The sequence below is a fragment of the Clarias gariepinus genome, chromosome 21 (genome assembly GCF_024256425.1).
Source record: "Clarias gariepinus isolate MV-2021 ecotype Netherlands chromosome 21, CGAR_prim_01v2, whole genome shotgun sequence".
NCBI lineage: Eukaryota > Metazoa > Chordata > Actinopteri > Siluriformes > Clariidae > Clarias > Clarias gariepinus.
The window spans coordinates 4,322,429-4,394,517 of NC_071120.1; the positions used below are offsets into that span (position 1 = coordinate 4,322,429).

The 72,089-nt window shown below is 40.1% G+C and overlaps 2 protein-coding genes and 1 long non-coding RNA gene across 3 annotated transcripts; 1 reads left to right on the forward strand and 2 right to left on the reverse strand.

Annotated features, from left to right (window-relative positions):
- Positions 1–4,033: 4,033 nt before the first annotated feature.
- Positions 4,034–9,152, forward strand: LOC128509734 (uncharacterized). The gene is made up of 2 exons (XM_053481569.1): positions 4,034–4,166; positions 7,940–9,152. The coding sequence occupies exons 1-2, from the start codon at positions 4,034–4,036 to the stop codon at positions 8,869–8,871; spliced, it is 1,065 nt and encodes a 354-aa protein (XP_053337544.1). The 3' UTR covers positions 8,872–9,152.
- Positions 9,153–21,148: 11,996 nt separating this feature from the next.
- LOC128509432 (uncharacterized) lies at positions 21,149–52,181 on the reverse strand. Its single transcript, XR_008356043.1, has 3 exons — positions 52,150–52,181; positions 51,751–51,937; positions 21,149–21,814 (listed from the first exon to the last, which is right to left on the reverse strand). It is a non-coding gene; the product is annotated as an uncharacterized LOC128509432 (long non-coding RNA).
- Positions 21,814–39,708, reverse strand: LOC128509430 (BOLA class I histocompatibility antigen, alpha chain BL3-7-like). Its single transcript, XM_053481170.1, has 7 exons — positions 39,384–39,708; positions 26,008–26,268; positions 23,617–23,886; positions 22,617–22,898; positions 22,389–22,510; positions 22,146–22,176; positions 21,814–22,047 (listed from the first exon to the last, which is right to left on the reverse strand). The coding sequence occupies exons 1-7, from the start codon at positions 39,427–39,429 to the stop codon at positions 22,013–22,015; spliced, it is 1,047 nt and encodes a 348-aa protein (XP_053337145.1). The 5' UTR covers positions 39,430–39,708; the 3' UTR covers positions 21,814–22,012.
- Positions 52,182–72,089: the final 19,908 nt, after the last annotated feature.

The window sequence follows — 72,089 nt, forward strand, 5'->3', positions numbered from 1 at the left end:
AGATTTCCAAAGCCTTTACCATCCCACGGAGCACTGTTTAAGCGATCATTCAGAAATGGAAGGAGTATGGCACAACTGTAAACCTACCAAGACAAGACCGTCCACCTAAACTCACAGGTCGAACAAGGAGAGCACTGATCAGAAATGCCCCAAGGACCCATGGTGACTCTGGACAAGCTGCAAAGATCTACAGCTCAGGTGGGGGAATCTGTCCATAGGACAACTATATACTATTACTTTTCAGTTATTTATTTGTAAAAAAAAAGTTTGGAATCATGTATGATTTTCATTCCACTTCTCATGTGTACACCACTTTGTATTGGTCTTTTACATGGAATTCTCATGGAATGTTAAATTTTTGAAGACAACAGTTTTCTCATTTAATTAACAATATTTTTAAATAGGTTTATTGTTTTTGTTCTTAGCGTCATTTTAAAGGAATTTAAATAGCAATAGTTAAATAACTAATAGTTAAAAAGATAGTTAAAATATTAAGATTGGGAATGTTTGATGTGATGTGGGCATTATAAGATTTGTATTGAAAACTTATATATAAAAAGTGTTTAAACAATGTATTAAATGCAATTTAAATTTAACTCATTTCAGATTTACATTCAGATTTTTTTCTTGATTTTCATTGTTTTACAGAGTTTCATTGTTTTAAAATAAAACTTTTATATTTAACATACTGTCACCTTGGGATTATATTGTTCTGTCTAACATTTTTGTCAAAATTTAGATATTCGCATTTTCTTACTCTGTGACAATATACAGGTCCTCAAACAATTTGCATATTGTGATAAATTTCATTATTTTTTGTAATGTACTGATAAACATTAGACTTTCATATATTTTAGATTCATTACACACAACTGAAGTAGTTCAAATTTTACTTTGTTTTAATATTGATGATTTTGGCATACAGCTCATGAAAACTCAAAATTCCTATCTCAAAAAATTAGCATATTATGAAAAGATTCTCTAAACGAGCTATTAACCTAATCATCTGAATCAACTAATTACCTCTAAACACCTGCAAAAGATTCCCGAGGCTTTTAAAAACTCCCAGCCTGGTTCATTACTCAAAACCGCAATCATGGGTAAGACTGCCGACCTGACTGCTGTCCAGAAGGCCATTATTGACACCCTCAACCAAGAGGGTAAGACACAGAAAGAAATTTCTGAACGAATAGGCTGTTCCCAGAGTGCTGTATCAAGGCACCTCAGTGAGAAGTCTGTGGGAAGGAAAAAGTGCGGCAGAAAACACTGCACAACGGGAAAAGGTGACCGGACCCTGAGGAAGATTGTGAAGAAGGACCGATTCCAGACCTTGGGGGACCTGCGGAAGCAGTGGACTGAGTCTGGAGTAGAAACATCCAGAGCCACCGTGTACAGGCGTGTGCAGGAAATGGGCTACAGGTGCTGCATTCCCCAGGTCAAGCCACTTTTGAACCAGAAACAGCGGCAGAAGCGCCTGACCTGGGCTACAGAGAAGCAGCACTGGACTGTTGCTCAGTGGTCCAAAGTACTTTTTTCGATGAAAGCAAATTTTGCATGTCATTCTGAAATCAAGTTGCCAGAGTCTGGAGGAAGACTGGGGAGAGGGAAATGCCAAAATGCCTGAAGTCCAGTGTCCACAGTCAGTGATTGTCGGGGGTGCCATGTCAGCTGCTAGTGTTTGTCCACTGTGTTTTATCAAGGGCAGGGTCAATGCAGCTAGCTATCAGGAGATTTTGAAGCACTTCATGCTTCCATCTGCTGAAAAGCTTTATGGAGATGAAGATTTCATTTTTCAGCACGACCTGGCACCTGCTCATAGTGCCAAAACCACTGGTAAATGGTTTACTGACCATGGTATTACTGTGCTCAATTGGCCTGCCAACTCTCCTGACCTGAACCCCATAAAGAATCTGTGGGATATTGTGAAGAGAAAGTTGAGAGACGCAAGACCCAACACTCTGGATAAGCATCCTGGGCCTCCATAACACCTCAGCAGTGCCACAGGCTGATTGCCTCCATGCCACGCCGCATTGAAGCAGTCATTTCTGCAAAAGGATTCCCGACCAAGTATTGAGTGCATAACTGAACATAATTATTTGAAGGTTGACTTTTTTTGTATTAAAAACACTTTTCTTTTATTGGTTGGATGAAATATGCTAATTTTTTAAGATAGGAATTTTGGGTTTTCATGAGCTGTATGCCAAAATCATCAATATTAAAACAATAAAAGGCTTGAACAACTTCAGTTGTGTGTAATGAATCTAAAATATATGAAAGTCTAATGTTTATCAGTACATTCCAGAAAATAATGAACTTTATCACAATATGCTAATTTTTTGAGAAGGACCTGTATTTACATTATTTAAAGTTGTGTATTTTGAGTCTTTTATGAAAATAAAAAAATAAAAAAAGAAATAGAATCTGTCAACCTAGCTAGAGTCAGTGTTGCCAACTTAGCGACTTTGTCGCTATATTTAGCGACTTTTCAAATCCCTCTAGCGACAATTTTTTAAAAAAGCGACTAGCGACAAATCTGGCGACTTTTTCTTGTGTTACTGGAGACTTTTGGAGACTCTGATGTGTCTGTACTGACTCTCCTTAACTTGCCACAGCAGCTGCCGCGCCCCCCCTCCCCCCTCTAGCTGCAATTACAGCAGGAGATGCTCACTCCTACGAGTCTCGACTGCAAATGAATTGCCCATGTGCGAATCCGCCGTTAAGTGATCCCGCCCTGGCTTGTAAGCGGGATGTAAATTTAAAATATCCTGTTCCGATGCATATTAAAAAATGTTCTTTGTCTAAAATAAATTGCTGCATTTGACTCAAACAGCCTCATTACTTACCTCATCCACTGTGTGTGTGCTTCTCTGTGACTTTAGCATAAACATATAGCTCCCTAGTTCATCATGTCTCAGTCAAAACTATACTCTCAAAAATTCAGAAAGGAGTGGGAATCAAATCCTGAATTCAACGGATGGTTGAAGCCTTTTATTGGAGATAATACACGGGCATACTGCCTGTATTGCAAGACTGATTTTTATGCCAAACTTTGCGATATAAAAAAACACGTCAACTCAGAAACATACACAAAAGGCAAAGCCTTACAATAGTCTTACACAAAACAAACTGCCATTTATGGTAAAAAAAAGACTTTTCAAAAAAAGCTGAAGCCACCATGACATTAGTTATCGCTGAACACTGTTTTATGCTGGCATGTGATCACATTGGAGAAGCATGTAAAGCTGCTTTTTCACACTGTGCAGTGTGCATTATGCAAATTATGTGATGACATCATCTAGCGACTTCTAGCGACTTCTACGACAGCCAATAGCTACTTTCCTTACTGACGAGTTGGCAACACTGGCTAGAGTGTCAGTTAAACCCACTGGTTGGGTCAAATGAACCGAGAATTTTTGGTTGAATGGTAAAACCCAGCACTTGGGTCAAAATAACCCAGCGCATATTCTGTCCAATAGTGACTGTTTTATCTGTTGCAAATGTGAGATAGAAAGTCAAACACAGCAAATGTCACCACCATTTTTTTGTTTGTTGTTTTGCTTGTTAGCTTTTTTGCTTGTTGTTTTGTTTGTTTGCTTGTTTGTTTGTTGTTTTGTTTGTTTGCTTGTTTGTTTAAGGAACCCAGGATTAATTTTCATGGACCTGATAATGCAAAGACCTGAGAGGGGTTTAGTGTTACTGCCCAACAATAAACCTGTGGGATCACATGGGCATTATTTGCCTCCCCACAAACTACAACTGCATGTTGTAGAGATGTGTGTGTGTGTGTGTGTGTGTGTGTGTGTGTGTGTGTGTTGCAGGTTTGCTCTCAGAGACTCTGTGCTCTTTAACTTTGGAGGCAGACGCTGGAGATAAAGTCACTATTTGGTGCCAACATGACCTGACTGATACAGGCTACATCTACTGGTTTAAACACACGAGTGATTCAGTTCCACTTCTTATTGGGTGTAAACAGTTTTTTACATCAGCTCCATCAGAAACGTGTTACTCCTTTACTGAGAGTGAGAGAATAGTGATGGCTGTTCATGACAAGAACACGTCTCTCACCATCACTGCAGTAAATGTCTCTGATACAGGACTCTATTACTGCAGCTACATGGAAAAGAATCAGATTCCATTTAGTGATTCAGTTTACTTAAGAGTGAAAGGTAAATTAATATCAAGTAAATAGTTATAAAGTGAATAGTTGTAGTAACTTCAGTTATATAGTATAAATAATCTTTTGTGATCCAGAGTTCAGATTCTCCTGCTGTGTCCTTCATGCTGACTGCTGCGTTTGGTGTAGTGATTGTGATTGTGATTCTTCTCAGTGTCCTAATCTTCATCATACTAAGGCACAAAGGTAAAAGATAGATAGATGGATAGATGGATAGATAGATAGATAGATAGATAGATAGATAGATAGATAGATATCCAGCTGCACTGGGAAATTTGCTACGTAGGGCCAAAGTATTTTTTATGATAAAAAATAAAAGATAAAAAAATAATTTAAAAAAGAGAGCACCATATTTTTATATATTAAATTATACTCAAACTATTTTTGGTGTTCAAATAACTGAAGTAATAATTCACTTATTTTAAATTAGGATCTAAGGATCTAATCTAAGGTTGTGAAAAATGTATGTGATGCTATTAAGCTGATAAAACATCTTTTTAAAAATATATTATTATTATTAGTTGTAGTAGTAGTAGTAGTAGAATAAAAATCAGTTCACAATATTCTTTGGACATGTCATTATTCTGTCTGCCCTGTTTTCCACCCTGTCACTCTCCCCATGTGCTCATGTTTTCCCTAGCTCATCGTTTGTCGATTATCGGTCGATTATCATGTGTTTTTGCCTCAATTCTCTCGCATTTTATTTCTATGCTTTCACATTGCCAAGTTGGTTTTGTTTCCTCGCCTCTCAAATCAGATTGTCGCTTTATTGTTTGATTTCCCGCCTTTGATCTTGCGTCTTCCTGTTTTTGACCATGGCTTTTGTTTTACGTAAAATTTTTTGGATAGTCGCATAGCTGCTTAATTTCCCGGTTACCGATCGAATGCTTCCTCTTTTTGCTACGATGCCACACTTTGCTTAGATGCCATGCTGACTGATCATCTCGGGTTACTTTGCTGTAACCCTGTTCCCTAAAAAAGCGAGAATGAAATGCTGCATGAAAACGCTATGGGAATGTCTCTCTGTTCCCCAGTTGTGAAGCGCATATGTGTCAAACACGGAAAAACTTTGGCTTATATAACCTCGGTCAGGCGACGTCATCCTATAAGGCACACCTGCAGGTTATAAATAGAACAAAACCGGAAACATCTTCAGGTCAATTTTTGTCTAAAAGGACATCCAGTCACGCCCGCAGTGCGGCATTGGAGCGCAACATCTTGTTCCCGCTTTTTTAGGAAAGTAGCAAAGTAACCCGAGACGTTCCCTTTCGAAAGCTACACTCGATGCTGCGTGAAAACGCTATGGGAACGAGAATACCAATGCCACTGCACTGCGAGTGTCTGGACCTCCAGGGTTGTGTAGTGTGCGCACAGTCCCCCAAGAAGTCTCAGTCATAATTCTGTGATGCTGGAATTGCATGGACATCCAACTATAAAATGACAAATGTGTGCGAAGAGGACCAACCTGCCACATCACACACTTTCTGCGGATGCAGAATAGCTTTGACCAGCCCAGGGGCAAAGGCTAAGCAAGATGGGGAGGCTGACAAAGCCTGCAAATCTCTTATTCTCTTCAGAGAAGTAACAGCCATAAGAAAAACCATCTTACGGGTCAGAAGCCTGAAAGTCGCTGACTCTAGTGGTTTAAAAGGGGTGTCAACCAACCCTTCTGGCACAATAGCTAGATCCCAAGAAGGGACTGTCGCTCTGGACCGCTTACTTCCACGAATAAGTGGGCAACTAAAGGGTGCTTTCCACAGAAACCCTATCAGTCAGGGCATGACAAGCCGAAATAGTGGCTATGTACATTCTGAGAATACTAGGGCATAAGCCTGAGGTCAATTTTCTTGTCGAAACTCCAGCACTGAAACAATTTGGCAGTGGATTGGGTCTACATCTTTTACTATGCACCAATTTGCAATACACTCCATTTGACGCCATAAGTTCTTTTAGTGGAGGGAGTCCTAGCACTTAGTATAGTTTTAATTACACTGGCTGGAAGACCAGCTTCTCTTCACTGGTCCCCCTCAGGGGCCAGACATGAAGGTAGAAGAGCTCGGGCCGGGGATGGAATGTCTTCCCCTGAGCCTGGGACAGAAGCTCCCTTCTCACAGGAGAGATATTAGATCTAAACACCACACACTGGTCGGCCAACGGGGCGCTATTAATAAAAGGCACAAGAATTGGTGACAGACCTTCGCCAGGACTCCCGAGAGCAGAGCTATGGGAGGAAATGCATAAGACGCAGTCTGGGCCACGTATGGGCCATCGCGTTTAGACCCAGAGGAGCTGGAGGACTGACTACTTCGTGCTACTACTTTCATGCAGCATCGAGTGTGGGGTTTCCAAACCCTGTGTGTCACAGCTGGACAGCAAGTCTGCTCCCATATTCATATGCCCTGGAATGTAAATCGTCCTGAGGGACAGGAACTTGTCTTGTGTCCCAAGGCAGAATCTGGTGCACTAGCTTTTCCCAGCGGCGTGAGCACAGTCTGCCCAGGTGATTATTTACGAGACTACCGTAGTGTTGTCCACCTGCACTAGGACATGGTAGCTTCTCAGCTGCTGGTGGGAGTATTTCAGGGCCAGAAGAGTCATCGTTTCGAGGCAATTGATGTGCCACGTGAGAAGATGACCATTTTTTATATAAGGGTGTTAACTTTTCACTGGAGATCGCTGCTCCCCGAAACACCAGTGGTGGCGGAGATTGAACCACTCCAGAGGGGGCCAGGAAGGAATTTATATTCCTTATTGGAATTTTTACGCGCCTTCGCATCAACGACATTTGAACAAATCAATGTCAAAAGCACAAAAACACGGGATGAATACGGCTTATGAGTTAGCTCATTATGGAGGTTGCCAAAGAAGGGGAGGGAGCATCGTTGAGGCCTCTTCTCCAGCCACCCGACAGAAACCTGTCGTCTAACTTTGAGCGTTTGGGGAATTTTTATTTAATTTTATTTTTACGGCGAATCGAGGTGTAAGCGTTTGACCGCGCGTTACCACCTCTAATAACTCCTGATATGTTTGCTCAACGCTAGAGGAGCACTTTGAAGTGATAGTTTCCATCTCCGGGAAAGCGAGAGAGGAAGTTTCTTCCGCCCCTTTACAAGAAAAATGAAACCATTCATTTGGAGAAGTGGTCGGTAAAGGCTCATGATCTGGCGAGAGAAAAAGGAAAGATTTCCCAGGAATGTGCCGCGGCTCGTGGTTTCATTTTAAAAAAGGCGAGCTGAGCGCGAGAGACTTTAATAGGGAGGAGATCGCAATACTCACATCCTCCCTCAAGCCCGAGGATAGCGTGCTCTTCCCCCAAACACTGAAAACAGAAAGCGCGTAGATCGCCCTCAGCGAGATATCTTTTACACAGAGGCATGGATCTCCTGTCTAACTCCGCCATCTTTCTGGTGAGTAATAAGACACTTTCTATTTTCGATTTCTTTTTGCTTTGAAAAATGCTTGCACGCACACACATACACAATGCGGTCCTTGAAGACAAAAAGACCTGAGGATGTTTCCAGTTCAGTCATATTTATAACCTGCAGGTGCACCTTATCGTATGACGTCACCTGACAGAGGTTATATATGCCAAGATTTGGCGTGTTTGATACAAACATGCTTCACAACTGGCAACACAGAAAGATGTTCCCATAGAGTTTTTTCATGCAGCATCGAGTATAGCTTTTGAAAGGGAACCTCCTGTGCTTCACCCTCGCTTCAGCATTCCGAACACGTTGCGATCATTCATCTAATGTGATATATTAGTTGCAATAAGTGAAGCCCCTTTTAAGAGAGCAAAGACGTTGAGGGTTAAGTTGAGGTTAATCCGTAAGCATGGTATTAGTTTTCATTGTTATGCTGACGATACACAGTTATATGTCTCAGCAAAACCTGATGAGAAAAAACAGCTTACTAAAATTGAGCAATGTGTGCAGGACATAAGAAATTGGATGCTAATTAACTTCCTTCTGCTAAATCCGGATAAGACAGAAGTTCTAGTCATAGGACCGCATACAGCTAGGAGTAAAATTTTAGATCACACCGTAACTTTAGATGGCCTTTCTGTTCCATCAAATGCAACAGTGAAAGACCTTGGTGTGATTATTGATTCCAGCCTTTCATTTGAAGCACATGTAGATAATATTACCAGGATAGCATTCTTTCACCTCAGAAATATTGCCAGAATAAGAAATTTATTGTCGCTAAACGACGCAGAAAAACTAGTTCATGCTTTTATCACCTCTAGGTTGGACTATTGTAATGCCTTACTGTCTGGTTGTTCAGCTAGATGCATAAATAAGCTTCAGCTAGTCCAGAATGCAGCAGCAAGAGTCCTCACCAGAACCAGAAGATATGAGCACATCACCCCTATCTTATCCTCACTCCATTGGCTCCCTGTGAAATTTCGCATTGATTTTAAAATACTACTCTTGACATATAAAGCATTAAATGGTCTCGCGCCGCAGTACCTGAGCGAACTGCTAGTGTCTTACGATCCGCCACGCCTACTTCGATCAAAGGATGCAGGCTGCTTGTCAGTACCGCGTATTATGAAAAATACAGCTGGGGGCAGAGCTTTTTCTTACAAAGCCCCAAAGTTATGGAATAGTCTTCCAAATAGTGTTCGGGACTCAGACACAGTCTCAGTGTTTAAGTCCAGGCTAAAAACCTATTTATTTAGCCAAGCATTTTTATAAATAGATTTGCCATAGGTAAAGGAGCAGATCTGGGGGACTCATGGACGTAGAGTATTATGGTGAACTGGTATGTTTGGATGCTGTCTTCCTCACTCTCATTGATCACTCAGGTTTGCTGACGGTGAGGTGATGGTTTGCTTTACATGTCAGGAAGCCCTCATGTTTGTGTTTCCTTCTGGCTCTCCCTTTTAGTTATGCTGTCATAGTTAGTCCTGCCGGAGTCTCTGCTTGCACTCTACAGTTAATATACATTCACATTATACATTGTGTAACTGTGACCATACCTAACTGCCATCTCTCCTCTTCTTCTCTTTTCCCCCCTCTTTCCTTTTCCTCTCTGTCCTCCTGTCCCCCCCTTTTACTCTTTCTCTCTCTCTCTCTGTCGAGCTACACATGTTGTTCCTGAGCTGCCAGTGATCCAGACTCCCTCTGCCCTCCGGACCAGTCTGACCCATCCTGGTGCCCCGCTTCTGGCTGAAGATCTCGTCACATGGATGCCCCGTGTGTCTCTCTGGGATGCGTCTGGTGTCTGGGAATGATTCTCTCTACCTAGAAAATGGTTCTGGCCTTGACTGGTGTTGGCAACTGTTTCTCTGGGGACTTGACAGTTCGATAGTTCATGACTGGAACTTCTTACAAGTCTACCTGGGTCTTCAATAACTACCTGGACTCCATATTAACATCAATTAACATCAGCTATTATAGCTGAAATGCCTCCCACCCTACACACTGTATAAATGCAGATCATTTACTGCTTTCTGTTTCACCCAAATGAGGATGGGTTCCCTGTTGAGTCTGGTTCCTCTCAAGGTTTCTTCCTATTACCATCTCAGGGAGTTTTTCCTTGCCACTGTCGCCCTCGGCTTGCTCACCAGGGACAAACTGACCATTTTGATTCATACAAATTCACATTTCATACAAACTTAAATAATTCTTTTGACTATGTAAAGCTGCTTTGCGGCAATGAAAATTGCTAAAAGCGCTATACAAATAAAATTGAATTGAATTGAATTGAATTAAGTGATAAGTGTTATGTTAAGTGATACCCACTAGGAAATGGGGATATTTTAGTTAGATTACTAGAAGTGCTGGTTGAAGTTGCATATTCTGCTCAGTAAAGAGTTTCCAAACATCTCAGCCTCCTGTCATTTAAGTATCTTAGAAGAATGCTTATTTTACACTGATAAACTATCAATAAAGTACCTTGTTAAAATATTGATTACACTTGCAATGACCTTTTTGGCACTGACCAATAAGATCAAGGTAACACCAGTCACACAAAAACTTTAATCTAGATCGATTTAGCCTTTTTCTATAAGTAAATTATAAAAGAAAGTTTAGCCTGGATACTTGTAGATATTCTTACATTTTTGTAGAAACTGAAATTGTTGTGTTTGTGTTGTGCTTGCAGGAGATCGTTCACTGCTTTCAGTGCTGTTAACACTAAATGTCTTTTAAAAACCAATTAAACTGTTTCCTTAAATACCATTCATGCTCATCAGGAGAAATAAAATATAATAAAAATGGCAAATTAAAAGCGAGTGTTTATCCCTTTTTTTCTATTTATTTCTCAGTTGTGCACAAATAATAGCATAACAGATAACATTAAATATTAGAAAATGTATTTACATATTTTTATAGTGACAAAAAAGTGACAAACAGGTGTCGATCTTAATCTAGGAGCTCCCGCGGTGTATTTCCGCACAAATTAAGGCCTGCTAAAGAAACTATAACTTAAGCTGCATTCATGGGGTATTAACAGGTTTAACAGTGAGACTTTTAATTACAATGCACATAACCAATTATTTAGTGATGTTAAAGTTGCTACACTTATGCTACTACTACTATTCTGGAAGTTGAGTCATGTCAGCTGACTTCTTTCTTGTAAGGTAGAAACATTTCAGGACTCCTACAAGTGGCTTCTTCAGTCTGAGGGAAGTTGATAAATTCTTAATTTGAGTCCTTCAAGGTCAAATGATCCTCCCCTGTCTGAAAAGGCTTGTTTTGTGAGCAGTGGAGAAGGTGAGACTAGGAGGGAGAATCTTTAGAGAGTGAGATGAAAATGTACAGATTTTGGACAGAGAGGACAGATGGTTTGATAAAGGGGTAAAATAAGCAATTGTTGCACAAATGGAAAATTCCTCTCTAAAGAGAGTTGGAGGTCTTAGGCACAGCCTGTCTCCTAACTTTCATGCTGCCCTTTCATCCATCTTGTGGAAGATCGAGACCCTTTCACAAGTCCACCAGGAAAGCCACACTTAAGGACTCCTCTTATTCTCTAGTCGATACACTTTTACGACTCTCCTTAATCTCTCTCTATTGCTGTTTCTTCTTAATACGTCTCCCCACTACCACTCTTAATTTTTTCTCCTACTCTCAAATTCCCCACTCTCCACATAACAAGCCTTTTCACAGGGGAGGACTCTTTGACCTTTGAGGACTCAAATATGAGGAACTTACCAAATAAGGGTAAGATGGCGCCGGTGAGGTCGGCTGCCGTCACGACTGCTCCGACCACCTTTTCTTTGTTTTTGTTCTTTAAGTTAGTTTACAGCGTTTTAAAACCGGCAAAATTACCACCATGGGGTACATTAGTTATGATAGAGACACTCTTGTTTCTATTGGTATACAAAGTACTTACAATTCGACGTTTTTAACTCCGGATCCGAGCTGGCCGAGTGAGATCCTGAGGGACAACAAAGGACGCGACGCGAAGCGGCGGCCCCGAGGGAAACGAGCCGGCGTCAGGAACAGGCTGAGAGCTTGTGCACACCGCACACCTCTGCCTAGCATCCTGCTCGCCAACGTCCAGTCACTGGAAAACAAGCTCGATGACCTCAGGGCCAGGATAAAGTTCCAGAGAGACATTCGGGACTGCAATCTCCTCTGCTTCACCGAGACATGGCTGAACCCAGCGGTGCCGGACCACGCCATCCAGCCGGCCGAGTTCTTCTCGGTTCACCGCATGGACAGGACGCGGGACTCGGGGAAGTCAAGGGGAGGCGGCGTGTGTTTAATGGTGAACAGCAGCTGGTGCAACAGCGCGAGCGTTGTTCCTCTCACACGCTCCTGCACACCAAACCTGGAACTACTGTCCATCATGTGTCGTCCTTTTTACCTTCCTCGGGAGTTTACATCGGTCATAATCAGCGCCGTTTATATTCCACCACAAGCGGACACGGACACTGCCTTATGCGAGCTGCATGAGGCACTCACACAGCACCAGACACAACACCGGGACGCTGCGCTTATTGTGGCGGGGGACTTTAATAGTGCCAACCTCAAACGTGCAGCGCCAAACTTTTATCAGCACATCACCTGCCCCATCAGGGGCGAAAGGACACTGGATCATTGCTACACCACAGTCAAGGACGGTTACAAGGCACAATCTTGTCCACCGTTTGGTAAATCCGACCATGCCGCCATCTTCCTCATGCCAAAATACAAACAAAGGCTGAAACAGGAAGTTCCGGTTCAGAGGGAGGTCGCGCGCTGGACGGACCAATCGGTGGCCGCGTTACAGGACGCACTCGATGACGCAGACTGGGACATGTTCAGAAACAGCTCCGATGGTGACGTCAGCGTGTTTACGGAAGCGGTTGTGGGATTCATCGGGAAATTAGCGGACGATACCGTAGAAAAAAAGACTATTAAAACGTTTCCCAACCAGAAGCCGTGGGTGGATAAAACCATCCGCGACGCTCTGAGATCTCGCACCGCTGCCTACAACACGGGACTCGCGTCGGGGGACATGGAACCGTACAAGGCTGCGTCATACAGCGTCCGGAAGGCGGTGAAAGAGGTGAAGCAGCGCTACGGGAGGAAACTAGAGTCACAACTCCAACAGAGTGACTCTAGGAGCCTGTGGCAGGGACTAAGGACAATAACGGATTATAAAGCACCAACATCCGGTATGATAAACGCAGACGTGTCTCTGGCAGACGAGCTGAACACTTTCTATGCTCGCTTCGAGGCTGCAGCTAAGGACGCTAGCGATGCTAATGCTAGCGGCGCTAACGGCTGCAGACAGGAAGTCACTGCCAGCACCGGAAGCGCGTTCATCATCACCGAGCATGACGTGAGGAGAGCCTTCAAGAGAGTGAACACCAGGAAAGCAGCAGGACCAGACGGCATCTCAGGCCGTATTCTCAGAGCCTGCGCAGACCAGCTAGCACCTGTGTTCACTGAGATATTTAACATCTCTTTATCTCAGTCGGTGATCCCCACATGCTTCAAAGAGTCCATTATTGTTCCTGTCCCAAAGAAACCTCATCCTGCTTCCCTCAATGATTATCGCCCTGTAGCCCTCACTTCAGTAGTGATGAAGTGCTTTGAACGCCTGGTCAGAGACTTCATCATCTCTTCACTACCAGACACACTCGACCCACTACAGTTTGCTTATCGTCCAAACCGTTCCACGGACGATGCAATCTCTCATCTCCTCCATACATCTCTCACTCACCTGGACACTCGGAGGGGGAATTATGTGAAAATGCTCTTCATCGACTACAGCTCTGCATTTAATACCATAATTCCCTCCACACTTACCACCAAGCTGGAGCACCTGGGACTCAGCTCATCTATGTGTCAGTGGATCTCCAACTTCCTAACTGGCAGACCACAGGCAGTAAGGATGGGCGGACATGTCTCAGCCTCCCTCACTCTCAGCACTGGAGCCCCCCAGGGTTGTGTTCTGAGCCCCCTGCTGTACTCTCTGTACACCCACGACTGCGTGGCCACTACCAGCTCCACCACCATCATCAAGTTTGCTGACGACACTGTTGTGGTGGGCCTGATCACGAACAACGATGAGACGGCCTACCTGGAGGAGGTTGGAAATCTGGAGAACTGGTGCCAGAGAAACAATCTCCTCCTGAACGTCAGTAAGACAAAGGAGCTGATAGTGGACTTTAGTACAAAGCAGGTGAGGAACTACCAGACCCCCGTCATCAACAGGAGCCAGATACCTCGGTGTTCACATCACGCAGGACCTGGCATGGTCCTGTCACATCAACACCGTGGTAAAAAAGGCCCGACAGCGTCTCTACCACCTCAGACGCTTGAGAGACTTTAGACTGCCCTCCAAGGTGCTCAGGAACTTCTACTCCTGCACCATCGAGAGCATCCTGACGGGAAATATCACGACCTGGTTCGGAAACAGCACCATGCAGGACAGACGAGCTCTACAGAGGGTGGTGCGATCAGCTGAGCGCATCATCCGCATCGAGCTCCCTGACCTGCAATCGATTTACAGCAAGCGGTGCTTGACCAAGGCCAGGAAGATCGTGAAGGACCTCAGCCACCCCAATAACGGACTGTTGCGGTCTGGGAAGCGATTCCGCTCCTTGAAGGCCAACACAGAGAGACTGAGGAGGAGCTTCTTCCCGCAGGCGATAAGGTCTCTCAACCACAACCACACCACTATGCAGAGCTACACAATATTTTCATAATTGGTCAAATCTATCAATCTTCTTACATCCATGAACACTATGGACAATTACACGCTCACCTTCCTTCATATATACACTACATGTCGTACGTTACATCCTGGACCATTGCACAAAGACACTTTAATAACCTTGCACACCTACCTTCACAACTACACTACATTTTACAGTTTTACGTTTACATCCTGGACCAGTGCACAAAGACACTTTAATAACCTCTGCACTAAGACACTTTGCTCTATGCATATTTGCACACACCGTACAGTATATTTCAATTTGCACAGTATATTTCTATTTTGTACATCATATTTCTATTTTTATTTTTAGTTCTATTTTTTTCCTAGCACATTTCTATTTTTATTTTTAGTTCTATTTTTCCTAGTTTAATTCAATTTTTTAATTTAATTTCTATTGTATTTCTTTTATTCATATTTATTTCTTATTTGTAAAATTTAACTCTCTTTTAGGGTCAATGGCAGTCGTATAATGCATTTCACTACATTTTGTACTGTGTATGTTTGTGTATGTGACAAATAAAATTTGAATTTTGAATTTGAATTTGAAATTACCTTAGACTGGATGAGTAGTGAAATGTTTCTACCTAACAAAAAATCCCAGTTGAATTGACTCAACTTCCAGATAACCTTACCTTCATGACAAAAAATCTTTACAGACATATTACTACTACTACTACTACTACTACTACTAATAATAATAATAATAATAATAAATTTCTCTCTGTTGTATTGCTTTAGGTCATGGAGCATCGAAAAATGAGGTAAACCTGACTACAAAGATATATTTTTTCCATTTACATACAGATGCCAGGATGGATGCTAATGCAGTTTCGAATTTCTCTTCATAAAACAGAAATTCTCAGTGACCGGTGGGCCGTAGCTGGTGTTTGTGGTGTTTGCAGTAGTTCCATTAAAAGTGTGTCATAGGCGTTCCCCAACTAAGTAACAGTCGGCAGCGTCATTTTTAAAGTGAAAAATGCCACCTAAAAAATTATAATGTGGGTGTGTCACTGGCGGTACACATGGAGTGTACCATTGGGCAGCTCACAGGAGAATTAAGGCCTGTGAAACATTGGAGCACCATGAGGAGAAGCAATGAGTTTACCGCACACTCTATTCGAGGGTAATGTAGCCAGCAGGCATCAGGGTCTGCACACGGACAAAACTGCAATACTGCTGGTCATTTACAGTCAGATGAATGTGTAGTATGGGCTTCAGAGTTTCATTAAAATTACTCAGGTAGAGTTGATCAGAAAAAACAGAACCCAAAAAGCAAAAATAAAGATTAACAACTAAGGCAAATGGTGGCATTATTTCAAGAGCAAGCTGAGCAATACTTAGCAGTGAAACTGTGAACCTGTCAATCTTGTGTGTGTTGTGTGGGAATTTTAAACAGATATACATGATTAGAAGTTAAATTAAATTTAGGTGACTGTGAGCATAAAGTGTTATGGGTGTTGTAATATGTGGTGGTCATGTTAATAGTGGGTTTTTGATTTTCAGCAATTACAATCTTTAACTGATCCTAAAGAGCAGAAAGGATTTAATTAACCTTAAATTGTTCCATCAGCTTTAATGCTAAATTATCTTCACCACAAGGGTTTAAACCATGCATTAGCCCAATACAGACATACAGAAATATTATCCTAGGTTTACATGATTTATTATTTATATTTGTTGATCTTTGTGTCCTCTGTGTCTTTGCAGGATCCTGAAGCAGACTCAGTACATTATGCTGCACTACATCTTTCAAAGAAAGAAAACAAGAGGGCAAATAAATGCAATGAAATGGTGTATACAGATGTTGTATATTCTTCAGTTGGACAAACTAATGTGCATACATAATGTTATGTATCATTTTCTGTTTATGAATTAGTAACTTTTTTCGTTGTATAACCTCGGTAAAGCAGGCTATCACAATTACAGAATATGGTAGTGTATCATTTTTTGAGTTTAAGGATTTGGTTCTTTAAAAAAAATATGATTAGGTTGCATGAAATACTCACAGGGAGTTTTTCCTTGCTACCGTCATCCTCGGCTTGCTCATCAGGGACAATCTGATCATTTTGAATCTTAAACATTCACGTTGCATACAAACTTCCATAATCTTCATTGTGTAAAGCTGCTTTGTGACAAGGACAATTGATAGAAGTGCTATACAAATAAAATTTTATTGAATTGAATTATAATATTTTTTCACATAAGTTGAAAGTAATTAGACTAGATTTTTAGGTACACAAATTATTTTCGTAAAGAATCTAACCTGAGGTAGATACTGTTGAATGTTTAGACTTGTTCCTTGTTGTCATTAAACTTACACATATAAAATTTCTTTTAGTTCCTTTTAGTAAATGTTGTATTATAATTTTATTTGACAAACTTTTACAAATGTAACAAAATGTAAAATGAGAAGTTGTTGATTGTTTCCACTTGGTTCCACTGTTACTGAACCATCATAAATTTAACTTTTATTGGCTGGTAATTTTCTTTAAAATTTAAGGTAAAAGTCAACGTCTTTATGGTTTTTCTTGTTTTTCCTGTCACTATACAGTACCTTCACAATGCGAACATTAAATTTTATATGCATTGCAATTTTGACCACACAGTCTTTTTCATGAACATTTAGCTACATGCTTTATTTGAGGGGATTGTTTCTGTTGTCTGTCGCTAAACCTTAATGTATGCAAGATCTGTTAAACGTCAAGGCTATGCGTAAGTATGATGTTGTTTTAGAAACTTTTTAGAAAAACTCGAACACATCTGAGGCAATAGTTGTTGTTCTTGATGGTTTTGTCTTTGATTACAATATACAGTGGAACCTTGGATTGCGAGCATAATTCGTTCTGGAAGTGGCTCGTATTCCAAAACACTCATAAAACTAATTTAATTCTTCCATAAGGGAATGTAAACTCAAATTATAATGGAAACAGCCCAAAAAATAATTACATAAAAATAATTAACACAGAATATAAAGTAAAAATTAAACAAATGAACCTACCTTGATTATATAATTGAAATTAACCTAAACCTGCACTTTACCTTAAAAAAAAAGTACATAAATAAATCCTGACAAATAAGTCTTTGTTTGTGCGCGCAGGAACTCTAAAGTAATCTAAAGTAATCTCTCCCCTCTCCTCTGGCTCATCTTACACAGTTACCCTTCCTCCACTCTTTTCACACACGTGCGCACACACAACGGAAACACTGTTTTATCTCAAAAAATAAACAATAAATCTCTCTAATGACACTTGTTTGAGTGACACACTAACGGAATCACTGCTGTAAAGTAAAAAATTAAACAAATTATTTTCTTCACCCCCTGGTAACGCTCCATTATTCTCCTTCTCTTTAAGAAAATTAAATTCTAACAAGTTCAACACTCCTTAGGTATTCAAAGTGATCCATATTTTTTACGATACTGATTAAATGTATCACTGTAAAAAGTGTGAAAGAGTTAGATTTTGGAAGTTTCTTTTCTAATTTTGACTATGGCCGGTGTTTAGAGTTACTCTATAGCGGTAAGATTTTGGTGTTGAGGAGCCTAATTTAACTCTCCCTGGTGTTGTTTGGACTACCTCATTGCTGCACCTGCTCTGTAGAGCAACAACTTCTCTTGACCGCTTCCCCCATCATTTACTTTACCACAATATGGTCCATGCACCTTATTCGGGGTAAGTGGTGTTTTATTTAATAAAAATGAGTTTGGGGTAGTTTACAGTTTATTTCCCAGTTTAGTTTTGAAAATCACTGGCAGCACCAGCAGCGGTCAGATGTGACTTTAGAGAACTGATCTGTTTACCAAGTCTGGAGTTAACATTACAGCTTACTGTCAGTGTCACAAACTCACAATGTCACTCTTTAACTAAAAAATATTCTAAAAACATTGAAAATACTAATAATGTCACTATTACAAAAGCTGCACTACCCGAGGAAGAGTGTTTAAGTGCTCTCTGAAAATACCTTTAGCACAGGCGGTTTATTTACATTCCAGAATTCCCCAAAACAGTATTTTACACACTCTGTGATGTAGGTTTACTAATATCTTTTATATTTATTACAACTAGATGTTCTGTAAAGTTTATTTATCTTTGTCTTCACTAAATTCTCCTGTTGTCTTTAAGCAGAGCTCCGCTGTGGAGGATTGGGGGGTCAGACGAATGACGGTTGGCCTTTTGGAGCTACTGGAGGAGCCTGAACAAGCTGTTGAGGGAGCTGTAGGAGGGATGACGTCACAGTGCAACAGCTTTAGAATGATGTTTGGTCAGGTCTATATTCTGAACATAGAATTGCAAAACATCTCATACTTTGGGGGAAACAAACACTTCCATTTTAATAGTTTTTAAAATGAATATTTTAATATAAAAGGACCAGATAGAGACTGATAAGCAGCTGGTGTTATCCGGGTATTTTAATTACCTTTAAGGAAAAATATATGTTTTCACCTGTTTTATACAAATTGCTTTTTTAACTTTGAGTAGTTTTGGAAGAATAAACTTTTTAAAGTCATGTGTGCGTGTTTTAATTGTTGGGGGATTGTTTGCGGTATCAAAAAAAAAAAACATTTACTTGAACCAACTACTTAAATGGGCAAAAAATGGGAGACGTCTTTGTTTTAAATAGTCAAAGAGTCGGGCTAATAATAATAATCATTATTATTATTATTAATATTATTATTGGTCATAGAAACTAATGAAAACAACAGTTAAACACTTGATCATATGTATCTGTGCTAGTTTGTACTTATGTATTTTTTCTCAGTATAAATAAATGTTTTGGGTTTTAAGAACTTCATCAAGTTAAGTAAATTAGTTAGGTTAAGCCTTTATTTGTCACATATACACTACAGCACATTGAAATTCCAGCTTCGAATATCCCAGCCTAACTGGGGTCAGAGCGCAGGGTCAGGGGCCTTGCTCAAGGACCCAACAGTGGCAACCTGGTGGAGCTGATCTTCCGATTAGTAACTCAGTACCTTAGCACTCTGACCCACCACTGCCCTGATAAACTTAGAAGGAGTGGAAGGTGAGAAACTTCAGTGGAGAATACTGACTATGACATGGTGCTAATTGCTCTGTGTGGTTTTTTGGCGGGGGAGGGGTTCTTTAGACCTGTCTGCGCAAATGTTTTTGTGTTAAAGCCAACGGAAAAATGCAGGAGTGCACACAGGCACCTCTCCATCCACAAACACTTTAACTGTTGTCGTGTAAAGGTCGGCATGACCAGCGCGCAGCTGTCAGCGATTTCACGTCAGTAAGAGCAAAATAGCTTTTTACTGGCTTTTACTGGTGCGATTTTAAAAATGTAAGCATACAGGGTGATTAACCTCACAGAACTAGGAAAAGTCATGAAAGGAGGGTCCTGGAATTTGATCGAGTGTGAAGTATTATTTTTTTTTTACCCCCTTGCGGTCTAATGACCGCTGCTCGGCGCTTCTAGTGTTAAACCTATGAACACAGCTGTTCAGCATCAGTCCTAAACACAAGCACAGGGTCTGTTTTTGTCCTTAATTAAAAGACATCAATACGTTAATAATTTACACAAAAATAATATTGTTTATTTTGCTGAATAAAAGAATAAGCAAAATTGATGTCTTTTAGACAACGTGTCTTCCTCTGGATCACTTTTCGTCTCTTGCTTTGACCTCTTTAACTGCTTCAGGATGTACAGAGTTAGGTTCTCCGTTTCCACCAACTGATCACCCCTTAATGACTTAAGGTCAACTCTCGTTGGATACTCGGCACGCAGGGCCTGCCATACAGCAAGGAGTAAGCATCAAAGACAATTCCATACATGTGGTATGTATCTACTGCAAGTCCAAAGCTCAGATTTTTCTTTGTTTGTTTTATGGCGCTGGATAGTGGTTACAAATCTACAAAACACTACAAATCTACACCATATAATAACAAATGTAAAATTTAAACAGCCTTTTAAAGTTTTTTTTATTATTTATTTAATACTTTTAAAATATCTTCCAAAATCATGAAATAGGGGCTATACGATTATAAGAAACAATTTTTGCATAAAAACAAGAATATCTGCAGTGTTTTAAAATTATTTTTGTATAATCACAAGTCCAAAACAAATGCATAATGGTTAAAAAAAACAAGCTGGGTGTAAATACTGTATACAATGTAAAACATAAAAACACCTTAATCCTGATGCATCAGATGACCTCGCTTAATGGGACAGCGCTACATGGTATTCAGTTTGCACAAACAGATGCCATTTTTGTCTCAGAGCTGTTTCAGACTGTGACCTCTGTCTCATTGAGGATTTTATACAATTAGGATTATTCTACATTATGAGAGCTTTACAGAACAGACATTTTGTATTATTGTGCTCCTGAACTAATTCATTGAAACCAGTGAGACCGACTCATTTCAGCCGAGCGCACCCAAATAATCTTATGAAAAACAGTGTTGGACTTAAATTTTATCTCATTACATATCTGACCAGGATTAAGGACTTTGCTCAAGAGCCCAACAGCAGCGGATTGGTGGAACTGGAGACTTTCCTATCAGTAGTCCAATACATTAGCCATTAGGCTACTCCTGACCTCATCAGTAAGGCTTTCAGTGATTAATAGAATCCAAAAAAGAGGTAGTAAAAAGAGGATCTTCCTTATCTGCCCTTCTGCTTTTGGCTAAATTGCTACCAAGCTGTCTGCCTAAATCATATTTAAATATTTGTCAGTTAGTGCCAAAACACTCCGATCTCACTTTATTTCAAGATACTATATATTAATTAGCTTTTATCTTTTGAAAACTGAATCAGTGAATTATTTAAATTTCCATAAAGATGCCTTTTTGAGATGATGTAATGGAAAAGACATACTGTTAGGTTTAAAAGAGGAAGAATAAGAGTTTTAGCTTGCTGTGTCCACTGAACCCTGATACACTTACCAGTCCGGGTCCGATCGACCGGGAGAGACAAGCACACACACACACAGGCATGATGTCTGAAGATCTCTGTTTATTCTCAGCAAAGAGAGCACATTTAAAGCGGTGCTGTGTCCCAAACATCAGAAGAACCAATCAATAACACGTCAGTCATAGAGAGACACGGAGAAAGACAGGTGAGAGGAGATACATTTACATTCTCCTGATTAAACAAAAGGGTTCTGGCATGTTCGTCTGGATACAGGATATAGAAGGTGTTACCACATAAGACATGAGGAAGCACAGTGAGGGGTCTGTTCTCAGGGCACGGGAATCTTCTTATTAGATTATAATGTCTTACAATAGTATAAAACCTTACACATACACACATTTCTCTATGATCAGTCACAGGGGTCCTAATATTGTTAACAAAAATACTGTTGTCAGCTAAACAACTAGAATGATGAGTCACGAGTTGCTGAACGAGTCACAAAATGTTCCATCCAAGTATCAATAAGGCTGAATTTTTTTCAGGAACACTCTTGACCTTAAATTAGCTGAGGCAATATTCCTACGAGGCATCCATCAGTTCAGTCTCCTCCTATAATAGTCACGGTAGAATATTTTAGTAACCAATGTGAAATTCTCCCTTCCAAACAGAAACAGGATGAGCTCTGAATGTTACTGCAGGCTTTTCTGCTGGATTTTCACTCCACACACAGATGTTTATTCCATATTACACTGTAAACTACATCATGTCTTACTCTCTCAGTTCAGCAGGAAGTCACACAGTCACACTTTAAGAGTTGTTGGTTGAAGAATCTCCTTCAGAGGCTGTAAAACATTCACATCCATCACAAAGTGACTAAACACTGTGTATAAATAATGTAGTGGTTTTAAACATAATTTATGGATCATAAGGGTTCACTTACAGGGTTTGGGTGGAACAGGTTTGAAGCCTGAAACACAGATGATGGACAGACAGTTAGTAATAAATCAGTCTACTGGATTTACTTTCACAAGACAATTAGTCAATATCAGCTTATTGTCTCGTCTAATTTATCAGTTCAACTTAAACAGAAGCAAAATATTCATCACATCCTCTTTAAGAAATTATAAAGTGTAAATCTGTTCTCTGAAAACTTCACATCTGCCTCCTTCCTCCTCTCACCAGTGTTCTTCTTCTTCCAAACCACAATTCCAGCAACAACAGCGACGAGAGCCACGACTACAGCAGTGATGATAGCAATGGGTGCTCCGTCTGATCCTCCGTCTGATCCTCCGTCTGATCCTCCGTCTGATCCTCCACCTGATTCTCCACCTGTTAAATCAGCACAGAGTCTTTATTATCTGCTGCAGCAAGAAATCAGCTTTCACTCTCTACAGCTCTAGTTTATTAGGACCTTTTGGTACTTCTCGCACTAACTCCTTCTTCAAGCTGCTGTGCTGAATCACGCAGGTGTAGATGTGTTTCTGCAGCTCCTCAGCTGGGACTTTCAGAATGCTTCTCTTCTGGAAGCTTCCATCCTGGTTGGGTAACGTCTCTCTGAGCTCCACGTCCTTATGTACGTCCTCTCCGTCCTTCTGCCAGGTGATGTTTAGTGCTTTGGGGAAGAAACCTGTAGCGTGACACACCACCTCTGGAGAAGGAGTGTGTTTCTGGAACACTGACACCTCAGGAACAACTGCAGCGACACACAGAACTTAGTATTACAACACTTTCAGATTTAGAAAGGAAATAGTATAAATGACTGTACAGAATAAATACTGAACTATAAAGTTTTTACCTCCATCCTAACCCTGCAAACACACAATTATTAAACAATCATTAATGTTCTGGTTGTTATGGAAACTATTAAAAAAGAAATTAATGTGCATCAGTGGATCAGATTCAGATGGTATAAACATTTTCAATAGAGATGCTCCAAACGGGCTTTTTGGGGCCGATCACTGATCACCAAGATCATGATTTGCCGATTGCCGATCACAGTCGGCTGGTTAAGGGATGGGGATGTTGTTGGCTTCGGCTGGTTTAGTTTCTCATATTCGGCATATTCAGTTGTATGGCGTGTTCTAAGATGCCTAATCATGTTATTGGTGTTAAAGTGCTGTTGCTTGCTTCCACCTCGAGGGATTTCATCACAACATACATTGCAAATGGCTAACTTTACGTCTTTATTGGACACTTTGAAAAACTTTCAGACGGAAGAACTCATGTTGCCATTTGTAGGCTCCGCTCCGCTGTTGTTTACCTGTGTGCCGTGCATGCACGTGTGAAAAAGTCGTGTACGTAATTTCCATGATATTAATCTGTTCAGTACTAGAATGTGTTACACTAACAGAGTAGATCACACACACACACACACACACACACACACACACACACACACACACAGACATTACCTTTTCTGTTCAGAGTGTCTCTGTTGTACTTCTTTAACAGATCGATACAGTCGCGCTCCAGGAAGTTCTTCTGATGTTTATTAGAACCTTTAGACTCCCAGGTGTGTTTGATTGTCACAGCTTGAAGTTTAACTGCAGTCCAGGTTACAGTTGTCAGATTCAGACTGATGAAATCTTCTCCATCATAACCGTACTGATCGTATCCTCTAGTGGTGACATCATCATCATCATCACGCTCACAGCCGAACATCCTCTGTAGTGTGTGATCTCCTAAAGAGACAAACAGATACAGACAGACCCAGATTACACACAAGAGACCTTTGGTCATATAAGCATATTTTATACTTTGCTGTTCTTATAGCTGTCTATAACAATGTACTGGAGTTAAAAATACATAATGCCATCCCACTGCTGGACACACTCACACACACACACACACACACACACACACACACACACACACACACACACACACACACAAAGGGCAGCTTAGAAATGCCAATAAGCCTACAGCGTATGTCTTTGGATTTTGGAAAAAAACTGGAGAACCCAGATGAACCCGACCCAATACAGGGAAAATGTTTATACATCACTCACCCGAGGTGAGATTAAAACTACCAAACCTGGAGGTGCAAGGGCACAGTGCTAACCACTAAGCCACCATGTTACACAGTCCAAAAGTAATGGGACAAACTAGCAATTATAATGTAACTTGTAGTTTCCAAATCTTTTGTGGAGGTCATATTCAGGTCACAGGATTGACTTCACCATTAAAATTGGGCTCGACCTCTTAGTTCCAGTGAAAGGAACTCTTAACGCATCAGCACACCAAGACATTTTGGACATTTTCATGCTCCACACTTTGTATGACAGTTTGGGGACGGCCCCTTCCTGTTCCAACATGACTGCGCACCAGAGCACAAAGCAAGCTCCATAAAGACATGAATGAGTGAGTTTGATGTGGAAGAACTTGACTGGCCTGCACCTCTTCTTCCTGACCTCAACCCATTAGAACACCTTTGTGATGAATTAGAGCAGAGACTATGGGACAGGCTTTCTCGTCCAGCATCAGTGTCTGACCTCACAAATGTGCTTCTAGAAGAATAATCAAAAATTCCCTCAAACACACTCCTAGACCTTGTGGAAAGCCTTCACAGAAGAATTGAAGCTGTTTGAGGGGGCGGGGCCAACATCATATTAAACTCTATGGATTAGGAATCAGACGTTGCTCAAGTTCATATGCATGTGAAGGCAGAGGAGCAAATACTTTTGGTAATATAGTGTATACAAACACTATATGGTGAAAGGTATGTGAAGGCCTGAGTGTTCAGTCATACACTGTACAGATGGATGTGTGTGGTCTCACTTGGACAGTCTAATGATGAGTCTGCACAAGGCCTCCTTTAAATATTGTATCCAGCCACTAGAGGGCATCAGAGATCTTTTGGCTTCAAAATGAAATCCTTGTTATGGATAGATGGAGAACTTTATAAATACCTCATTAAATTGTAAATCCATTCATATATACAATTACTGATTTAAACAAGTTCATAGACCATAAGAGTCTGTTAGTCTGTAAGAGTCTGTCTAAAGTCCACTTATGATATAAACCTGCAAATATAACACTATAAATCAGAAACTATAAACAATTATCTTAAGCAAATTACCTTTATTTTAATGTTTATACATCTGGGGAGTTATGGGTTTCAGTGCTGGAAAGTTTCAGGCTTCTCAAGCTCTGATTTTAAGCATATTTCTGACACATGACACAACAACACAAAATGCAAAATCCACACAACATGACAGTGTGAAATCACACTCTGTAGCTGCTCCTATATTTCTGTGCTGCCTTTTGCATCTGTTCATTTAAAAGTTGCTCAGCAAGAAACTGAGTGTTTTTCTGTTAGAAACTTTAAATCTTCTGCCTCCGAGTGGTGCAGTGGCAAAGTGATCGCCCTATCATCCGGGTGATGTTGTTACCTCTCACAGCCAGAGGCCAAGAGAGAGACTGATTGGCCTAGCTTTCTCTGAGGAGAGGGATGAAAGGTACCCGCGCTCCCACATTAATGACGGCTCTACAAGCCAATCAGGGTCGTCTGTGAGCTCGCGTAGGTGGAACGGTAAGTGAGCGAACAGTTTGAAAAGATGGTCGGTGACATCACGGTGGTCGGAGGAAAACAGGTGGGTCGGTCTGTGGCCCTCCCAACTGAATGGTGTTAGAAGCTTAATGTTGGAGCCCCCTAGTGACGGGGAGGAATTGGACACCACTAAACTAGGGAGAAAAATCTGGTAAAAATCAGAAACTTTAAATCTTCTGCTCACAATCATGTATCATCAACAACCAACACCATTTAACATTGAAACAACAATACAGTATATGTTTATTCTTACCTTCACTGTAATTAAACATTTTCATTGCCGTTGTGAATGTGTTGGTAAAGGTATCCTGATTGCCCCGCATGTCCTGTGTCTCACTCCTCCAGTAGGTCTCACTGTTAGTCTTCTTTATCCAGTCCTTTATGATCAGACTCCTGTTGCTGCTGCTGTAGAACATAAACTGCTCTCCGTCCAGCAGACCCACAGCAGTGAACTCTGGGAAATCAGTAAGTCCAGGTGTGACTGCAGTGTAGAGGTACTGCAGAGTGTGTGTGTCTGTAAATACATTAAACAACAAGAAAACATCACAGACATGACAGATCAATGCTCCAGGATCTCGATATTTCAGTGCAGAACCAGTGACAGAACATCTGAGGACTTTGTTCAACCCAAAACACTTTTCAGACCAAAAAAAAATTATCTTCTTGGTTTCATGTAGCAAAACCAAGAAGATTTTTTTTTGTCTGAAAAGTGTTTTGTACACAACATGCTGCTTTCTTTTCTGGCCTACAGTATGTTCCTGTAAGATTCATTTTAATTTTTGCAGGAATACTCGTGTGCAAAGCAGAAATTATTTGTAATGACAATAATAATTTGCCACATGTAAATAGTCACACCGTATGTAAAATATGACAAAGTGCAGTTTAGCTAAAAATGCAGAATATCCTGCCATGCAATGCAGTCAGTCTGTAAACACTAATAGTTGTTTCCTGTTTCAAATCTCCCACCCAACTGAATACACATGAAGTGTAAAGTGTGTTTAAGTGTAAAGTGTGTTTGCCTCCATCAGGCAGTGGAGCTTCTCCTACACAGCAGTTGATTAATTTGACTTTAGCTGTAATTACTAAAAGTATTTTGTCATTCGTTCTGTATAATACAAGTCATCTTGTGATAAGAAATATAAAGCTTTTCATCTGGTATTTTTGTACACAATGTCACACAAAGTGGCAAGAAAAAGTATGTGCACCTTTTGGAATTTCACGGTTTTCTGCATTAATTTGTCATAAAATGTGATCTGATCATCTAAATCAAGATATCAACAAATAACAACACAAAACCAATCTGATCTTTCATGTCTTTATTGTTAACCATAAAACCTTATAGTTCTGGTGGATGTAAAAAGTGAATCCTTGAGTTAATGACCTCAAAAAAGCTAATTAGAGTCAGATGTTAGCATACATGGAGTCTCGTTAGGAAAATGAGTTTGGAGGTGTGGACTAAAGCTGCTTTACCTGATAAAAACCGTCAAACTTTGAATTTGCTCAGCACAAGAGGAATACGCTAATGTGAGCATAAAACCTGCTTTGCTGTATCAGGGCGTGGCCAGCTTGCAGTCACTGAGGAAAAGATGAATTCCCAAACGTATTAAAAATCCTTCAGGATAATGTGAGAACGTCTACATCAGCTGAGACAATGTAGAAGTTGGGTGATATAACAGGACACTGACCCAAAACACCTGAGCATGTCAACAACAGAACTTCAGAAAAACAAAATCCTCTTTTGTCAGTGTCCAGACCTCAACCCAGTAGAGATGATGTGTAATGACCTAAAGAGAGTCAAACACATGAGACGTCCAGAGAATATGACAGAGATAAAGCAGTTGTGTCAGGAAGAACGTGCAAAAATTCCTCCTTAATGATGTGCAGATCTGATCCACAGCTACAGGAAGAGTCTGGTTAGGGTTATTGCTGCCAAGGGGAGCCAGTTATTAATTTAAAATCACTTACTTTTCCTGAAAGGAAAGGTGTACAGGACAGTGGAGAGACCAGCAATGCTCTACGGCTTAGAGACAGTGGCGCTGAAGAAAAGACAGGAGGCAGAGTTGGAGGTAGCAGAGCTGAAGATGTTGAGGTTCTCTTTGGGAGTGACAAGGATGGATAGGATTAAGAATGAGTTTATCAGAGGGACAACCCACGTTAGATGTTTTGGAGATAAAGTCAGAGAGGCCAGATTGAGGTGGTTTGGACATGTTCAGAGGAGAGATTGTGAATATATTGGTAGAAGGATGTTGAGGTTGAACCTGCCAGGCAGGAGGTCTAGAGGAAGACCAAAGAGGAGATTTATGGATGCAGTGAGAGAGGACATGAAGTTAGTTGGTGTGAGAGAAGAGGATGCAGAGGATAGGGTTAGATGGAGGCAAATGATTCGCTGTGGCGACCCCTGAAAGGGAACAGCCGAAAGACAAAGAAGAAGACTTACTTTTCCTCGCCACTGTATATATAACCAGAGTACGTACACACACACACACACACACACACACACACACACACACACACACACACACACACCTCTGCACCGAAGTACATATTCAATTGTACAGATACAAATATATACTTAAATAAGAAAAAGTCAAAGTCCAGTTTAGAAAAAAAAAAAAAGAAATAAAGGGAGAACAGATAAAGTATGTAGTTATTATCTCTTTATGAGTGTAATATTATGCATGTATTAAATTAACCACTAACACTTACAGGATGTTTGTTTAACTGCATTGCTGTGCTGCTAACTTACATTACATTAGATATAATGTCAAAAAGTTAGCAAAGATCAGGCAGATGTGTTTTGTTTTTTTTGGTGTAACTCTGAAGGGCGTTAACCACACACACATACACACACACACACACACACACACACACAAACACACTGGAGACACTGACCGAGGGGTAAACTGGAACTAATACATACACTGTGATTATATTTACTCCAATACTTCAGTTGATCCAAAAGAGTGGAAAATAATACTTACAACTTTATTTATAATAACAACATGTACATGCTCTATACAGCTTTCACTAATACCTCACAAGCCCAAACAGACCATATACATATACCACAGGATGAGAAAATAACATATAAGGAGTGTTTATATACGAGTTACTATAAAATAATGTGCCAGGAGTGTTTATATAATAAAAGATACTAGAGCTAGGTATTGGGGTGCCAAGAAAGGGGGAGCTTTATGGACCCAGATGTTGTGTGAGGACATGAAGCCCTGAAGTCACGTACAAACTATTTAGGGAGGGGAGAATATACGATGGGAGAAACAGATGAGAGAGTTAGTCGCTCCATGGACCAGCTCCGGCCGTTATGAATAGATAATAAAGGTCGTAATCTTCTGGAAACAAAACCCAAGACAAATTTTCTAAACAATTTTGGTATAGTCAGCAGGACTGGAAAAGGGGCAAAGGTGTGTCTGATCCCCGTGGGTTAGGGTTAGGGGTAAGCAGGGTTGGCCACCTAAAAAGGTAAGCAACTTTTTGCTTACATACTTAGCTTCTGTTGTTTGCCGGGGATGACCCTTGGTGGTGAGAACGTTTGTTAAAGACCCCTCCAAAAGAACAGTAACAGAATAAGGGTTGGTTTCCTATTGAGGAGCGTACTGTCGTATGTCAACTGTAACTGATATTGTATTAATGATATTTTGCTGTAGTGCAACAATAAAATTATTTATGTGTCACTCCAGGAAGTGGAGAATAGAAACAGTGTGTGTTAGTCTAAGAGTCTGAGTGCAGGCTATATCTGTGTGTGTGTGTGTGTGTGTGTGTGTGTGTGTGTGTGTGTGTGTGTGTGTGTGTGTGAGCAGTTGAGTAAGAATGTAAGCTGTGTGTCCAGTGGACAGGGTCTGTAATAGCAGTTGATCAGAGAGGGGCCGCGTGTCATGTTGAATTGGTTGAATATTAAAGTTGCTACATAAGCATAAGAGTAAGACAGTAAGGTTAAGGTTGTGATGTCACAGACTACAGGACATAATGGCAGCCTTTCTTGTGGAAACATTAGTGTTGAAACATCCATTATGTAAAGAATTTATAACCAAGATCTCAAATAAATGGCAAAAAAGAGTTTACTGACTAAATGGCCAAAGGAAGGGAAATCTGATGTGGCATTGTGGGAGGAAATGGAAACTTAAGTAAAAAATACAAGACTGCAGATGAAAATAAAAAGACAGCAAGAAAAAGAGGTGTTGGCTCTATTTAGGAAGAAAGGAGACGAGTTGGTAAGAAGGAAAAAGTGAGAGAGGGAAAAGTTTTAAAGTCAGAAAGTGGAACAGAATAACAGCAGGGAGAGTTAGTTACGCCGCCCCCATATGTGTCCTCAGAAGGTCAATTCCCTGTACTGGAAGGAACAGTGGAAGTTTTAGGAGTGTAGGATTACAAATTCATAAAATGTTAAATCTAGGTTCCAATGTAATAGTATATAAACTGAAAGAGTTAAGTACATTGGGTTTTACATTTGGAGGTAAAGATGAGAAATGCAGATTAATGTAGATTTACATTAAACACTGAGAGACTTGGATCCCTAGCTCCACAATTTCCAAAAAAAAAAAAAAACACTTAACACAAATCAATTTTATGTTGAAATTCCCAACAGATGTTTACTTCGTCCTGATTACCAGCAAAATAGACACAGGATATATAGTTAAGATTTGCCCTTTATCACGTATATGAATTAAAGTGCTACTCGTTTTTTTTCTTTAAAAAAAAATTATAAAAAAATCAATTATCAATATGATTAAAAGAAATCTACGGATTTACAAATTAAGAAACTATTGATTTTGATTTATATGAACTTAATTAGAAGTTTAACCCCTTTCAGATAATTTTACACAACACAAGCTGAACCATGTGAGTCTAGACAACACATCAGCCACATGAGTTTTACTGTGTTAGTGGTGCAGATGTACTTCCTGGTGCATGTACATAGTGTTTCTCTGTCCATCCTGGGTCTACACACTTCACAGCACTTCCTTCTGCCAATTTCTGCACCCTACTGGGATTCTGTGGCCCTGAAAACTTCAGCAAGGATAAGAACCCCAAAGTGGGCGTGTGAATTGGTTTGGTTCATCTCCTTTCCCCTCTTTCCTAAAATCACACCTTCCTTCAAAATTACTGCAATCCAGTATAATTTTCTGGGGTGAATCTGGGACGAAAAGCTCAAAAGAGGACTTGATCACTGTCAGACTCTGAATGTTCAGAAATGTGATCATCCAGTATACCAGTTTGAAAAAATAATTAATTGTATCATTTTTTCTTTTGATAAAACATGATAACGGGTCACAGACCCAAACACAACACAGGGGTTAAATACAAGATGACACAGAATAACGGGAATTTTTGAAATGTGTATTGGTAGCCATTAGCAGGTGGTAGCACTGCGGGTTAGTGACATTTAGCAAGTAAAAACTCCGCCATTTTAGTAATCATGGATCAGTGGAACAGGCAATAAAATTTATTTCTTTAATCACTTCTGGTTTTATTGGATTGTAAAAAAAGTTCCCATTTTTTTGTGTCACCCTGTACATGGACATGGGCTACCCATGTGCCGTGGGCTTTGGACTGGCGTGTCACACCCCTTCCTAAAATCCACGAAGCAGCAAAGAAACCCCAAAGAAGCCAAAGAAACACTGGTGTTAACTTTCTATCAGGAGTGTGCTGGACATAATCGAACATTCTGTTCCACACATACATGGACAAAGCCACCTGGGAGTGGGATGGGAGGAGGGTGGCAGCAGCCTCTCCAAAGTCAAGTTCATAGTCCAGTAAACCCTCCAGAGGGTCTAAAACATGGTTAATAGAGATGGCCAGATAATTCTATAGGAGAGAACCAGGTACCAATTCTAACACCCAACGCTGAACAGGAACCCAGGCTATGTATTGAGGTAGATAAGAAAAAACACACCTAGGTTAGGAGACTCAGGGTCAGTTTATACATTAGATTAGATCAGGCCTTAGTTCATTCTCTCAAGGATTAATTAGCCGCAGCTTATTTAGAGCTGCACGTAGTAGCGGATAAAATCAACATTGTAATTAAACGAATTTATAATCAAAGAACTAAAATTACAGTAATTTAAGTTTAGAATTTAAATTAAATATAGCAGATTCTTATTTGCATCAAATTTAAGCAAAGTAAATGTATACCTTTATATCTAGGTCTTAGATTATATTATGTGTAACACTAGTGTATAGCCAGAAAACAGATCATCAGATTAATGTGAAAAAACTATATAATAAAACTATATAAGCTACATAGCCTTTAAAAGACTCTACTTTTATTTAAGTCCACTCACAATGACGACAATAAACATTATGATTTTGTAAAATAATAAAAGTAAACATGGTGAGCGATTCTGTATTGCTTTTGGTGAACTTGCGCGCCAGGAAATGAAGAGAAACTCTGTAAATATATACTTACAGAAAGTGAAATGTCTGATATTATAAACTAATGGAAAACTAATTTCAGATGATGTAATTCGTATGAAATGTGAGCTATTGGCACGTCCACTGCTGCGGAGACGACGAGATGACATGATCACCTTCATCACAGCCGAAACCAAAACCATCAGTAATTTATCAATGAATTATTAAAATGGTCAGAGTCAGTCTCCTTGTTGTTTATCCCTGACACATTTATAATCATTAGTCTACTTCTGCCGGTGCACTCTGGAAAACTTTATGCGTGCGGTTGAGCGCTGATTAGACCACGTAGGAAATTAAAGAGGAGGATCACAGCCCAAACCTCATTTAAATTAAATTGACAGATATTTTAAGTAAACAACAATAGCCCATGTTTAGAAAAGCATTTTTATTTAGACTATAAATAATAATCCTGCATCTATTTTTAGGTGTGCCAGCTGCCACTTTTTATGCAAATCCTATAATGCCTACATGCAAACATACAAATACGAACATTCACCATCTTAATATTTTAGCTATTTATTTTAACTATTTAAACCATTTAACTACTTATTTTACTATTTAATTTTTTCTTCAATTTACTTAAAATAAAGAACAAGAACAATAAAACTTTGTTAAATATTATTGATTAAATGTGGGCTAAAAACTGTCAAAATTGTAACAGATGAGGACTCGTGTCCATCAATCTGATATACAGTATGCTGGAGAAACTCCCAGGTGGGAAGACACTGCTTTGTGTAGTTAATTTCAAAGACAAAACAAAAACTTTAAAATATACATTAACAGGCATGTACTGTACATGGGAACTGCCTGGAGCTCAAATCTCCAAAATTGTTGAGGCAATTTTCTAAATAGACGCTATCTTTAATAACCGTTTGATGTTTTGAGCTGTACACCCATACATTCTCGCCTAAAGAACTATTTAAACTACACCTGTGACACAATTACAGTAATATTTTGAACATTTCGCAGGCCGTTTGGAGAAACCAGAGAATAAAGAATAAACCAGTTGTTGGGTCAAAATCATCCAACCAGGTGTTTACAGAAACAACAATTTTTTTTTGTTATTTTAATGCTCTATTCTGAAAGTTTATTTCTCCAGTTATTTCTATATTTAAAGTTTGATATCTTTTAATGTATTTTTTTAATAACAATAGACACAAACAGAGATACTCCAACAGTTTGTTCTTCGTACAAATAAAATTGTCAGCTAATGAACTTGATTGTCTAAACAACATTTAACCAATGTTTTTATTAATTTATTATTGTACAGTAAATGTCAATAGCTCTGATTTTTCATGTTTTTTGTATAAAGTACTCAGATGTGGAAATTAATATCACTGTAGTATTTCTTTGATACAACATGGTGTTATGACATTTTTATGAATTAAGCTCACTTTGCGCCACCTGGTGGTCATTTCATGTATGATGGTGATATACAGAAAGGGTTATATACTGTACACTGAGTGCAATGGAGAAAGCCATATATTATGATAAAATAATATGCATATGTAAGCAATCGGCAAAAAAGAGTAATGCACAAAAGGATGTAATGATTATAGATGGTTGCCATGAGAGAACATATTGTATACCAGGGTTATGATACTGCGGTTAAGAAGGTTGTCTCAACCGCAGTATCATGAGAAATTATGGGTAATGCTAATCTATTTGCAGCATCTGTGTAGTAGCATTAATAAGTAGTGTAAGGTAAATACAGTTAGATATGATGTATCAGTCAATGTGTGTGATCAGAGTTCAGCATTACAGACTGATGACTTTAAACTGTATGCTGGGCCACCAAGGCCTCATTATGACTTGTCGTTGTAGGATGGGAGCACATGGACAAGCTGTGCAATTAAGTGAGTGATGTTTCCTTAAGCAATAAGATGAACATGTATGAGAGCAGTATGTTTTGTGGGAATGAGTAAACCTATGTATTGAAGCATTGTATCTGATTAGAAACAGAACAGATCTATGGGAGTATTGTGTTGGTGGGAACAGGATGTTGAAGTGTCATTTAAACGTATACATGTTATATGTATACATGTAACATGATAAAATGGAGTGATTTAGATACATCTATGGTTCTCATCAAAAACTGTACTTATTGTGTATTTATATTTAGTGCAGTTTATGCTTCGTTTACAGATTAGTTTGTTTACTAATACAGAGCCGCTGTTCACCAATAACTTGATGATCCAGATTTTTAAGTCTAATTCCATAAACTTCCTCACATTACATGTTTATATTAAAACTGATTTTAAGGTCGAAAGATGTCATTTAAATAAAAAGGCTGGGCAGTGACCAGTCTAAGTGTGGAAGTTCATTTAGCCTTAATGTAGTTCTGCCTGGCTACCAGTAGTCAAAGAGACAGAGTAATGTGTCATAGTGGTATTTAAATGAAAGATGTTTAGTTTTTTAAAGTAAGTGGAAATAGAAGTGAACGGATGATTGCAGAAGCTGAAACAGCATGATAAGGTGTTGGTGTATGAGGTGTTGGTGGATGACTTTTTTTTATGTGGAATATGTGCCTAAAACTAATGTCAGGAAAAGAACAGCGACACCTATAGGCCATATACTGGTACCACAAAGGCCATTTAAGCACTAAGTGATGGAGGATGTGGATATGATAAAGTGAGTTAAAGGCAAAGGTAGAGGATAACAGACAGACATTTAGTAGAGGTATTGGGATAGAAACCGTATCATCTGCAGATGAGGGAGGAGGGACAAATCTACCTAGGAGTAACTAGATTTGGAATTTCATCAGAGATTATGTCAAATAACGAAACAGCATTCACTTAGAAAACTGTAAAGCAGGTATAACTGTATCACTGTTTAAACAGAACTACACTGCTTTTTTATGCTCTTTTATTTCAGATACAGAAATTCCACTGTAGCAGCTGATGGTTGACTTTACTGTGTATAATGAAATTATGAATGTTGTTTATTTCTAACCAAAGGCTTTCTAAAATTTCAGCATTCCATAGCAGCAACAGACAAGGAAGAATCTTTGGCTACAATCATCAGATATATTTTATATAAACTTTTGTCATTTAGATAAGATATTAGACCATAATACTCTGCAGAATGTTTGGCTTTTTACGAAACTCCATGTATAAAAGCTACTTTGTGTGTGCATTAGGATATAAACAAAAAATGTTAAAGTACAACAAAGAAAAGCAGAAATTCCAAAATAGTATAGCATAGATTATACCCAAGAATATGAATGTTTTATTAAACCTGAAGGAACTCAGGTAATGTAGGAAATGTAGGAAACTTCACAAGAAACTGCGAAGATACTAGATACACTATCTAGTATCTAGAATAAAAACTGTTAGAGGATTAGTGCATCTGGCCCAAGGGATAAGAAACTGAGCACAAATCACTTTACAAACCTGTAAAATCAGACTGTAATACCACGCTTAATAAGAGATATATAAAGATCAAACAATAGTAGAAGGTGATTGTTATTGTGGAAAAGATCGCCTTCTAGCATCCTTACCTGTAAGATGTACTAGAGGATTAGAGTAAATGTATTGGAGTAAGACAATGTCAGAAGATTATCATGGTACAGTAGTAAGTAACTAAGAAATGAGATAAAAGAGCCCACCAACCAGATCCTAATGTATATTTGGACTCAGTTGGTTAACCCAGGGGTATTCCAAATGAATTTAAAGCCAGAGATGAAATTAAATCAGGATATGAAGCACTATTGGTCTGGATTACACCGAACAAAAACACAAGAATAGATCAATTATATTTACTATAAATCAGTTATACTGAAGATGCTTTAACTGTGTTAGAAGAAGAACTAGTTGCAACCAGTACAATGACATGGCAAAATAGACAAGCTCTTAAATGCAGCACGTATATCCCTAATAACACAACTCCTGATGATGCATTTACTAAAGCCATGCTTAAACCAAGAATCTTAAGACCACAACTACTGCTGGGAGAGATGGTAAGATATTTGATTTCCGGCTTCTCTACCTTTCTGACGTTCCTGCTTACTGCTCTGCGCTTTGCTCTCGATATCTGTACTTTTCTCTGATATCTTTAAGATTTTTACTTCAGCAGACACATTTTTGGCTTAAACATTAAATTAAAAACTTTTTGGGTTTGGACGAATAGGGGACTTTTTCCTCCCGCTGCCAGCAGATTACATTCCAGAGACTGGAAAACACAGCTGCCTACATTCAAACAGACAAGAGAGAACATGCCTCTTGTGAAATCTACTTGCTGCATGACCTGCCACACACTTCTAGAAAGGATTGCAGTTCTTGAAACAAAGTTACTTGCTGGACTTCCAAAACAGGCAGAACATTCAGCAGATCGTCAGCATGGACCCCCTCAGCATACAGCCGGTGAGTCTCATGAATCTAGCAAATCTCAACAGTTTATACCAAGTGTAGAGGAACATGCCGAAACTGATTGACAGATTAATCGATGGTACAAACAGAGAGCGAGACCCAAAGGCGCTCAAGACATCAGACTGTCAGGGGTATCTCATATTGCTACGATAGCATCCGCTTCCCCAGATATGGCTATGACAAGACTTGCAAACTCTGGTATTTTGCCGCCCCCCATTTATCTTAAGAACAGATTTAAAGCATTAATAAATGTGGGTGAGGAATTCAATCCCCAAATGTGGTGGAATATGAATCGGATCAGCCAGCAGCTAACGTCGCTACCAACAGGGGCTTGAAGTCAAGCAGACAGCGAAACCAAGGTCAGGTCTCTGATAATCCGGGACTCCATCATCAAAAACATCAGTAGCAGGACAACAACTTCATGCTGCTTTATTGCTATTATTTTCTATTTCATTTTATGATTATCTCCTTCTCTTTTATGTAAAACACTGAATTATGATTGGGTACGAAATGTGCTATACAAATAAACTTGCCTTGGGGCTGGGAAATTAGGGAGCGTGGTTTGCTGAATTAGGAACTTTCTACAGCAATAGGAAGATTGTTATCCTGTTGTGTGTTTTCTGTATTAAAGCAATTAGTCCTATTTGTTTGTTTGTTTGTATTAGGATTTATTATCAGATTTTCAGGCTATTTCATGGCAGATTCATATCAAATATTAACCTGGTTTATTTGAATCAATTTTATATTATGTTATAATGTAAGTGATTTAGAGAGTTGTGGGAAAGTAAAAAAATATATATAATAATAATTGACAGAAATAAATAAATATCACATTATAGCATGGTCTTGGCCAGAAGAACAAAATTTTACATTAGATTTTTTAGGTGCACTTTAGATAGAAATTGTTAAAGATTTTCTGGTTTTGTCTTGCAGAATATGTTTTCTAAATCTTTTTCTGGTAGAAATTGTTTTCTTATGGTATTAAAACTTGGGCAAAAGTATGTGGTTTATGGTTAGAGTAGTTCCACAGCGCTGATATTTTGGAGGTTCTTCATCCTTTAATAAATACGCATGGGTTACATTAGGATGGCCTATACAGAACCTTGTATATACGACCTGGTCGTGTCTTGATTAGAAGGGGTGAGAGCATCTTTCTCCCACCACTGGGTTTATTTTGAATAATTTGTTATTTTGGTATTGTTCCCATTCTGCTTGCCATTTATTTGATATATATATATATATATATATATATATTTATTAGTGGTTTGGGGTCAGAGGGTGGGATTTGGCATACGCTAATAGTTTCTGTAAGGGCGTGTCTTGCTGCCATGTCATCTTGTTCATTTCCCGTTATTCCACTATGTCCTGGAATCCAGTAGAAGGTAATATTGTGATGGTTCTTCTGTAGTTGGTTTGCCTTGATTAATATATCAGTGATTATTGGGCGATTTGTTTTCATAGATTCCAAAGCTTGTAAGCAGGATTTTAAGTCGGTGAATACTAAGGCGTTTTGTTCTCTTTCTTTTTCATTGTTCCAGAGCAAGTAACAGAGCCCGGGCTTCTGCTTTAGAGATGAAACTTTTGTAGTGGTGTTGCTCAGTTATTGCTGCTGCAGAAATGTGGTTGTCCATTTTTGATCCGTCCGTGTATATGGGTTAATGGTAGGGAAAAATGCTTTTTATTTCGAGGACTTGTTGACGGAATATATACGGATGAGTTTCAGCCTTCTTATTATAAGTCAGTTCCAGATTGATATTAAGCTTTTCCAAGCTCCAGGGAGGTATTGGGCAAAAGTGTGTCTGACTTAGGATGTCAGGTCTGGTGCGTATACCGGAAAGTTTGATGTAGTTTGGTCTAGCATCATACAGATGCAAATGTTCTGGGAAGAAGATTGGATTATAAGATAGATTTTGTAAATTTGTCTTTATCTTAGTTGCATACTGGAAAGATAGTTTCAAGCGTCTTATATGAAGAGGTGGTTCATTTGCTTCTGTGTATAGGCTTTGAACTGGTGAGGTCCTGAAGGCTCCCAATGCGAGTCTCAGTCCTTGGTGTTGGACAGTGTCTAGCATTTGCAAGTATGAGAGCTACAGTTTGACAAATGGAGGTATTCAGGTGGTCAGTGATAAAAGCTCAGTGATTTAATTTTATCACTAGATACTGTAAAGAAGAGTAAAGTATGGGTCTGAACTCTGGGTAAACAATTCGTATGGGGCTTATAAGCCTCAGAGGGACTGAATGTAAGATGATTTTTAATTACCTTTAAGGAATAAAATGCACCCTACAATGATATAATTAGCATTAGCCGGTGAGTCTGATGTGTGTGTGTGTTTGTGTGTGTGTGTGCTGTAATGTAAAGATTATGTAATGTGCTGGGGGATAAAAACTGGGGATAAAAACATTGGGGCGACTAGAAATGGGGCTTAATGTGACCCAGATATTAGGGAAGGACATGAGGCCATGAAGAAACATACAAACTACTGAGGGACTGAAGAATACAGTATATAATGGGGGAAACACGAGAGAGTCAGTTACTTTATGGACCGTTAGCCTAACCGTTAGCTTAGCCGTTAGCCTAACCGTTAGCTTAGCCGCTAGCCTAATAGTTAACCTAGCTATTAGCCTAACCGTTAGCCTAATTCGTTAACGGTTAGGCTAGCGGCCGTTAACCTAAGTCGTCTAGCATTTCACCTCACTTTGCTCCTTTATTTCGGAATTTATTCTCTAAAATAAAAGAAACTGAACGAACGCGATAACTAAAGTAACGGAGATATCGGGAGGCGGCCGCTCGCCTCAGCACCGGAAGTACAGAAATAAAAATACTCAGTCTTACCTGCAGAAACATAAAGAAAACACGTAATTAACAATATGTTCTCCATTAGTCCGGTCCGGTTAATATTTCGGTATTGATCCAGAGGTCCAATGTACAGGATCAGGTGCAAGATTACTCTAACGTTCACATAGGAAAGATAACTTCCTTAAACTTTATTCTTTATCGTAGGTCAGCCCACAACGTGACGTCGGCAGCGTCTTTAACGAGACCTAATAAAATTATATTTGAAATAAAATACACAAACATAGTATCTACTGCGTATTAGTGATGGGTCGTTAATGAATGATTCATTCTTTTTGAACGAGTCTTTAACGTGACTCAGTAGAATGAATATCTCGGAGAGTGAGTCGTTCATTTTCTACTGGGAGCGCATGCGCAAAGCATCGCAGAACCTTCGTAGGTCATGTAGAGGAAACAGAAATGCGTACAGCGGAACCTTGGATTACGAGCATAATTCGTTCCGGAAGCTGCTCGTATTTCAAAACACTCGTAAATTAAAGCGAATTTTCCCATAAGAAATAATGGAAACTCAAATTATTCGTTTAACAGCCCCAAAAAATAAATACATAAAAATAATTAACACAAAACATTAAGTAAAAATAAAACATATCCACCTGCACTTTACCTTTAAAAAAAGTACAAATAAATCCTGACAGATAAGTGTTTTAGTTTATGCGTGCAGGCGCTGTGTGTGTTTGTGTATGTGTGTGAAGCTAAAGTAAGAGTAGAGGAGGATTTCAGACCCTTCCCTCGCCCTCTTCTCGTCCTATGTTACTGTCTCAGACCTAGGGGATATCTGTGCTGGCAGCAAAAGATGCACAGGCGATGTGCACTGTGAATTGATGAATAAACACTGTTTTTATTTTGTAGTCCTGTGAAAAACACTAGCACACGTGTTATGACTTTCCAGCCAGTCTATTACTGACAGTTTCTCTTAAAATTTATACAAATTCTGACAATAGAATGTCAAAACTCAACAATTTTCAAGGATTCAAGGATGGACTTTATTGTCATACAAGCACACTTCCATGTTCTGGTACGAAATTAGGACCCAGGTCCCATTTAAGCCACAAAGATAGCATAGTAATATAAATATGAGGATGTATATATGTATATACATGAATATAAATAAGAGCAGTCACAAATATATTGTGCAGGAATTTAGACATAAACTATACATAGTGTATTGCACATTTTCAGAGACTGTATTGCACACATTGTACATTCGACTTATAGGGTTATATATGTATTGCACCATAGAGTTATATATAACACTAAAAATATTGTAATGTTGTAATAAAATACTATCCAAAGTTAGCAGCTTGTGATTGTGTTTAATTGTGTTTAATGGGGGAGGACCTATAGAGCACGGCTAGAATTCAGCAGTCTAATTGCCTCAGGGTAAAAGCTGTTTTTGAGCCTGGTGGTCTTGCACTGAAGGCTCCTCAGCCTTCTGCCTGAGGGAAGAGGTTGAAATAGAGCATGTGCAGGGTGAGTGGAGTCCTTAATAATGTGGAGGGCTCTTCCTCTGCATCTTGCAGTGTACAGTTCGGTGATAGAGGGGAGCCTGCTCCCCACTGTCCTCTGTGCAGCCTTAACTACAGGCTCTGAGGACCTGAGATGCCATCTGGTCCTGCTGCTTTCCTGGTGTTCACTCAACCTGAAGGGTCGTCTCGGGTTACTTTGCTGTAACCCTGTTCCCTGAAAAGGCGGGAATGAGATGCTGCGTGAAAACGCTATGGGAATATCTTTTCATGTTGCTGGTTGTGAAGCATGTGTGTACCAAACCCGCCCAAAACCCAAATTTTGACTTATATAACCTCGGTCAGGTGACGTCATCTGATTAGATGCACCTGCAGGTTATAAATAGGAGTGAGACAGCAACATTCCTCAGATTGATTTGTCTGAACGGACGCCCGGTCACGTGGGCAGTGCGGCACTGGGACGTAGCATCTCGTTCCCGCCTTTTCAGGGAACAGGGTTACAGCAAAGTAACCCGAGACGTTCCCTTTCAAAGGCTATACTCGATGCTGCGTGAAAACGCTATGGGAATGAGAGTACCAATGTCGCCGCACTGCGAGTGTCTGGACCCCGCATTGTGTAGCGTGTGCGCACAAGGCTGAGAGGTCTCAGAACTATGTCTGGGAAGCTGACTCAAGGACTCGTGAGCCCGGAGTGACAGGAACATCCAGACTATAAAATTTTATAAATGTGTGAGGAGAGGACCAGCACGCCGCGTCACACACTTGTTGCAGGGGAATACCTCTTGCTAGTGCAATAGATGAAGCAATCCCCCTGGTTGAATGAGCCCTGATTCCTAGAGGCAAAGTGAGCCACGAGCCTCATAGGAGAGAGCAATAGCATCTTTCACCCAATGTGACATGGTCTGCGTAGTGGCGGCCGCCCCCCAGTTGCGGCCTCCATAGCATATAAAGAGCTGCTCTGATCTACGCCACTGGCTGGTGCGGTGGACGTAAATCCGAAGAGCACGTACTGGACACAATAAGTAAAGTTTCTCCTGCACCGAAGCTGTAAAAGGCGGAGGACAGAAGGCTTCAAGAACAACAGGGTGCATGTTTGAAAATGGAACTTTCGGAAGATCGTTCGGGTGAGGATGCAGAATGGCCTTGACTAGCCCAGGGGCAAAGTCCAGGCAGGATGGGGAGACTGACAAGGCGCGCAGATCCCCAATCCTCTTGGAGAGGTAATGGCCATAAGAAAAACCATCTTAAGAGTCAGAAGCCTGTCAGGCGCTGACTCTAGCAGTTCGAAAGGAGTGTTAATTAGACCTTTGAGCACGATAGATAAATCCCATGAAGGGATCGTGGTTTTAGTGGGTGGCCTCAACCGTTTAGCTCCACGAATAAAACGGGCAACTAAAGGGTGTTTTTCCACAGTAATCCCCTTGATTGGAACGTGGCAGGCTGAGATAGCGGCCACAAACGTCCTAAGAGTACTAGGGCACAAGCCCGAAGACAACTTATCTGGCAGGAACTTCAGCACTGAAACCATTCGGCAGTGGACTGGGTTCACCTGCTTCATCATGCACCAACTTTCGAAAACATTCCATTTGAGGGCATAAGCTTTCCAAGTGGATGGAGCTCTAGCGGCTAAAATAGTGTCAATAACGCTGGCTGGGAGACCAGCTTGACTTTGTTGGTCCCGTTCAGGGGCCAAACGTGAAGGTTCCAAAGCTTGGGTCGGGGATGAAATATTGTCCCCTGCGCCTAAGACAGAAGATCCCTCCTCACTGGAATCATCCAAGGTGAGCCATCGAGGAGAGATATTAGATCCGAGAACCATACTCTGGCCGGCCAACGGGGTGCTATCAGTAAGAGGCGCAAACCGTGTTGATGGACCCTCGCCAGGACTCCCAGGAGCAGAGATATTGGAGGAAACGCATAAAGGCGTAAATTGGGCCACGTATGGGCCATCGCATCCAGACCCAGGGGAGCTGGATGAGTCAGAGAGTAGTAGAGAGGACATTGTGCTGTCTCTTGGGAGGCAAAGAGGTCCACCTCTGCTGTAAAGAATCTTTCCCAGATTTGGCTGACTATGTCGGGGGCCCCAGCTGGTAAGGGAAGCGTCTGTCATTAGCATTTTGCGACGACAAGACGGACCTAGAGTGGGACCCAAGGTGAGAAACTGAGGTCTGAATACATAGAAAGGGTACGGCGTCCTTCGAGCGGAACCCTTATTCGCCTTCGGGGATTGGCCCTTGTATGAAATCCCCTGGCTCTTAGCCACAACTGAGAAGCTCTCATGTGCAGAAGGCCCAAAGGTATCACCGTGGATGCAGCTGCCATGAGGTCTAAACATTTTTGAAAGTGATAAATAGTCACTTCCTGGTCTAGTCTGATTTCCTTGAGGGCGCTGAGAATGGATTCGACACGAGCGGGAGACAATTGTGCCCGCATAGTAATCGAATCCCATCTGACACCCAAGTATGTTGTCCTCTGAGCCGGAACGAGAACGCTTTTGGTAGCGTTGAGTCTCAAACCCAGCGAATGGAGATGAGCTAGGACGACATCGCGATGTTGGAGCGCTAGCTGCTGAGACTGGGCCAGGATTAGCCAGTCGTCTATGTAATTAAGAATACGGATGCCCTGAAGTCTCAAGGGAGCCAGGACAGCATCCATACATTTTGTATATGTGCGGGGTGACAGAGCTAGACCGAATGGAAGGACCCGTTACTGGTAAGCTTCTCCCCCGAAAGCGGACATCAGAAACTTCCTGTGTTGTGGCAAAACTTTTATGTGAAAGTATGCATCCTTTAAATCTATCGTCACAAACCAATCTTCTGGTTAGATTTGCGAGACAATTATATTGATGGTTAACATTTTGAATCTGTACTTTTTGAGGTAGCGGTTCAAGCCGCGAAGATCCAAAATCAGACGCAGCCCCCCGCCTTTCTTGGGGACCAGAAAATAACGACTGTAGTAGCGTGACTCCCTGTCTGGAGGAGGAACCTGTTCTATGGCTCCCTTCTCCAGCAACGCCTGGAGTTCGTAGTTCAGCAGATGTGCTCTTTCCGGTATCACGGAAGTGTAGACCACGTTGTTGGAACGCGGAGGGCGATGAGCAAACTGAATCCTGTAGCCTTTCTCTACAGTCTTTAGCACCCAGGGAGATATGCCTGGCAGTAGCTTCCACGTTGCCAGTTTCTCCGAAAGGGGTAGAAGTTTTAATACGCGGGGGGGTGTTAGTGATGCGGCATCCTGGAATATAGCAGGATATAACCGAGGCACTAACATATCTCTGGAAGTCGGTGTGGTCCGAAACACCAGAGGCGGCGGAAACTGAACACCAACCCCCTGGGGGTATCCGGGGGGGGCATGCTCTTATAGGAAAGAGCGTTGAGTGGGCGCGTAGGCTTTCAGGACTTAGTCTTTGAAAAGAAGACAGTGCGACGATCTGATCTTTTGGAGGCGGCCTGTGAGGCGCGACGAGCCATACCTTAGTCCTTACGGGGGGGTGCCCGGCTGCTGACGCTCTCCTTCTGTGCCTCTCGCCTGGCGAGATTCCGATCTGGTCGAGGCTGGGTGGCCGAGGGCCTCGACTCTTGAGCACGGCGTGGGAGAAATTTCCCAAAAGCCTGTTCATACAGTTTAGCTTCTCAGACCCTAGTGGCGACGGAATTCACAGCGTCGCCGAATAGGCCGGAAGGTGAGACAGGGGCATCAAGAAGATATGTTTGATCCTTGTCCTTGATGCCTGTCAGGTTCAACCACAGGTGCCTTTCAGCGGTCACCAAGGAGGCCATGGAACGGCCGATTGCACGGGCTGTCTGTTTAGTCGCATGCAGGGATAAATCAGTAACTTCGAGCAATTCCTCATATTCTCTCTTATCTTTAGAGGAGCGTTCTGAGGAAGCAACTTCCATTTCCACAGAAGCAGGAGAACGAGTCTCCTCAACACACCCGTGAGAAGCACCGGAGTGCGCTTGTAAAGTGGAAGGAGGGACATCGGGATCGGGGGAGAGGGTGAGAGAAAGGAGGGACTCCGTCTCTCGCGCCTCGGCCAGATCTGCTTGTGATCCCCATGAGTGCAGCGCGGCTCGTGGTTCCCTAAAGAACGCAAGGCACGCGCGAAGCAGCTTCATGGGGAGAAGATCACAGTGCTCACACTCTCCATTAAGCCCATCGAGAGCGTGCTTCTCACCCAAACATTCGAAGCAGAATGTATGCATATCGCCCTCTGAAAGGAAATTTTTACAAGGAGGGGGACATCTTACTCTAAACTCCGCCATATTATCTGGTGAGTTTTATGAGATTTAATTCTGCTTGTTTTATATTTTTGTTATGCTTTGCTGACACACACACGGGCACAATGTGGTGAAGAAAAAGATCTGAGGAATGTTGCCGGCTCATTCCTATTTATAACATGCAGGTGCATCTAATCAGATGACGTCACCTGACCAAGGTTATATAAGCCAAAATTTGGCTACACACATTTTGGTACACACATGCTTCACAACCAGCAACATGTAAAGATATTCCCATAGTGTTTTCACGCAGCATCAAGTGTAGCCTTTGAAAGTGAACTTCTCACATCATGGTCGGAGAGGATGAACACGTTTCCTGTGTTGGCATTGTCTTTCTGTCTGCAGCCGTTAGTGCCGCTAGGGTTCTTAGCAGAGTTAGCTTCGCTAGTGCTATTTGCATTTCTGGCTGCAGCCTCGAAGCGAGCATGGAAGGTGATACGTCAGAAACATGTCTGCTTTTGTCATACCGGATGTACCGTAGCACTCCTCCGCCTCTTTCACCACCTTCCGAATGTTGTATGATGCAGCCTTGTACGAGTTAATGCCATCCAATGCATGTCCCGCGTTATAGGCAGTAGTGCGAGAATTTAGAGTGTCACAGATGGTCTTATCCACCCATGTCTTCTGATTGGGAAACGTTCTGATGGTAGTTTGACAGTGACTGTGAATGTGATGGTGAATGTTTTACTGGTTTTGAGTTATTGAAAGTTAGTTTAAAAGACAAAAACAAATAAAAAGAGCAGTCGTGCCAGCAGCCAACCTCACCTGCACCGTCTTAGAAATTATCATTACTTTTATTATGTATATATTTTACAGCTACCGGAAATTGGGAATGGTGTCACAAAAATGTAGATCTCACAACATGCACATATTATTATAATTTGGTTACAGAAACAACCAAAAAACATAAAAACAAGGAATTGACAAGTAAAAAATAAAAACGAGTGAAAAATTTAGTTTTCATTTTTTGCTCAGTTCTGTGTGTATAGTTGGTTAAAATTAAACTAAATTTAGTTCATCATATTGTCTAGGTTGTGCTGAAGCTCACGAGGCTAGGTGGCCTCCCCTTCTGCAGGTGTGCGAATGGGCAGGGCCGCGGAAATAGGCACAGCTGATGAGCTATCGCCATGCATCCTGGGTTTCTCCCCGCGCTATAAAAACACATTGGGGAGTGTAGGTCAGGGTCTGTTTGGCTACTGGACTTAAAAAGCAGAGAGTGCGACACACATGCTAAAACGAGGAAAAGTGGTATGCGAGCGGAGCAATGTAACGGGCCCCGGGACTTTAAAGAGGCAAGAGGAATGCGCCTTTGATCTTTGCAACAAAGAAAGCCGCATGCTCACTGTCTGAGCTCCCATGGCTCTTCAACTCTTGCATGGAGCCGGATTTAAGTTACCCTGCGGCCAAGGAAAAAAAGTCTGCTAGGAGGTACATGTCACGGCTCCTGTTTCCAGCTGGGAAAAGATTGCTAGATGATGCAAAGGACTGAAGCCGCGCCCACAGGAGAGTTGGGAGGGGCCAGTCCGGCCATCCCCAAAGAGCAGAGCAATCATGAGGGAACTGTGCAGGAGCCGCTGTTTACGTGGGCCCACACTCGGCCTCCCGCCACCGCTCACCAGCTTGTGCCTGCATGCCAGCAGGGCACTGCCCACCAACCTGCACATGCACATCCTATCTTTCCTCCCCTTTCTTTCCACACTCCCATCTTCAACCCTTTCCTTCCCTATTTTCCTTAAATAAATTATTCTTTTTCCCGGAAGACCTTTCCTCATGTCTGTGCTTTAACGTGCCACCCGTGCACAATAGGACGAACCCGTTACACATGATACAGGTTATATGTATTCATGTGTTGTATAGAACACTGCAAAAAAAATGTTTGTAAACTATTCTAACAAGTTTTTAACAACATGCATTTTTAGAAGAGTGGTTACTCAGAGACCAAAGGTGCCACTTAAAAAACATGACTAGTCATAGCAACTACAACAAAATGCTGTAAAATAAATTCAAATGAAACAAATATGATTCACACTCTATTATACTCCATTCTTCCTATCAGAGACACAACTCAATTAAAACAAATACTGTATCAAATCATTGGCACTGGACAATATTTAACTTCTGTGAAACTTTAGCCTACAGTATGACATGACATCATGATATTTACTTTATATAATCAGTCTTGTCAGAATGGCGTGTTGAGTCTACTGCCTCTAAAAGTACACTGAAAAAAATGACACTTTGAATCAACTGTAAAAAAATTACTTCTATTTTTAACAAGCAATTGTTTTACTCTCAAATTAAATGTCATAAGTTTATTTAGGGTTTAATTTTTATTTGATATTAATATATTTTTTAAGTTATTACAATGTCTTAGGCCAGTAAAACTATTTTTTCTACTTTCTAACAACTTGATTTTAACTTTAGAAACATTTAAAATTTTAAGTACACAAAAAAATGATAAATTGGATTAACTTAAAAAAAAATTCAAGTTGCTACAAGCAATTTTTTTCTTTCTTTTAAAACAAACGTTAGAATATTATTTAAGGTTTAATTTTGATTAAATATGAATAGATTTTTCTCTATTAGAAGTTTTCCCAAAGGAAAAGAAATTCATCTCTCCAAATCAGAAACAAAAGTTATTACAATGCCTTAGGCCAGTCAAACTTATCTTTCTACTTTCTAACAAGTTGATTATATCACTTTAGAAAAACCTAAAATTTAACATTATATTTAAGTTTAGTGTTTACCTTGAAAAAAACAACTTACATTCATGTAGTATAAAGTAATAGGAGTAAATTATGGTAGTAATCTTTTTCATTATTCTTAAGTTAAAAGATTACGTACAAACTTAATTTTATGAATTATACATACAAATCTATATAACGTCTTTTACTGAAATATTTTTTTTATTATCTCTACACCAAAAAAGTTCATTTATGTAGAAAAATTACATTTATAAATAAAGTAAGCAACCTTTTTTAAAAAAATTACGTTCAAAAATGAAGATAATGAACACACAAGTTCTCCTCCAAAAACATTTATTACCATCCTTGAAACGATACATTAACTTTTCTTTTTGTTGTACTATTATTTCTCCAATTAAAAGACAGAAAACAAAAATACAATAAATAAAACAATGCATTTTTAATTTGCCAACCATGTAAAAATCTAACAATTGTTTGACAAATGAAGTGACCAAAATTTTATATTTTACTGTAAGCTATACATTCCCTAAATATTTTTTTACAGGGCCACAAAAGTGTGTTTGGATTTACCAAGATAGCTCAAGTTTAGCGCATTTCTATAGCCCCGTTTCATACGAGGGAATATAGTTTTAGTGATATTACATTACTTACAGTTCAGAAGGTTTTAGACATAACTATAAGTTCATTTCAAACTGGCTTGTTCTGTGTTTAGGTCACTTTCCTATTTATTTTTATGGTACTTAAATATAATTAATTTCATGATATTCGGCACAGCCGACTTAGCGTAGAAACTCTGTGTTTTTGAAAATAACCGCGTTAGTTCGCTAATGCTACTGTACTGTAGGTAATATAGGTGTTTTTAGCTAAACATGGACACAAATGCAATCTAGCAAACACAGACGCAAAACTCAATCTACAAAGTAGTTGTTCCTGACATAAATCATAAGTTTGCTCATGGAAGAGATACATTTAACATAGAAATGACATGAGTTTGCTTTCTTACCTGTTGTTTTCTTTGAAAAACTATGGCCGCCAGCAGACATGATTGAGTCCGCGATAATACTACGTCATGAGGTCATGTGACACGGCAAATTTTTGGTTTGAAGCAGAAATGTCCTTTGAGTAAACGGATTAAATTTAAGTTTAACCAGGAGCTGAAATGTTTGCTTTTAAGCAACGTAAAAATATCAGTTCCATATAGGAAATCAAACATTTCCATCAGATCAATGTAGAAACATACTTTGTATCAATGACACAGCAGTTTCACTTTTTTCAGTGCATCAAACATGGTCTTGTGACAAAGAGTGTATTAGTGCTGAAAGTCTTGAATGTGTTTACCTTCCTTGTGATTGAATCTCTGCTTTGCTCGATTCAAAATGACCTGAAGGCTGTCCTGCTGATCCATCATTCTTGCTGTCCCAGTAACGTGGAGCTTCAATCTTTTTCGTCCATTCCTTCTTTGTCCATCTATCAGACCAACAGCAGTGAAATGCCCAGTGACAGTGTAGAGGTACTGCATGAGTGTGCTTCTGTACATTTTACATAGTTTTAGTAGCTAATCACATGCAAAACTATACAATTGCATAAATTGTGAAAAAACGATGTTAACAACACCTACAACACCTACTGACTGACTGACTGACTGCAGTGTTTCCCCATACACAGGGTATACTCTGGCAGGCTGCCCAAGTATATTTATAGCAGAAATATATTTGCAGATAAATCAGTCTATCTGCAATTCATGATCGATTAACTAGTAGTTGAGAGTTTACTCTTGCGTTAACAGAATAAACAGGTAAACGCTTATACTGAAACACAAAATAAACAGAGCTCTGCCGTCTACGAGAGAATGGACGGGATTCTGGAAACTAAAACAAAAAAATAAAAGATTCTCTCTGGGCTTATGCCCTTACTTAGGATTTAGAAAGAGAGAGAGAGAGCAGAGTTTGTGCTTTGTGCACTTTAACCCGAGAGCGCGCGCTAAACTGATGCATGTCACTCTCCCTCACATTTTCTCTCTCTCTCTCTCTCTCTCTCTCACCGGCGTCGTAAGGAGGCAGAGGCCTCGGTCTCTTCACTTTCCGCGAGCTTGTCTTTTAGTTTTCTTTTCTTTGTCTTTGGCCCTGATACCTTTACCGGTGCCTGTACCGATCCAAACTTCTGGCTGTATAAAACACTTAAAAAAACAAACAAAGAAAGATAACTATAGGCAAAGATCAAACAGGGGAAAAAAAATGGAATTACACAAATCTGAGGAAAATTATATGGAATCTCCAAATAAAAACACTACTAGTACTTTGTTGCACCACCTCTGGCTTTTAAAACAGCCTGAATTCTCTAAGGCATGGATTTAACTAATGACAAACAGTATACTTTATCAATCTGTCTCCAGCTTTGTCTTATTGCAGTTGCCAGATCAGCTTTGCAGGTTGGAGCCTTGTCGTGGACCATTTTCTTTTATTTCCACGACAGATTTTTAATTGGGTTAAGGTCCGGACTATTCGCAGGCCATGCCATTGACATTGTATGTCTTTCCTGTAGAAAAGTTTTCACTGATTCTGCTCTATGGCACGATGCATTATCATCCTGAAAAATAATGCTACCATCACCAAACATCCTTTCAACTGATGGAATAATAAAAGTGTCTAAAATCTCAACATAAACTTGTGCATTTATGAAAGATGTAATGACTGTCATGTCTCTGATACCTTTACCTGACATACAGCCCCATATCATTAATGATTGTGGAAATTTGCATGTTTTCTTTATACAGTTGTCTTTATAAATTTCATTGGAACGGCACCAAACAAAAGTTCCAGCATCATCACCCTGGCCAATGCAGATTCATCACTGAATATAACTCTCATCCAGTCATCCGCAGTCCAAGATTGTCTTTCTTTAGCCCGCTGAAACCTTGTTTTTTTCTGTTTAGATGTTGATGGTTTTCGTTTGGCTTTTTTGTATGTAAATCCCATTTCTTTTAGGCGATTTCTTACTGTCTGGTCACAGACATTGACTCCACTTTCTGCCAATTTGTTCCTCATTTGTTTTGTTCTGCATTTTCTGTTTTTAAGGCATATTGCTTTAAGTCTGTGGTAGCAGCCTGTGGATCTGCCCATTCTGAACAGTTTGTGCTTCGTTACAAACATGACTGTACATTAGTGTCTCACAGATTCCAAAACCTGCTCTGTACATATTAAATTCCTTTCAGACACAACCCTTTCAAGAATCTAAATTTAGTTTAAAGGTCAGCTTCATGTCTCTCATTCTGTAAGTCACATTGATAAATCATAGGTCGGTCCTAGTAATAGTTACAGACAGGTACACACAGGATACTTGGGGTACTGTAGATTAGGGCTCATCCAAAAATGTAAAATAACATTTTTGATGTAAAAGCAAAAAGTCCAGTGTGTATCTAATTAAAAAATTTCTAATTTAAAAGTTTGTCATAAAGATGTGTCACAAGTTCTGTCATGCCTGTGGTGTTTGTTAGATTTTAAGTCATGCATTTAAAAAAACAACAACAGAAAAGTGAGTTTTTGCTTTTTTCTCAATCTTTAGTACAGCAGCAAAACCTGTTTCAGTGCTTTTGGTTGTTAAAAAATAATAACGATGAGATTTAATACACTTTTATGTTTTTTAGGTACCAGCTGAAGTTGTGATCAAGTCCTTTACAGAATACGTAAAGAAATAAGCAGCAGAAAACTATAAGGAGATTTCCATAAAATATGAATCATTTAATTAAATATATACAGTATTAATAATAATAATAAAAACATTATACATTTTTAATGTGCAGAACTCTCAAGGACATTGGCAAAGGATCCATCCCTCCTAGAAAAACAGACAGACAGAAACAGGATGAGCTCTGTAGACTGTAAACTCCATCATGTCTTACTCTCTCAGTTCAGCAGGAAGTCACACTCTAAGAGTTGTTGGTTGAAGAATCTCCTTCAGAGGCTGTAAAACATTCACATCCATCACAAAGTGACTAAACACTGTGTATAAATAATGTAGTGGTTTTAAACATCATTTATGGATCATAAAGGTTCACTTACAGGGTTTGGGTGGAACAGGTTTGAAGGCTGAAACACAGATGATGGACAGACAGTTAGTAATAAATCAGTCTACTGGATTTACTTTCACAAGACAATTAGTCAATATCAGCTTATTGTCTCGTCTAATTTATCAGTTCAACTTAAACAGAAGCAAAATATTTATCAGATCCCCTTTCAGGAATTAGAAAGTATAAATCTGTTCTCTGAAAACTTCACATCTGCCTCCTTCCTCCTCTCACCAGAGTTCTTCTTCTTCCAGACCACAACTCCAGCAACAACGGCGACGAGAGCCGCGACTACAGCAGTGATGATAGCAATTGGTGCTCCACCTGATCCTCCACCTGTTAAATCAGCACAGAGTCTTTATTATCTGCTGCAGAAAGAAATCAGCTTTCACTCTCTACAGCTCTAGTTTATTAGGACCTTTTGGTACTTCTCGCACTAACTCCTTCTCCAAGCAGCTGTGCTGAATCACGCAGGTGTAGATGTGTTTCTGCAGCTCCTCAGCTGGGACTTTCAGAATGCTTCTCTTCTGGAAGCTTCCATCCTGGTTGGGTAACTTTATTCTTTATCGTAGGTCAGCCCACAACGTGACGTCGGCAGCGTCTTTCACGAGACCTAATAAAATTATATTTGAAATAAAATACACAAACATAGTATCTACTGTGTATTAGTGATGGGTCGTTAATGAACTATTCATTCTTTTTGAACGAGTCTTTAACGTGACTCAGTAGAACGAGTATTTCGGAGAGTGATTCCTTCATTTTCTACTGGGAGCGCATGCGCAAAGCATCGCAGAACCTCCCTAGGTCATGTGGAGAAAACAGAAATGCGTACAGCGGAACCTTGGATTACGAGCATAATTCGTTCCGGAAGAGGCTCGTATTTTAAAACACTCGTAAATTAAAGCGAATTTTTCCATAAGAAATAATGGAAACTCAAATTATTCGTTCAACAGCCCCAAAAAATAAATACATAAAAATAATTAACACAAAACATTAAGTAAAAATAAAACAAATCCACCTGCACTTTACCTTTTAAAAAAGTACAAATAAATCCTGACAGATAAGTGTTTTAGTTTATGCGCGCTGGCGCTGTGTGTGTTTGTGTATGTGTGTGAAGCTAAAGTAAGAGTAGAGGAGGATTTCAGACCCTTCCCTCGCCCTCTTCTCGTCCTATGTTACTGTCTCAGACCTAGGGGATATCTGTGCTGGCAGCAAAAGATGCACAGGCGATGTGCACTGTGAATTGATGAATAAACACTATTTTTTTGTAGTCCTATGAAAAACACTAGCACACGTGTTATGACTTTCCAGCCAGTTTATTACTGACAGTTTCTCTTTAAAATTATACAAATTCTGACAATAGAATGTCAAAACTCAACAATATTCAAGAATTCAAGGATGCTTTATTGTCATACAAGCACAGTTCCATGTTCTGGTACGAAATTAGGACCCAGGTCTGATTTAAGCCACAAAGATAGCATAGTAATATAAATATAAGGATGTATATATGTATATACATAAATATAAATAAGAGCAGTCAGAAATATATTATGCAGGAATTTAGACATAAACTATACATAGTGTATTGCACATTTTCAGAGACTGTATTGCACGCATTGTACATTCGACTTATAGGGTTATATATGTATTGCACCATAGAGTTATATATTACTCTAAAAATATTAAGATATGTTGTAATAAAATACTATCCAAAGTTAGCAGCTTGTGATTGTGTTTAATGGGGGAGGACCTACAGAGCACGGCTAGAGTTCAGCAGTCTAATTGCCTCAGGGTAAGAGCTGTTTTTGAGCCTGGTGGTCTTGCACTGAAGCTATGGGAATATCTTTTCATGTTGCTGGTTGTGAAGCATGTGTGTACAAAACCCGCCAAATTTTGACTTATATGACCTCGGTCAGGTGACGTCATCTGATTAGATGCACCTGCAGGTTATAAATAGGAGTGAGACGGCAACATTCCTCAGATTAATTTGTCTGAAAGGACGCCCGGTCACGTGGGCAGTGCGCCACTGGGATGCAGCATCTCGTTCCTGCCTTTTCAGGGAACAGGGTTACAGCAAAGTAACCCAAAACGTTCCCTTTCAAAGGCTACACTTGATGCTGCGTGAAAACGCTATGGGAACAAGAGTACCAATGTCGCCGCACTGTGAGTGTCTGGACCCCGCATTGTGTAGCGTGTGCGCACAAGGCTGAGAGGTCTCAGAACTATGTCTGGAAAGCTGACTTGAGGACTCGTGAGCCCGGAGTGGCAGGAACATTCAGACTATAAAATCTAATAAATTTGTGCGGAGAGGACCAGCACGCCACGTCACACACTTGTTGCAGAGGAATACCTCTTGCTAGTGCAATAGATGAAGCAATCCCCCTGGTTGAATGAGCCCTGATTCCTAGAGGCGAAGTGAGCCCACGCGCCTCATAGGAGAGAGCAATAGCATCTTTCACCCAATGTGACATGGTCTGCGTAGTGGCGGCCGCCCCCCGGTTGCGGCCTCCATAGCATATAAAGAGCTGCTCTGATCCACGCCACTGGCTGGTGCGGTGAACGTAAATCCGAAGAGCACGTACTGGACACAATAGGTAAAGTTTCTCCTGCTCCGAAGCTGTAAAAGGCGGAGGACAGAAGGCTTCAAGAACAACAGGGTGCATGTTTGAAAATGGAACTTTCGGAAGATAGTTCGGATGAGGATGCAGAATGGCCTTGACTAGCCCAGGGGCAAAGTCCAGGCAGGATGGGGAGACTGTCAAGGCACGCAGATCCCCAATCCTCTTGAGAGAGGTAATGGCCATAAGAAAAAACATCTTAAGAGTCAGAAGCCTGTCAGGCGCTGACTCTAGCGGTTCGAAAGGAGTGTCAATTAGACCTTCAAGCACAATAGATAAATCCCATGAAGGGGTCGTGGCTCTAGTGGGTGGCCTCAACCGTTTAGCTCCACGAATAAAACGGGCAACTAAAGGGTGTTTTTCCACAGTAATCCCCTCGATTGGAACGTGGCAGGCTGAGATAGTGGCCACAAACGTCCTAAGGGTACTAGGGCACAAGCTCGAAGACAACTTATCTTGCAGGAACTTCAGCACTGAAACAATTCGGCAGTGGACTGGGTCTACCTGCTTCGTCATGCACCAACTTTTGAAAACATTTTGAGGTCATAAGCTTTCCTAGTGGAGGGAGCTCTAGCGGGTAGAATAGTGTCAATAACGCTGGCTGGGAGACCAGCTTGACTTAGTTGGTCCCGTTCAGGGGCCAAACGTGAAGGTTCCAAAGATTGGGTCAGGGATGAAATATTGTCCCCTGCGCCTGAGACAGAAGATCCCTCCTCACTGGAATCATCCAAGGTGAGCCATCGAGGAGAGATATTAGATCTGAGAACCATACTCTGGCCGGCCAACGGGGTGCTTTCAGTAAGAGGCGCAAACCGTGTTGACGGACCCTCGCCAGGACTCCCGGGAGCAGAGATATTGGAGGAAACGCATAAAGGTGTAAATTGGGCCACGTATGGGCCATCGCGTCCAGACCCAGGGGAGCTGGATGAGTCAGAGAGTAGTAGAGAGGACATTGTGCTGTCTCTTGCACCGGAGTGGAAGGAGTGGAAGGAGAGACATCAGGATCGGGGGAGAGAAAGGAGGGACTCCGTCTCTCGCGCCTCGGCCAGATCTGCTTGTGATCCCCATGAGTGCAGCGCGGCTCGTGGTTCCCTAAAGAACGTGAGGCGCGCGCGAAGCAGCTTCATGGGGAGAAGATCACAGTGCTCACACTCTCTGCATATCGCCCTCTGAAAGGAAATTTTCACAAGGATCTTACTCTAAACTCCTCCATATTATCTGGTAAATTTCATGAGATTTAATTCTGCTTGTTTTATATTTTTGTTATGCTTTGCTGACACACACACACGCACAATGCGGTGAAGAAAAAGATCTGAGGAATGTTGCCGGCTCACTCCTATTTATAACCTGCAGGTGCATCTAATCAGATGACGTCACCTGACCAGGTTATATAAGCCAAAATTTGGCGTGTTTGGTACACACATCCTTCACAACCGGCAACATGAAAAGATATTCCCATAGCGTTTTCACGCAGCATTGAGTGTAGCCTTTGTTTCTTGTGTTGGCATTGTCTTTCTGTCTGCAGCCGTTAGTGCCGCTAGGGTTCTTAAAAGAGTAAGCTTCGCTAGTGCTATTTGCATTTCTGGCTGCAGCCTCGAAGCGAGCATGGAAGATGATACGTCAGAAACATGTCTGCTTTTGTCATACCAGATGTACCGTAGCACTCCTCCGCCTCCTTCACCACCTTCCATATGTTGTATGATGCAGCCTGGTACGAGTTCATGCCATCCAATGCATGTCCCCCGTTATAGGCAGTAGTGCGAGAATTTAGAGTGTCACGGATGGTCTTATCCACCCATGTCTTCTGATTGGAAGGAAAAGTGGTATGCGAGCGGAGCAATATAACGTGCCCCAGGGACTTTAAAGAGGCGAGAAGAATGCGCCTTTGATCTTTGCAACAAAGAAAGCCGCATGCTCACTGTCTGAGCTCCCGTGGCTCTTCAACTCTTGCATGGAGCCGGATTTAAGTGACCCTGCGGCCAAGGAAAAAAAGTCTGCTAGGAGGTACATGTCATGGCTCCTGTTCCCAGCTGGGGAAAGATTGCTAGATGATGCAAAGGACTGAAGCCGCGCCCACAGGAGAGTTGGGAGGGGCCAGTCCGGCCATCCCCAAAGAGCAGAGCAATCATGAGGGAACTGTGCAGGAGCCGCTGTTTACGTGGGCCCACACTCGGACTGCCGCCACCGCTCACCAGCTTGTGCCTGCATGCCAGCAGGGCACTGCCCACCAACCTGCACATGCACATCCTATCTTTCCCCCCCTTTCTTTCCACACTCCCATCTTTAACCCTTTCCTTCTCTATTTTCCTTAAATAAATTATTCTTTTTCCTGGAAGACCTTTCCTCATGTCTGTGCTTTAAGGTGCCACCCGTGCACAATAGGACGAACCCGTTACACATGATACAGGTCATATGTATTCATGTGTTGTATAAAACACTGAAAAAAAAATTGTAAACTATTCTAACAAGTTTTTAACAACATGCATTTTTAAAAGAGTGCTTACTCAGAGACCAAAGGTGCCACTTAAAAAACATGACTAGTCATAGCAACTACAATAAAATGCTGTAAAATAAATTCAAATGAAACAAATATGATTCACACTCTATTATACTCCATTCTTCCTATCAGAGACACAACTCAATTAAAACAAATACTGTATCAAATCATTGGCACTGGACAATATTTAACTTCTGTGAAACTTTAGCCTACAGTATGACATGACATAGTCCTAGTTCATGATATTTACTTTATATAATCAGTCTTGTCAGAATGGCGTGTTGAGTCTACTGCCTCTAAAAGTACACTGAAAAAAAAATGACACTTTGGATCAACTTAAAAGAAAATTGCTTCTATTTTTAACAAGCAATTGTTTTACTCTCAAATCAAATGTCATAAGTTTACTTAAGGTTACATTTTTTAAGTTTCCTTAAAGCAAAAATAAATTCATCCATCCAAATCAAAAACAAAAGTTGGACTTTGTAACAACTTGATTTTCACTTTAGAAACATTTAAATTTTAAGTACACTGGAAAAAATTATACTTTGGATTAACTTAAAAAAAAAAAAATCAAGTCGTTACAAGCAATTTTTTTTCTTTCTCCCAAATTAAACGTTAGAATATTATTTAAAGTTTAATTTTGATTAAATATAAATAGATTTTTAAGTTTTCCCAAAGCAAAAGAAATTCATCCATCCAAATCAAAAACAAAAGTTATTACAATGCCTTAGGCCAGTAAAACTTATCTTTCTACTTTCTAACAACTTGATTATATTACTTTAGAAAAACCTAAAATTTAACATTATATTTAAGTTTAGTGTTTACCTTGAAAGAAACAACTTACATTCATGTAGTATAAAGTAATAGGAGTAAATTATAATAGTAATCTTTTTCATTATTCTCAAGTTAAAAGTATGATTACGTACAAACTTAATTTTATAAATTATACATAAAAATCAATATATATATTCTTTTTCTGAAATATTTTTTTTAATTATCTCTTAACCAAAAAAGTTCATTTATGTAGAGAAGTTACATTTATAAATAAAGTTTATAAAAAGTTAAGTTTATAAATGAAGATAATGAACACACAAGTTCTCCTCCAATAACATTTATTACCAGCCTTGAAACGATACCTTACCTTTTCTTTTTGTTGTACTATTATTTCTTCAATTAAAAGACAGAAAACAAAAATACAATAAATAAAACAATGCATCTTTTAACAACTTAATCTTAAGAACTGTATAATCCTATTTGCCAACCATGTAAAAATCTAACAATTGTTTGACAAATAAAGTGACCAAAATTTTATATTTTACTGTCAATAAGCTATACGTTCTCTAAATATTTTTTACAGGTCCACAAAAGTGTGTTTGAGTTTACAAAGATAGCTCAAGTTTAGCGCATATATGAGGCCAAACAACATGGAACATTCATGTGCGACTGATAGAAACTCAGTAAGTCACAATCCCGATTTCATGTGGTGGCTGAAGACAGTCTTCTTCGTCCCTGAGGACAAACAGGGTTATTTCTGCCTGAGCGTCATCTTTCTGAACAACCTAATAAGATAAAGGACATTTGTTAAACAAGTTGCTCTGCTTGGCAAAAAAGTATCTGATGTATGCATGTAAAAATAAATTAATGCTTCATATAAGTGAAAAAAAAAAACACCAAGGATTATGGTGCATCAAGTTAAATGTAATTATGTCAATGAATAGGCCAAAACAACTGGCATACATACTGTATACACACACACACACACACACACACACACACACACACATTATATATTACATTATATTGCCAAAAGTATTGGCTCGCCTGCCTTCATATGCATACAGTATAAACCTGAGTAACATCCACTTCTTAATCCATAGGATTTAATATGATGTTGGCATTTTGCAGCTATAACAGCTTCAGCTCTTTTGTGAAGTCTAATGTTAATACATACTATGATAAAAAAAAATAATAATGGCCCTGTGTAAAGGTTGTGCTGCAGCTGATAATGCCACTGACCTCATATTTGTCAATATGAAGGGGCAGAGGTAGTTGTATAGTTTTTGGATGTTGATATACTGATTGGAAGCTCACAGGTTCAAACCTGAGCACCGCCAAAGCACCCACCTGGACCTTAGAGCAAGGCTAATTTATCAATTCAGTAATATTTTTCAGTTCTAAGGTTGAAATGCCTTATGAACAAACGCTTACCAGTGCTTAATCAGTTGGTCCACATCATCCACTAAATACACCATAAGACATTTCAGGAGATGTAGACTCTCTTTATACATTCACTTTCAGGCTCTAGGCATGTAAAAACAAACATAGTATTGTTGGTTATGTTAGGCTTGTAAAGCGTGATAAAATGAACATGGCAGACATTGAAACCTGTATTCAGACAGCATTCACTAACCTGTGAACAAGTTAAACTAAAATGTTTTATTCTGCTAGTAATTTAGTGCGTCACAGCCAACTTGATTTGGATGCCTTGCTCACCTCCTGTGGCTTCAATTCACTATATATAAGTTAATAAAGATTTCATGTTTACTGTACTTTTAAACATCATGACACAGTAATGTCTAACCTCAGCTTGTTGGTCTGTGTAAACACTAGCTGAAAGTGGGACAGTGCTCCGCCCATTAATCTAACCTAATACTACCAAGCAAATTGGAAGTTTTTATATAATTGTATATATATATATATATATATATATATATAATTAAGTGTTTTGAGTTTTATTTTACATTTAATTTACATGGTTAATTTAATCGGTTGGCCTGTTGTACTTGTAGTAACGTTAAATCAACATGTCAAATTGCTGCCAGTGTTGGGGATTATATACTGATAACGTTAAAAACGTGTCATAAAGTGTTACCAGTATGTCAGAAACATGTGCTAATGCCCCGTTTCATACGAGGGAATATAGTTTTAGCGATATTACATTACTTACAAGTTAGCAAGTCCAGAAGGTTTTAGACATAACTATAAGTTCACTACAAACATCACTCACTCCAAACTGGCCGTTCTGTGTTTAGGTCACTTTACTATTAATTTTTACAGTACTTAAATATAATAAATTTCATGTTATTTGGCACAGCCGACTTTTTGTGTTTTTGAAAATATTCGCGTTAGTTAGCTAATGCTACTGTAGGTCATATAGGTGTTTTTAGCTGGTAAACACGGACACAACATGCAATCTAGCAAACACAGACGCAAAACTCAATTTACAAAGTAGTTGTTCCTGACATAAATCATAAATTTGCTTATGGAAGAGATACATTTAACATAAAAATGACATGAGTTTGCTTTCTTACCTGTTGTTTTCTTTGAAAAACTATGGCCGCCAGCAGAACGGGATTCAGTCCGCGATAATACTACGTCATGAGGTCACGTGACACGGGGAACTTTTGGTTTGAAGTAGAAATTGTCCTTTGAGTGAACGAATTACATTTAAGTTTAAACAGGGGCTGCGATGTTTGCTTTTAAGCAACGTCAAAATATCAGTTCCGTATAGGAAATCAAACATTTCCATCAGATCAATGTAGAAACATACTTTGTATCAATGACACAGTTTCACTTTTTTCAGTGTAAAATCCCACATCCCATCCCCGCTGTTAAAAAAAGTAACTTTTACTTATTTTTTAAAGTAGATTTTTAATGAGCTACATTATCTTGGAAATTATTATCACTTTTAAAATGTGTAAATTTTAGAGCTACCGGAAAATGGCAATGGTATCACAAAACTTCCAACATGCACATATTATCATTATTTGGTCACAGAAACAACCTAAAAAAACATAAAAAATAGTAATTTAGTTATAAAAACTAGTGATTGAGTGAAAAATGCTCTGGTGTTTAACGGCCATGTCCACTGACAAACAGTGCCATCTTTATACAACAAAGTGTTTAGATTAGAAATTTTTACTTGGTCTTACTCTTTATATGTGGGAAGATGGAGGGGAGAGTATTAGTAGTCGGCATGACGGATTCCTGTTGCCCTGATGTTGCCACTTTTCATTGTAGCAATGTCCTGATGAAACCTTTCACCATGTTCATCACATGTGACACAGCGCAGCAGAAAGCTTAACCCAGTCAAAAGCTGAAAGCCGTTGAATTCAGAGCACATGCCTTTCCTCACGAACAAAGAGCTAAAGATCAGGGTGAAGGCAATGAGACCCTCTAACCTGAAAGAGTTGGAGCTCATCTCCAAAGATGAATGGGTCAGAAATTATAGGAGGCATTTGATGCTGTACTAGCCAATAAAGGCTTTTCTAATGATTATTGAAAAGGGTGTGAATACTTTTGCACATGCCACTTTACAGTCATCTGCTCTTCAGGAACCTCAATGAAACTTCATGCCAGAACGGAAGTGAAAAAACCATTCAACCTCATTTATTTATTGTGGACAGGTTTGGACAGCTATCCTGAAAGTTGTATGTCACGCTGTACTACACAATCCTGCTAATGCTATAAAATAATGTTAATGCCTAAAGCCCTTATAATGGTAATGCTATAAAGCCCTGTACAGTTAAACCTTGGATTGCCAGCATAATTGGTTCCGAAAGCATGCTTGTATATCAAAGCATGCATATATCAAAGAGAAATTAAGAAATAATGGAAACGCTGATGATTTATTCCACAACCCCAAAAATATTTATATAAAAATAATTCATAAAAAATATATTAATGCAAATATATAAAGTTAATAATAATACAAAATATAAAGTAAAAATAATACAAACTAACCTGCACTTTACCTTTGAAAAAAATGGGTGGCTACTGTGTAGGATGGCTTTCTTACACACACACCAGTTTGCCTGAAAGAGACTCTCATTTACACAAGTGCGCACACACATAACAACATCAAATAAAAAATGTTTTACGCCCGCACACAAATGGTCACAGTTTTATAGTAAAGAGCATATGTCTAATATATTTGTTGGAAGTTTGTGGCAACTGAGGGAAGTGGCACAATTAATTTACTCCAGCACCTCAAACAGAACCACACTGTTGAATTGGAGGCGTGTGTGGTGCAGCGAGTTAAACAAGATAGCAGCAGCCAAAAAACAACGGCTAACACCAGGTAAAAATTGCAGACATATTTTCACACTGATATGATAAGAGGGGCCTCAATGGAACAATGTCACTTATGTTGTGGCGCGTTATATTTACTTATACTTACAAAATATTTTTCAGAAACATAAAAAGCAACATGAGGCAAACTTTCCCAGGCTCAAAGGGTCTTCAGTGTGGGTGGAGGCATTGTTACATGGCACAGGGCACATCTCAAGTGTGCTAAAGTGTACAGGCTTGTGTTCCTTGCTAAAAACATGTAAAATGCTGACAAGTACCTGTTTGATTGCATTAAGCATGTAAGTTGCATGTGCTTTGCAAAATAGCCTTTCTTCAATGATTATATATCTATATATATATATGTAAATTCAATCCTGTTTTTTTTTAACATTTTTAAAACTGTTTATTCTATAAAAAGTAATTTAAGCCTGCAGCTGCTTATATTTTATTATATAACTTTATTTATCTAAAATGAGGGCACTGGTGGCTCAGTAGTAGGTATTTTGCCTGCCATGCAGAAGGCCAGGTGCCCAAACCCGCCAGCCACGGGATGCAGTGCCAGTTCCAAGCCCGGATAAAATGGGAGGATTGCGTCAAGTGCCAAGTTGTTGTGTGGACTGTATATTCCGCTTTGGCGACCCCTTGCTGAAATACCAATAACTTTATTCTGCTAAAATAGTCAGAACTTGTAAAGACTGGTGAAAGTTTGCCATGTATTAATCGCAAAAGAGGTGTGTGTGTGATGTTGTACTGATTACTGTTTTTCTCGAATTTCCAAGAAAACTTTTAGTGAAAGTAAATTTGCACTTTTAGTCCAAATATGCAGTTCATGTTTGGTTATATATGCATTCACTTACGCAGTCACTTATTGTCTATACCGCTTTATCCTGTATTCAGGGTCGCAGTACAGGATGCCAATCTATCGCAGGGCACACACACATACAGACACTCACACACTACAGGCAATGTGGGAACGCCAATTAGTCTTATCTGCAGGTCTTTGGACTGTGGAAGGAAACCAGAGTACCTGAAGGAAATCCCCCAAGCACAGGAAGAACATGCAAACTCCATGTACACAGAGACGGAAATCAAAACTGGACCCTGGAGGTGCAAGGTGACAATGGAAAAAAGGAACAAGTGCTAAACACTACCATGCCGCCATTTGGTTATACTGTTTTTGTTAAAAAATGAATAAAATCTATCCTATAACCTTGTGCTTTATTATTTTTATTTATTTTATTTTATTTATTCTTATTTCATTAAAGAAAAATAATTGTTTTAAAATCTAAAACATAGAATTTCGTCTAAAAAAAATTAGAGGTTTAATTCTTAGGACATATAGCCCAGCTTAGATATATATACAGTGGAACCTTGGACTGTAAGTAACTTGGTCTGTCTGCGTTAAGCAAGATTAGCAAGAATTTTAAATAAATTTTAACTAGATAAACGAGCAATTGTCTGCCAAGCATCACATGATCTGAACTGTGGCAACGGTTCTTCTCTCTCTCACATGGGGGATTGTGGGTAATCCTCTCTTATGCTCAGTCTCAGTACATGTGCATCACTTGTACACCCAAGGTGGGAATCAAACCCAGACCCTGGAGGTGCAACACAACAGTGCTAACAACTACGCCACTATGTCACCATCCACACACACTTTATATATACAGTATGTGTAATTTTGTAGTAAAAAAACGGTTCTCTACCTTGCCCAATGTGTAATTTCTACAAAAGAATAAAGTGTTTTTCTATTTTACTGCATTTTCGCACACACACTAAGACCGGGCAGGGGAGACGATTACCCACGATTCCATAGTGAGAGAGAGAAAGAGAGAGAGAAGAGTCATTGGCTTAGTTGTGATCATGTGACGCTTGGCATCAAAACAAGAAGCACATACAGTACATGCCACATGATACTCAGTGATTCTCGGTACTCGTAAATCAAGACTCGTTCACATACAGTACTTGGAAAAAATGTTTTGCTCGTCTTGTGGAATGCTTGCAGGTTACTCACAAACTGAGGTTCCACTGTACTAGTCTTAGTAAAAAAAATTGACTAGTATACTTATTATCATTACCGAAATAATTAACGTAATTTTCAAAACCTGTACAGTGTGATCTTAGATTGTGAGTAACTTCGCCTGAGAGCGTTTTTCAAGATGAGCAAATTTTTAAAATAAATTTTAACTAATAAACGTGCAAAGTTGCTGTATGTCTAGCACGCATGTTAGTTGTTCAGTTGCTGTTAAGACATGGAAGGATACAGAAAGGTTTGGAGCACACAAGCTTTTGACCATGATAACATGATAATGTGATAACGTGATATTGTGAGACTGTAAGCTAAAAGATACAGTAAGATAAGTTGTTGTAACTGTAATCTACTGAAGCTACAGAACACAGCAAACGACTTGTCGTGACTACAGTGGATTTATGCAAGAAACTGTAACAACCGTTGTACTTTGATGTTGAAAATAAAACAAGAGACAAAGAAATTAACGAACGTCTGGAGTCGTCAGTGAAACTGTGTAACAAAAAGACACGCGTCAGAACTTGTGAATAACATGCACGAACATGAAAAGTCAAAAGCTTACTCCGCTGCAAAAATGAAGATAAGTGATTTAAGAGTGTGAACGTGGAGCGAAGAGCGCGTGTGCGATCTCTAAAACGCGCATCGACTGTCAATGAGCAACTGAAATCGAAAGCGATAAGAGGACTTGCCTGCTTTAAATTTCCACCATGTCAGACGGCGAGGACAACGCTGCTATCGCCGAACCTGAGTGGGTGATGGTGTTTGAGGACAACGATTCTGCAGACAAGCTTCATGAACTGAAGAACGCCAGAGAAGGCAAGTGGAGTCAATTGACTGCATTAACCAGTGAATTAGAGTTGCTTATGTACGATGCCTACAATCTGTATGATGTTAAAATTAAATACCATACGGAATACAAGGCGCTACTAGAGGACTTTGTTGAAAGCAATAGGGACGTGCGACTTCACTTAACCGATGACGAACGCGAACATGATCGGCAAAACTGGTATATGTCTAAATTGCTGTGCGCCACAGAATTCAGAAAAAGGGTAGAGACGTGGATTGCAGAAACTCAGAACTGCTCTAAGCCGCCTCCAACATTCGACGATGGAGCTTTACCAGAAGGCAGTGTGTCAATGATGCAATCAAGGACGCTTGCGCCTAACAAGCACGAGAGCTCAGTGACTGCAACATCCTTGGCTCGGCTTAAACAGGCAGAAGCCGACAGAGCATCCTTGCTGACTGAAGCAGCAATCTTAGAGCAACGGCGGGCGTTAGAAACCAAGTGGTGCACATGAATATACGTGGAGTGAAGAACCAAGTGGTGCACATCAATATGATGAAATTTACAAGCACAGTGCGGCAACGGAATACCTCAGACTGCCATCACGTCTCCAGACAACACACTTCAGCGTGCCCGTAAGTGCCAAACCCATAATGACAAGCACCTTTAAGGAACGGTCTACCCAAGGTAACGAACACTCACTTTACGATACTGATAGAGTTACAGAGCATGATGCAACGTAAGGCAGATATTACAGATATGCTTGCGAAGAGTCAAAGGCAATTATCTTTACCTCAGCGCGATGTTCCCTTGTTTAGTCTCCCTTGAGACTAAAGATCTCGTAAGCAGCTGCCAGCACATGCCAGAACATTGTGGCTACGCAGAAGCCATGAGACTGTTACATGATAAGTTTGGAAATAAACAAATAATTGCAACAACGCTGATGCAAAAGGCACTCAAGTGGCCGTAAATAAAGTCAGAGGATGGAAAGTCGTTAACCACGTTTTCCCTGTTTCTGGTAAACTGTTACAACACTATGTCAAACATTGACTACATGGATGAGTTAGACAACGCTACCAACATGAGGAGTATTGCCTCAAAACTGCCCTACAAATTGCGTGAAAAATTGAGAAGCCGCGTATATGAGTACAAGGAGCGCAATCAGAAAAGAGCTAAGTTTGTGCAGCTGATGAAATTCATAGATCGAGAAGCAAAGGTAATGTCCAACCCACTTTTTGGAGACTTGAACGTTTCGACTAGTGATAAAAAACACAGCAACAAATCCCCTCTAGGATTCAAGCAAAAAAGGGAAGGAAAAAGGGGTAGCAGCTTCGCAACCGGCATAAAACAGGTTTCACAAAGACTTAACTACAGTAAAGAGTAGTAGTGCATTAGTTATCAGTGCCTTCACTAAACCTTGTGCATTCTGCGTGAAAGATCATACTCTAGATGAATGCTACCAGTTTAACGATAAGACATATACTGTAAGGACAAATTGGACTTTTTGAAAAGGAATGGATTCTGCTTTGGTTGTTTAGTAAAAGGACATCTAAGCAGAGACTGCACAAAGAAAATCACATGTCAGTTCTGCTCAAAGAAACATCCTCGCATGCTACACATTGCAGCACAGAACACAGCTCAAGCGATCGTAAAAGCCGACGAAACTGTACCAGTTAAAACACTGCCCATTACAGTGAGTCACGAGACAAGTGCGTGCATCGGGGCTGGAGATGATCGCATTTTTTCCATTGTACCTGTTAAAATAAAGTCCAAGAAAGGTAATAAGACAATAGAAGTGTACGCCTTTATGGACCCAGGTAGTTCTGCTACTTTTTGTACAGAGTCATTAGCAAGGCGATTAAACGTACAAGGTAAAAAAATTGACATCATGTTAAGCACCATGAACGCAAGGAAACAAGTAGAAAGTTACGTGCTAACTGACTTAGAGGTTAGTGGGCTGGAAGAAAACACCTTTGTTGAACTCCCCAAAGTGTTCACACAAAAGAGTATCCCAGTCTCAGTGGAAAACATTCCACAACAGCACGACATTGATAAGTGGTCATACCTCAGCGAAGTAAAGTTGCCTCAGATTAATGCTAGAGTTGAAATTCTCATAGGTAACAAAAAGCATAGGCTCCTAGAACCATGGCGAGTAATTAACAGCAGGCACAATGGACCATATGCAGTAAAGACCGCTCTTGGATGGACCATAAATGGACGCATGGCTGGACTCGCCATAGGGCATACTGGGCATTTGCCTGGTGGGCCGATGGTGATTTTCGTCTTTTGTGGGCCGGCCGCCGATGTTTTTTTTTTTTTTTTTTTTTGTAACGTTATAAACTATTAAAGGTGGCGAATTGGCCAATTGGTCATGATCGACTCTGGGCTGGACCAATTACAGCCGAGGAGGTCAGATGCACCCTCCCCCTTGCAACGGCTCAGCAATCACATATCATTGCTGAACAAAAATGGAGAACAAAAAACGCAAAGAAGCAGGAGGAGCCGAAAAAATTAGGGCCAAAAAGAAACTAGCCTCTCAGGCAGATGCTGCCAAATGTGCTAAAATATCACAGTAGTAAGTGGAGCTTCCACTTCAGTAAAATTAGCAAGTGATGGAGGCCAGCAGCCGCAGGTTGAAGAGTGAAAGGGGAGGCAGGAGGAGGAGAGACCCGAGGCAGCCGCCGGTCCAAGTGGCAGAACTGAACTTGAGGTAGCCTAAGTAAAACCAAGTAAAACCATAAAAAAACTTAGAAACCAAGTAGCTGTAGCTTATTTTCGTTGGGCTTGCTAACTTTTTACAGTCAGTTACAATAACTCCTACTGTGTACTAGTTAGCATGATGACAGAGTTTCTATGCTGGTGCTATGATGTTACTGAGAGTGAATTATTGATAAGGTTAGTTAGTATGGGTTGCCAAACGTAAAAAACGTAATCGTCCTGTATTCAGAGAAAATATTACGCGTTACGTATTGAGGTGAAAAGAAATGTGATTTGTCCTGTATTTCAGCTAGAATAAAAATAAAAGAAAAACCCACAAAGCTGGAGTTATCCAGTGTCTTTACGCTGCGCAGCTGCCTCGGCTTCTCTCATTCTCTCCCCCTCCTTCTCCTGTCGATCAGCTGATCGGTTTATCAGCTGTTTGCTGGAGCCACAGCCATAAAAGCTGCTAGTCATGATCGGTTTGGAGAGAGAGAAACATAAAGGTGAAACCAGTAGGTTTACGTCCTTATTGAATCATGAGAGTTGAACAGGTGATGGAGAAACAGGTTTATCTTTTAGGTGACATGAATGAGTTGAAGGGAAGTTATGAACTGTTTCAGAGAGACAAATAACACCAGGATCCTTTTCTACATAGCTGACAACTGGTAACTGTGCAGGGTCTAGCAAAGTTTTGCCAGGGGGCCAGGTAGGGCATTAACAAGGAAAGGGGGGCACAAAGAAATACTTTTCTTTCTTATTCTCATTTTAAATGTATAGCTTTTAAATAATTATCTGAATCTTACAACCAAAGTGGTCATTTGATGTTAAATGTATAGAAATCCATTATCGTAAATATTAAGTCTAAAAATATTAGGTCTCTGTAAGCCCAGTAAGCTTACCATCTGTGCAGTCTAATATTATGTCGAAGAAAGATGTTGAATTATTTAATGATTGTGGAAAAATATTTGATTTCTGTGCATTTGTGTTACGATCTAGCTGGTTGTGGCAGCCCAGGTCTCTGGATGACACTCCAGCGATCGTGATCTCTGTGTTTTGTTGTGTTGTCAGTTCTTGTGCCATGTACTGTGTGTAAAATGGCATCAAAGATTCAATTAAGTGTTATTCTTTCTCAACTTTCTTTCTCTGTCTTCTTTCACTTTTTAAAGGTTGCCATGTTTAAAAAAATATTTTGTGCTGCCATGCTGTTTGTTGATGTGGTAAATAAATAGTTTAGGAAAATATCATTAAAATAATATTGCCTGATGTTCTCATTTTTCACAACAGTTTTTAAGGACTGTTTAAACACACATACAGAATGTAAATAAAGTTTGATTATGGAGCACATGGGACAGTTACTTCAAGAAGACTACCAGGTCAGATTATCTCTTTATATCTTTTCAGTTAAATATTTAATATTCTGTTGTCAGAATATTCTGTTCATAGATTTACATTGTTTATGAAAATATAATTAATTAGGGTCTAATTATATGCACTGAGAAAACATTTTGTAAAGCCATCATGGCTTCTATATAGTTAGCAAAACATTCCGAGGCACTTCATCATTCTTCATCACAACACCATTCTTATAGACCACAACGTCAAATCCAAATTCAAATTTTATTTGTTACATACACAGTCATATACAGTACGATATGCAGTGAAATGCTTATACGACCACCAGTGACCTTAAAAAGAGAATTAAAACTTATAATAATAAATAAATATGAATAAAAGAAATACAATAGAAAATTAAATTTAACAATAATTTCTATTAAAAATAGAAATTAAAATAGAAATATACTGTACATAAAAAAAATAGAAATAGAAATAAATATTGTGTGGTTAAGAGACCTTATCGCCTGTGGGAAGAAGCTCCTCCTCAGTCTCTCTGTGTTGGTCTTCAGCGAGCGGAAACGCTTTCCTGACCTCAACGGAGAAAACAGTCAATTGTTGGGATGGCTGAGGTCCTTCACGATCTTCCTGGCCTTGGTCCAGCACCACTTGGTGTAGATTGAGTGCAGGTCAGGGTCTGCTGATCGCACCACCCTCTGTAGAGCTCGTCTGTCCTGCATGGTGCTGTTACCGAACCAGGTCGTGATGTTTCCCATCAGGATGCTCTCTATGGTGCAGGAGTAGAAATTCCTGAGCACCTTGGAGGGCAGTCTAAAGTCTCTCAAGCGTCTGAGGTGGTACAGATGCTGCCGGGCCTTTTTTACCATGTTGTTGATGTGACCGGACCATGACAGGTCCTGCGTGATGTGAACACTGAGGTATCGGAAGCTGTCCACTCTTTCCACTGGGCTTCTGTTGATGACTGGGGTCTGGTAGTTCCTCTCCTGCTTTGTACTGAAGTCCACTATTAGCTTCTTTGTCTTGCTGACGTTAAGGAGGAGATTGTTTCTCTGGCACCAGTTCTCCAGATTTCCAATCTCCTCCAGGAAAGCCGTCTCGTCGTTTTTTGTGATCAGGTCGACCACGACAGTGTCGTCAGCAAACTTAATGATGGTGGTGGAGCTGCTAGTGGCCACACAGTCATATGTGTACAAAGAGTACAGCAGGGGGCTCAGAACACACCCCTGGGGGGCTCCAGTGCTGAGGGTGATGGAGGCTGAGACATGTCCACCCATCCTTACTGCCTGTGGTCTGCCAGTTAGGAAGTTGGAGATCCACTGACACATAGATGAGCTGAGTCCCAGGTGCTCCAGCTTGGTGGTGAGTGTGGAGGGAATTATGGTATTAAATGCAGAGCTGTAGTCGATGAAGAGCATTTTAACATAATTCTCTTTCCTAGTGTCCAGGTGAGTGAGTGATGTGTGTAGGAGATGGGAGATTGCATTGTCTGTGGAGCGGTTCAGGCGGTATGCAAACTGTAGAGAGTCCAGTGTGTTGGGTGGTGAAGAAATGATGAAGTCTCTGAACAGGCGCTCAAAGCACTTCATCACTACTTAGGTGAGGGCTACAGGGCGATAATCGTTGAGACAAGCAGGATGAGGTTTCTTCGGGACAGGAACAATGATGGACTCTTTGAAGCATGTGGGGATCACCGACTAAGATAAAGAGATGTTGAATATCTCAGTGAACACAGGTGCTAGCTGGTCTGCGCAGGCTCTGAGGATACGATCTGAGATGCCGTCTGGTCCTGCTTCCCCACGTGAATGGTTGCTGGTGGCCTGTTTGTTTGTGTGGGGAAGGGAGGGAGGGAGGGAGGGGTTGGCTAAAACCAGAGAAATTCCTTTTGTACTGAGATGGATAGAATCTCACTGCACATGGCCTACAACTTTAGGGCCCTCAAGAATTCTGTGGTGACAAACCTCCTCTCCAAGGAAAGACAATGCAGCAAAGATTCACCACTCGGCAGGCCTTGGAAATGATCCTGAGTGAAGTAAGCCCTTGTGACTCGGATGGAGAAGACATAGAACTTCAGCCAGATTCGGACTCAGAGCTGTCTAATCAGTCTTCAGGTTAAGTTTCATTTCATATTATTTTCTATTTCCTTTCAAACAAGTAAGTGGAAAATACTAAAAAAGCAGAGCGGAGTGACAGAAATATCTACCTTACCTTTTTTTACTGTTTCCACTTTGTGTGTGTGCAGGGTTAGGGTTAGCTAGTAACCCTAACCCTAATTGTATAAATTTTATTTAGGAAGATATTTCATTTCATATTATTTCCTATTTCATTTTAAACAAGTAAGTGGATATAGTAAGTAAGATATTTCAGACATTATTCCGATACAGAGGAGGAGACACTGGAATTATAATTAGTATCTATGCATGCATTTGTGATTTCATTTGACTTTCTCATTGCTTACAATTTGAATTTGTTCACATTGCAGATGAGGAGACTGCTTCTCAACCTAAAAAGAGTGCTTGTTTGGGGATTAATCTGACAGAGACAGCGAAAGACGGCACAGTGTGGCATGAAGAACAGGTGGGGACGTGTCTCCCTTTCACCCCAATAGAAGCGTATGCCACAGATGGAGAGCCAACGGCTAAGGCCAGGAAAAGTATCTCGAGTCGCCTTCAGAGCTTCCTGTGTTTCATCACTCTTAACATGCTTCAGAGCATTCAAGAATGGACTATTCAACATGCACAGCAAACAGAGCATGTTCATTGGTTCATGGACCTCCCTGAACTAATGGCATTTTTTGCAAATGTCATCTTGCGGGGGCTTACTTAGGTTCCATCACTCAATGACTGCTGGTCAGCAAACCTGGGAAACCCACAGATCATTGGAACTATGCCACGAAACCGCTTTCAAGACATCATGCGACACCTACGCTTTGATGACAGGTCCACCTGCAGTGATCGAGCAAAGACTGATAAGTTCGCTGCAATTTCCAGTCTGTGGGGATCATTTATCACCAACTGCATCACGTCCTACAACCCTGATCTACATATCACCGTTGATAAACAGCTTTTCTCTTAGATGGAAAACCACCATCCTCGGCACAGTCAACAAGATTCCCCGGGAAATTCC

Bases quoted from the DNA above. Each gene is read 5' to 3' on its own strand.
- LOC128509734 (XM_053481569.1), top strand. From the start codon at position 4,034: ATGGCTGTTCATGACAAGAACACGTCTCTCACCATCACTGCAGTAAAT. The intron at 4,167-7,939 runs GTAAATTAATAT...GTGATATATTAG, and splicing joins AGTTTACTTAAGAGTGAAAG to TTGCAATAAGTGAAGCCCCT.
- LOC128509430 (XM_053481170.1), bottom strand. From the start codon at position 39,429: ATGGAGAACATATTGTTAATTACGTGTTTTCTTTATGTTTCTGCAG. The intron at 22,899-23,616 runs GTAATGTCTGTG...GTGTCGCTGCAG, and splicing joins AGACACTCTGAACAGAAAAG to TTGTTCCTGAGGTGTCAGTG. The intron at 22,177-22,388 runs ACTGGTGAGAGG...ATCATCTGTGTT, and splicing joins TGGTTTGGAAGAAGAAGAAC to TCAGGCTTCAAACCTGTTCC.